This window comes from Diuraphis noxia, unplaced genomic scaffold, assembly GCF_037042655.1.
Source record: "Diuraphis noxia isolate RWA-SAM2 unplaced genomic scaffold, SU_Dnox_SAM2 contig0003, whole genome shotgun sequence".
Lineage (NCBI taxonomy): Eukaryota > Metazoa > Arthropoda > Insecta > Hemiptera > Aphididae > Diuraphis > Diuraphis noxia.
This window is the reverse complement of record NW_028301713.1, coordinates 53,195,886-53,248,632: the sequence shown is the minus strand read 5'-3', so window position 1 is coordinate 53,248,632 and position 52,747 is coordinate 53,195,886. Positions and strand designations below refer to the sequence as shown.

The following is a 52,747-nucleotide window of genomic DNA, read 5'->3' as shown; positions in this document are numbered from 1 at the left end:
ATTTCCTGCGATTAGGCCCGAATGCGTTTTTCGTGCATTTCACACGAAAGACGGACAACAGGTTTCTGTAAATCGACCCGTCCGACTACGCACCACAGGTATAGCCGCATAGGTCGTATTATATTATTATTATTGTTATTTGTTGGGCACCTTGATAAACGACTATGCATAATATAATCCATAATATTTATATTATAGGATGCACAATATAATATTATAACATAAAGATGGGCATAATATTTCTAGCATTTAAGCCGACCTCGCCGATGCGATGCTCACCCCCCCCCCCCACCGATCACGGTTTCTAATCGCTTGCGCATATTAATATATTATCATATTATTATATTTTTACTGTACGTCAATACATAATTATCGATTCTGCCGGTAAGTAGAAAATTAGTTTTGCTATGTCTATATACATATATAATATATGTTATTATATAGGTAGGTATCTATATACCTATCGATAGATTTATATGATTATATATATGCATCGACGGTCGGTCGAATTTCAATGATGTGTACCTAGCTGGTAGTTTTTTAGTTTCTACTGACTACTACATTGATTAGGGATAACTAGAATAAAGAATTCAAATGTTCCAGTTAAAGCTAGGCAATCAAAATTTAACTTAAATCTTAATTAAAAACTTTATGCGTAGGTATATAACGAGATTTTCACATCAAAATGTACCTGTGTAACTATAGGTAGATATCTACTATTATACATAGTTGATAGGCGCAATAGGTACCTACAACCTACCTTGTTTTATATTTATTACAAATAATTGTATCTAAATTATTGAAATGCCTAAATAAATGGTATATGAAGGGTTAGGGAGCTACACACAAGTGATTGGTGCCAGGACTGTGTATTAGTAATTAAATATTTCTAGGTACTCGTGGTACCAATATTCAGCTTTCAGAAGATTAGTTTCAACATTTTACTTATTTTACTGGACTATAAGTATTAAAATATATATAATATTAATATATATATATAGTATATTTAAGAGGATCAGGAATGGTTCAAGTGAGAGGAGGCTTAGGAGTGATACTGGAGTCAACTTTTCTTTGCCCGTGTTGGCTATTATTTTTGTTCAGTAAGAAATTATATTGTGTATCTTTGTATATCTGACAAATCTATATTATATAATCTATATATCTATATTCTATAATACCTAATGTAAGTATCAGCTGTTATAACCTATGATTATGTCCATGTCACAGTATATATTCATATTTTCATATAGGTAAAAATCAGGGTTAGGTATGCGAAATTCGTACAAATAATTTATGAGTTGTCAAACTTTATGTATTATTAATAATATAATATATGTACTAAGTACTTACAATAATTAACAAGTAGGTACTAGACTAAACAGAAAATGTATTTCATATTTTTCTTCTTAGACTATACCTCAATACACGAAATTTGTTATCTCAAAAACTACATTCAGTTTGGATTGAATCTAGGAAAAAAGACACAAAAAAAAAAACGACACGGTTTTTCCGTTGTTACCGTTTCAATGTTTCCGTTTTTACGTCAAGTAAAAAACGTCACGGTAAAAATCGACACGAGTAAAAAAACGCCAAAAATGTTTTTTTTAATCCAAAAATCAGTTATATAAAAAAAAATATATCAATATCGTATAGTATATATTATGCTATACCATTTAGTAAAAAATGTTTGTTGTCTAAAAATCACAATTAATGTTTTTAAAATAAATAATAAAATAATTACACAATATTATTGAAAATAATTTGCAGGTGAAAAATGTCAAATAAAAATTATAAATAAGTTTTGAAAAAAAACAAGTACCTATAGAATAGCAGTAAAATACAAATTAACAATATCGAATAGTATATATACTATAGCCTTTAAAAAATTTGGGATATCTCTTTCCCCATTTGAATATTCTTTACATATATTTTTTAATTTATTTTGTAAATCTGCATAAATCTTCCGTTTCTTTTTTTTTGATAATGTCCCCAACGCACTCTGAGCCAATTTTGTTTCGTCATTTGCCACCTCCAGACGAATTTTCATTATTAATACCCATATACTGGGATGGCAATGTCCCACTAACTTTGAAAATCTATTATTCCATCCCTCAGTTTCATTATTAGTCAGATTATCGTCGTTTAATGTTATATTATGTACATTCCATACGTGAGGTGGAAATAAGGGTGGAAAATTCCGCAAGCGTATGCAATTATTTTTTGACGAATTAATACTTCTGAATGTTCCAGTCACATAAGTATTGTCGAAATATTCTAATATAGCTGAACCATTTTCTGGCATAATACTTTTTAAGTATACCATTCCTTCAGCTACATCACATAATGGTAAAAATGCTAATGCATCCAATTGTCGGCAAAATATAGAAAATTCTTCGTCTGATTTATAATCATTTATTAATCCCATTTTTGGAAGTTGACGATGTGTTGCTCGAGTAAGGTGATAAAAACAACCATTCACTTCTACTTGTTCGCCTATAACTTTTTTTATAGCATTGATAACTGCTTTTTCAAAATCTACATGTACGTATATCGGTATATCGGGTCAAGAAAAATATTCTTTTCTGCACATTTCTCCAGTAAACAGTTTAACATTCGCTCATAAGTAGACTGGGTTTTTTTAGTGATCAAACAATAAACGGCAGTAACAAAAATACCATTAATTTGTATTCTTATTACATAAAGCTGCATAAAACCTTTAGGCAACAAAGCAAAATTACCGTCCATCGTGTACCATTCAGTAGACTTGGATAAATTTTGAAGTCCTTCGTCGGTTGCAAAAATAACTATCCTATCTTCGTCATCGTCGTCACCATCGTCAACCAAAAGTAATCTTTTATTATCCGGATTTCCAGTTGTACACGGTACACCACTCTCCCACTATATTAGTTCCACTAGCTGGATGATTCGTTTTTCTTTGATTATGTATTGTTCGTTTCATTATAGGTTCAGATGGAACTCAAGCTTGTGATTCTGGATCTAAAGTTTTGACATTTTCGGCATATATTTCCGTTGGATTTATCTTAGTTTGTTTTGCAGTTTCTTTCATATTATATGTACATTTTATGGCATTCACCTACCAAAAAAATCCAACTGAAATTGTATAACCAAATATTTATATTATCTTTTTTGAACGGTATCTCGTCAAAAATGAGACAGGCTCGCTTGACAGCAATAATTATTCGAATACGACAATTGCTCACGCTTAAATTGTTCGTAAAAAAAAAGTAAGACTTGATTAGCATGTAATATATTTTGTAATCTATAACATAGGTATTACATGAGGTATCTTTAACACACACAACACAACAGTGTGAAATGTGGCTTTTTACAATACTTTAAATCATATCGATACCTTATCGTTATCGAAATCGAACATTATATTATGGATTATCTAATGTGCACAAAAGTCACATTGCTAATTTTCGACTGAATATTTAGGTATAGGGATATAATATACATAAAAAAATATATATTAATGTTATTTGTAAACCTACTTTGAGTTAATTTATTGAACATGTGAACAATATATGCACAAACAATTGTCGTAGGTATTCGAATAATTTCTGCACTAATATTACACACCTACTAATTACTGTATACAGCAAAGCTATACTGTATTTAAGTAGGTAGAATTATAAATTTATAAACAAAGACCAGATTTATATGCATTTAAAATTTCAAAATATGCATGTAAACATGCACACAATAACCTATGGAAGTTAAGTAACCTCTTTTTAGCATCCGAATATTCTTTGAGACGTAAAATATAATAAAGTAAAATAAAACCTATAATCTGTTTTATTTTCTCATTATAAAAATGTTATTTACCTCGTGTTTATCAGCTTGTATGGACTATGGACTATAGACTATGGACTTTTCCAATTTGAGGATGTCCAATCTCTAAGTCCGTGTAAATTGTTCCGCTACATTTTAATGAACGTTATTTTGAACATCTCCACGTTATTCGTTTACGTCCTTGATGTTTCATTATAAACGTATATCCAATCCAACAAATTTTATTCCCACCTTTATTTGACTTTATTACTTCCATATTTTACAAAAAATCACGGTAATAAATATAACGTATCCAGTATCCACGTCGAAATTTAACTGACATTTAGGATTGACACAACATGTATGAAAGTTTCAGTTTTTATACATACTCCTATCATTGACTTATCATTATTTTTAATAATAATTTATATATTATAGGTACCTAATATGACGCTGTACGTCTGTACTTTTTGTATTTATAGTGTAACGATTATAACAGGCGATAATCATCTTTGATAATTGATATCGTTTTGGATTTTACTTATAATACCTACATATTATTTATTATTAGATATAAGCTCGCGGTAAATGGAGTCGTGCAATCAAGCCTGGTTCACAGCTAGTTTGTATTATCGTGAGTGCATTTTATCTTACGGTATCTGATTGGCCTTCTTGAATTGTATAACCATGGTATCACTCATTAGCAAGAAAATTTTTTCTGAGTTGGACTGAGCTCAACTTTGAACAAAACATGACAGACGACGTAGCCCGTGCAATGAACGGGTCAGCTTTACAACAATAATTGTTAATAACAGTTTTATGGTTAGGTCCTAGTCCAAGTATTTACCTGTAAAAACTGAGGAATCTGAAAATAATTAATATAATATATATGTATGTCCGATGAGGCGATAACAACTATTGTAGGTAGGCATTTGATGGTGTCATAAATCGTAATACGTCTCACATTTGGACGCAGCAGCTCTTGAAAAACGGGTGAGGGTGACACGCGTTTTTTCGGACTTGAAGTAATAATGGAAGTTAAATGGGCCCTTAAATATTATACTTAAACATATACGTATTTAGTGATGCACGAAAGGATTTTACTGCAGGTGTGTATCGGTCGACACCCCTTTAAAAATGGGTGGTGGGTGGCGATTGACTGATAATAAATTGACTGATGGATTATTTTATTATGAGGCGAACAGTAGTAAGTACTGCATAATTATAATTAAAATAATAGCTACCTATTGGCCATTAGTTATTATACTAATTTACCTCACAAATTGATTAAAACAAATTTTATTTTATATTTTGATGATGGTGGTTATCTCATGACACGTGAACAATTTTGACACCCATTACAGCAAATAATATGCGCCACTGTACGTTTATATAGGTATACAGTGGCATACCCATAATATGGGCCAATTTAGTATACTGCGTGGGTCTGCACTTTGCCTCATTTATAAGAAGCCACTGTGTAGAAACTTCAACCAACTGTATATATAAGGTACTAAGTAATCATTAATTTTTACTATTAATTAATTATCTCCAGTGGTCGAATTGGGAGGGATACGGTGGGATAGCATAACTCCACTTTTTATAATTCACATTTTCTACCCCTCCAATTATTTTGTCCGAAATAATGTATTCCAACTATAATTATTCTTACTATAATTATATACAAATATTATCGATTTATATTGGAGTTTTTCATAAACATTTTTTTTTTTTCATTTTAGCTTACAATAATACGGTTTTTATATGAATTAAGTATTTTACTCTCTTACAATTATTTATAATTATATTGTTTAATATTTATTTTGTTAAGAAATATCAATATAAGCATGTTTTATGTATTTTGTTTCTGAGTTATGAGACTTAGATATGTTTTATTATATTGTTTTGATTTACTAGGTACTATGTTTTGCAACACAATGTCATTAATCATTAATTTGAAAGTTATTAATATATTATTATAGGCTATAACTAGTAACTATAATACTCAATAATAATGTATAAAAAAATTTTGTTACTTTTTTGTTTTTACACCTAAGTACTGTATAATACATAATGCATACTATTAGAACTTATATTAATAAACTGCACGTAGAATGTAGATAAATTATATTATATAGGTACATGATGTAAATGTGTTTTACGTTTTAAATAAAAATATACCTAGTTATACAGGATCCGTCAGAACAAACGAATGTTTTTCAAAATTATGCCATGCTCAATGTAATTTCAGTACCTAAAAAATGTTTTATTATATAAAAAATTGCATTTGCATATGCAGTTTATTCATATGTAACAAAATTTAGGTTTTGAAAATAATGTCAGGCATATGACGCCCTTGAAGTAGGGGTGTTGGCACTAGCAAAACAATCCTATCGTGTCAATCAGCATCTGTCTCGAAAATTTTCTCACCACTTGAGTGATCTCGTCTTTCAATTCATCAAGGGTTCGTGATTTGTATTGGTAGACTTTTGATTTTATGTGACCCAGTGACCCCACCAAAAAAAATTGCATATTCTCAAGTCAAGGGAGCAAGGAGGCCACGGAATGTCCCCAAAACGCGATATGAGCCATATGTATGACATTATTTTCAAAACCTAAATTTTGTTCCATATATAAAAAAACTGCATATACGTCTGCATTTTTTGGTATAATAAAACATTTTTTACTGAAATTACTTTGAGCGTAGCATTATTTTGAAAAACATGCGCTTGTTCTGACGGACCCTGTATATATATAAAAATGTAAATATATCAACAATTAAGCCACCAAAATGAAAAACCAAAAATTAATATTGATTGTGATTGTATCATAAATAAGGTATAGGAGTATACAACTCATCTCCACCTTTAATTACCTGCTGTGTGTAAACCAACTAAACCATGATAATAAATTAAGAAAATTATGAAAATGTAGGCATCCCTCCATTTATTTTAAGCCACTTCGACCACTGTTTATATCACATTTTGATATTAACATTCAATACAACTATTTAAAAGACATAAGTTATAACTAATTGTTAAGTACATTTTCAATTTTAAAAACTTAAGGTATTAATTAATCACCTTGCCTCTACATTAAAAACTGAAATGACACAACTGCTGTATAAACATCATAATATTCTTATAAGTTACTAACTTTATTTTTATAGAAACATTCTCATTTAGCCGATTGTTCAAATTTTTTTCGAATAAAAAAATGTTATGAAGTTTATCATTATGAGGGACCACAATTTACTGAAGAAAAAACTGCGAGTCAGCTAACCTCTCAAACCGGCGCTTGGAACTGCCCTTGTGTACGTATACAAGCATACAAGTGGTACCTACTTATAAATCATACACCTGCTTAGGTATATAAGTGGTCGTCGGAATTCTACTTTATATACGTCGTGACGTTTGATCAAACCCACTTCGCTTCGTTATATTCCAATATGGAAGTGTTCTATATATTACGGTGTCTGCAATAAGACTTATCTTGAAAAAATTAGGTACGCCTAGCTATTTGTATGATTTAAAAATGAAGTTTAAATCGGAATGGAAACTCTTCGGTTTTTATCAACCTCCAAAATCAATTGAATAATGAATATTTGAATGAGTAATCAACTGTATATACATAAATAAATATACGTCTAGAAGCCAGTAGGTTGTAACTCATGTATTCGTTTTCAAAACCTCTAATATAAACACCGCGTGTTGTCAGTACTCAGTCTCAGTGCCTCAAAATAATGACAGGCCCGTCAGCCGACTACAATACGATTTCAATTATATTTACATGATCTGGTACCTACTACAGATTCTGATTAAATGGCTACAGGTTTTCACTATTCAGTATAGGTACTTATAAGTTCGATAAAAGTAATTTGCTAACTAGGCAATATAGTTCAAAACCACCATGTCAGATATTATTAATTATTACGATCTGTATTAGGTTAATCTTATGATACTTTAACTTAACCCGTCTAAGGACGATATTTACCTAAATGAGTGAATTACAACTAAGATAAGATAGAGGTTTGAGTAAGAGTAACTCTGTATAACAGGGGTGGCCACGACGAGGCTCGCGAGCCGCATGCGGCTCTTAAATCAATTTCGTGAGGCTCTTGAACCAAACTTAGACTAAAATTAAAAGTAAATAAATGTTCCTTCATTTGTTTTAAAATGAAAAATGTATCTTTATTTTATAAACATTGCTTTACAATGTGTGGCTCACCTCGAATTAACTTTATAAATTTGCGGCTTTTTAAGTTAAGGTTAGTGGCCACCCCTGCTATATAAGCACTCCGCGCAAATATATATAGTTATAGCCGTTATAGGTCTAATCTTACAATAACCTAAGAGTATAAACTTTTAATGGTGTGTACAATTTAGAAAGATTTTAGAATAACAGCATATACAGCATGTGAACGGCAGTTATTTAAAATCTCCCTTCATGCAATGTCATATTTGACTTCGTTTTATAGGGAGGAGAGAAGATTAAAGATACATGGTGGCTCCCTCCCCAAATACGTCACTGCCCTTTAATTGATAATTAAAGCTCATGGTGGCGATTTATAAAGCTTCTGGTTCATTTAAATTAATTTATAAAAAATTTGAATTAATTTTGTATTCAAACATATACGTTGCAGCAATTATTGGATTGCATTTTTAGCGGGCCATATTATATATAGGTACTACACTACTATACTTGATACTATACATATTATACACATAGTTAAAATGTTCTGGCCCATTATATTTTAATAAACAGAACTGGTAAAATATCTAATAATATAAACACTCACATATTTTATGATACCAATAATAAACTAGCTATATATATTATACTTAGTGCCTGTATTATAACGATTAATATATTAAAATATAATATGCCTATAGGTAAGTACAGTCTTCTAAAATTATATAAATTAGTTTGAAACTAGAGAGGATCAACATAATCATAATCTATAACATTGTGGTAGCGTAACTCCCCCCCCCCCCCCCATTCGTTCTGTCACGGCATGACTAGACCTACGCCCTGTAGCAACGCTACAACATCATTCTTAAATGTTATGCAAATGAAAACATATTGGTACGTATAATACGGCGTGCAGACGTGCTGTATATAATGATCGTATTCGTATACACTATAAAAAATATTATAAACCTACCTAATATATAATATTCAAGAATGATCATATTGAGGCATAAATGTACACTACAACACAAGTCACGCAAATAAATATCTCTAAAAAATGTTGTATAACTTTGTATTAATAGTACTAATAGTAGCCTGCAGTAGGTACCCGTACCGGCCGTACCTACTCATATGGTTGTTAATACATGAATAACGTATATAATATATATATGATATTTATTGCGGAAAATATAAAAATAAACTGCGAATTTAAGTAAGAATTAATGATCGAGTTCAAAAAGTAATTATAATATAGTCTAGACAGATATAATTGTTGTACTATTATGTATACCTACCCATACTAGGGCAGAGGACTTGAAGCATTTGCGTATTTGTTTTAGACAGTCACAAAAATAGCTGAGTACAATACAAATACCTGCAAAACATGCTTTCACAAAGCTAGTTTTGAAATTTTATTGTGCATACAACTGCATATTTTGCGTTTTTTTTTTTGCGTTTTTAAGGCATATATTTTACACTTTTATAGCAATTTTATACTTTTTGAGACATATTTAACTTAAATCGATTTTTTCCACTGCGAAATTGTTATTTCAAACAATACAGTCAAAATGTTTGGATAAAAATGTATTTGTTTTTAATTTTTGTCGTATAATTTTTGTACACTATATATACATACGACATCACCACCACAGCTTTGTGCGAAACACGCGGGTTTTTATTCGATTAGAATTTATTTATAAAACGTTTCTGGACATGACAATAATCAATATTTTAGTATTTAGTCTCAGTCAGTTCTGCGGAATGTACATTTGTGTTAAAAAAAATTTAAGTGCATATTATGGAGTTTTTAAGTGCATAAGCGCTTGTATATTTAAAGCTTTTTTAGAGCTACAAGTCTTCTGCCCTACGCATTACCCATTGGCTACTACGCACAGCCACCTTCAGTTTGTATACGTCAATACATAATAAATCATATTATCACCCATATTGTACAAAGTGTAAACTATAAAATAAATGTAATATCATATTATCTTGTTAAAATTGTTTGTAAGAAATAGCAATAATATATCTATTTATATGTATTACTCTCCATACAACAACCATATTTTTTAAACAGAATTTAAAAATATGTCAATGCTACATAATTTATACAGGTAACTTAACCTATCCCATTATATTATCAAGCATATATTATTATAAATTAAATATATAGGTATATAAATTACATCACGTTATAAAACATTATTTAATTACATTTTTATGTAAATTACCAAAATAGCCTCATTCGAAATTCTTTTTGTAAGTGAATATAAATCTTAGGTTTATTAAGATGTGGGACATAGAATAATACATATATATAGCTCTATCAGCAACAATGTAAATTGAATGCACTATAACAACTGTTAAATAATAAGCATTATATAATGCATTAAGCACGAGTAAAGTCGGCAAGTCACTCTCTGTAATATAGGTACTACCTAATATATTATTATATAGTTGGTCTAGAGCTAGACTGCATCTTAAATAGTGCATAAGTGAAATGAATGAGTAAAATTTAATTCAATAATAAATCATGCGTACGAAATACGATTCTGAGCGAAGATGTTTTGACATTTTCTATTTCTAAAAATATTTTACTACATATTTATAAAATTTAAATGAGCAATTTATTTTTCTATTTTTATAATTCAGTATATTGAACTTATTTATTATCATTATAATTATCACAATATTAAATCATATATTATTGTTATCAAATGTATAAAGTCGATAGTATATACATTTACTGTAAAGAGTGGTGTGAATACATTCACGATATAAATGTAGCATCAGTAGTCAGTACCACTATAATATATATAAATGTATAGTAATATTTTGAAAATATATTATTGTGATTTGTGATGTATAGAAAATAATAATAATAATATACGTAATGAAAAGTTGCATGTCACTATGATGGTTACTATTTATTCAATTATAACAACATTAATATAGTTACGGTTACAATTATTGTTAAGAAAAGGTCGTTATTTTTCGATAACATGCCCAATTTTGTTAAATATTGACAATCATCAAAATGTGTAAAACAAAACAAAAAACTGTTTTACCTACCTAATGTATATTTTTGAAATTTATAATTTATTATTTTGATTGCTGTAAAAACAAATTTTGAGGAGCCTTCTATTCAATTTTGAAGTCTTATTTATTAAAAAGAAAAATTGTATTTATATTATTTAAAAAAAAAATTAGTTATAAATGATCGTGATTTTGTTCAAATTTGAACTTCAAATGTTTCAACAAAATTTTACCTACCTATCTACTTTTGATATTTTTATACTATTATAGGAGATAAAGAACAACTTATTAGGAACCCCGAATTCAATCTTAAAAATGTTGATGTTAAATTAAATATTTTTATGTACGGATTAATTGTGAAATTCTATGCGATACGTATACTAAAAGCTAATTAATATAAAAAGGACCCTACCAGGAAAAAAAATGGTTTAATAAACGTTATAGTATTATAAATTTATAACCACATGCTTATTCCTTGCATTTTATTGTTGTATAAAGTTTACAAATATGTATGTTCTTGTGCTAACTATTTGGCCACGAGTTAATTTTAAATCTGAACTCAAATTAAGTTTTATACTTTTTTTACTTTCTTAACTTAATTTGATTCTTGTTGTAAGTAGAAAATAATTTATTCATTCATAATTGAGCTCCAGTTGAGTAGTTTTTTGAATACTACGATTTATCATCACTTTAAAATCTAAGATGAACACACCTCTAACAGACCCGTTCACTTGAAGGTAACCTATTCAAAACCTATTATAAACGTGCAAAGTGTTCTCCACGTGCGATGAGCGTTTTTAATTTTTTTTTTATATAGGTAGGTACAACATTTTTGTTTTAAATTAAAAAAAACATTTAGGTACAACTATTCTTTTTTATTTTATCAAATAATCGTTAATTTATTTTACTGACATTTCTTTTTGTAATGTTAGATAATAGGTAAGCCTATACTACTATATATATTTTATTTTTTTCATAAGTCTTAACTAATTTAAAAACACAAGTTTGCTATGCTATAAAGATAAATGACGATATCGAAACAAAACATGAATAAAACCGGTTAATACTTGTATAAACGATAAACATTTAAACATTTTATTGAGTTAAATATTATATTTTATATTAATTTAAACAGTGCATTGTTTATTGTTTACGAACCTATATATTATAGTATATAAATAAAATAAATACAATATACGAATAATTACTCAAACAAATAGTCTGAATCTGGAATGCAATAAATTACAGATGTAGTCAAGAAAAATAAGTTGACTAAAAAACTATAATATTACCAAATCTTTAATTAGATTAAATAATTATAATTTTTAATTAAGTCGTATAAATAAAATATGAAAGATTAACACATAAAAGTCAACCAACACTCTCACGGCTTATTGTTTATCAACAGGCCCGTATTAACAAAAATTGAAACCAAGGGCAATATAAACTTCATAACTTTACATTTTAAATTTTAACCATTTCAATATTTTGTCACCTCTAAACCTAATTTTTATCGGGATAGTCGAATTGCACTTATTACCTACAAACAAATGGTTGAATTGCACTTGGGTTTAAAAAAGGTAATAGTCGAATTGCGCTCGGGTAAAAACCAGGTAGTGGTCGAACCATAGGCGCTCATAGGGGGGTGCTTGGGGGTGCTTAGCACTCCCAGGTTTAAAATTAGCACCGCATAAACTATTTAAAATATTTATTACATAGTCATATCTTTTGAAATATTTTTATATAAATCAGTTTATGTATATCAGGATATTTTGAAAATATCAACAGTTAGTTTATCAGCAGAAATGATGGTTTTAATGAATAGTCTACCAGCCAGCTTTATATATATGAAGGCATGAAAAATCAATGTTATAAAAGTTCGTTTCCAAATGTCTGTAAGCTATTGGGAATAACAATTCCAATTTCTTCGTCAACGTGTGAACGCTCATTCTCAGCTATGCGTAGATTGAAAAACTGGTTACGCACCAATATGGGCCAAGAAAGATAGAAAGATTTACCAAGCTATCTACGCTTAGCATTGAGAGAGATCTTACCAATAAAATAGAGGGGGAAATTATAATGCAAACATTTGCAATATCAAACAGAAAATTAAATTTTGTCTAACATTAATAATTAATGATTAGGTACATGTTATTATAACTTTTAATATAATTACAAAATATTTATTTTTATTTTTAATAAAATTTATAATTATTGCAATGCAATTGTTATAGTATTAGGGTGGTGTAGTGGGGGGCTTCGCTCCCCACGGGTCTGTGTACTATAAATTATTTCAGCACCCCCTAAATTCACACTCTATGTGCGCCTATGGGTCGAACTGCACTTGGGCTCAAAAAGTATTTCAATAAAATGATCATGCATTTGAAGCGGTTAGGGCTAACACTCATTTTTCTTCCCACTTACAGGATTAGGACTGACAATGATTTTAATCATTGGTGGTTAAAAATTATTGTTTTAAACATCACATTATGTTAATTATATATATTTACATTGTAATTATTATATTATACATCATATTATATTATACTATACATATTATTATTATTATCAAACATTTTTTTTTTAATCGTCAAATTTAATTGTTGTCATTACTTATTATAAATATTTTTTTTGTCATTTCGATTATTTTTTGTAGTAATGACTAACTGTATTCAAAAATTTTAGCCTGGAAATACGCTTTTGAGGATATAATTCAATATATTTTTTAATATTATTTTTTTTTTCTGGTACCGTGTTGTTGATGGTCTTGTGTCAGTATATTCTGCATTAAAATGTAGGTGACAATTTGTAATTGTGATAAAACATCAATGAAAACAAATATATTTGTATGTGGTGATGAAAATGATTTATTGAACTTCGCGTGGAAAGCTTCATATTTGAGCTTAAAATATAATATAATACGAGTAATTATAGGAAAATGAGTGTTAACTAAATGTTTAACCCCTTCAAATACATGATCATTTTATTGAAATACTTATTTTGAGCCCAAGTGCAATTCGACCACACCCATAATTTTTATATTTCCACCAGGGGAAATTACCTCTCCTAAATATACGGGCCTATATAGGTATAAAGTTTTTTTCTATGTATATGTTATACAAATATTATGTCAGTTTGTGAGTTTAACACTTTAACATTAATACAAGGTTTTTGGTGCAATGGTGCTTACAGCAACTTAAAAAATTAAAAAGCGGGTAAGTCATGGATGTCGCTCTGCCGTACAGTAGATTACAAGTAGGTTACTGATTACTGTAATGGATGGAATTAAATTAGGTAACAAATACATTTTTATCGATATTAATTTTAAAAAAACTAATAATGATCGAAAATTTCATATGCCTATAAATAATTCAACTTAAGTCAAATTTTTTTGAAAATTGCATGGTGGATAGAACTTATATACACATTCAGTGAAAATTTCGTGTATCTATGGTCATTTGTTTTAAAGTTATATCAAAAACCAAAATCGATATTGTCAAAAATTGATTGTGTGTAAATATTCCCTTTTTTCCCTTAATTTTTAGTTTGTTTATCCCAATTATTAAGAAAAATATTGAGAATTTTATTTTTGAAACCCCCCCCCCCCCCGAGTACCAAAGTACTAATTAGATTCGCTTTCTGATCGAACGAGGAACTGAAGTCTAAAATCGAAGCACTTTTACTGCCTCAAAACGTGATGGCAGACACAAAAAAAAAAACACACATCTATGTAAAATCAATACATTTCTCGCTCCGCTCAGTATCTTAAATATCAATACACTACAGTACTACACGTCTACACATACACATAATACCAAGTTCAAAATAAAAAAAAAAACAAAAAACAAAAAAGTGATTCTTTCGAAATATAATTGTTGACTAAAAAGTCAGCAAAATCTACAGCTTTAGAATCAACCGGTTGTATTTTTAATAGTTCAAATGAAAAAAAATCACCAACTTCTTGGACTCTAAAATATATAATAGTTGCCAACTTTTTACATTCAACCCATATTCTTTAGCCACCACGATTGTCCTAGGTGAAACACTGAAACCGAAATCCTTTATCAATGTTTCAGGTCAAATTTTCTGAATTTCCTTGTGAATAAAAACTTCTAAGTAACTCTTATAAACATAAATTAAATTAATCTAAAATTCTTGGCACACTTTTTTAATAAAATCCATCCATTTATATGATTTATATTATTATCGAAACACCATATTAGAGCCCAGGCCCCTTTATAATTAATATACCTTGGAGAACCCATAAAACGAAATAAAATTCTACAACCTAACCAATATAATAGGACGCAGGTCATGTACACCTTTTTTACAGAACGCAATTAAGGTGCCCCGAAGCAGAAACCCCCTTAGGTTCTCTGGCGACCAACTGTAGCAAACAACTGTAATATATGGCAATCAAACACGTCACACTAGAATGCCCCAAATAACAACTCTAGACAAATTTTTATAAACCCATCAACGGCTGCGGCACTTGGCAAAGAGAACTCCAAAAATGTATAAAAATTTTTCACAAACATACAGGCTTAGCAAAATTACACTTGAACATAATATATTTCACATATTCCCTCTAATGTTAAACATAGTGTTTCCCTACACCCCATACTCCATAGTTTTATTAAGACCAATACTTTTTAATTATTACTGGCTAATGATCTCAGAAGTCAGAGGTTGAAACCTTATTAACCTAATAAAAAAAAACAAATCTGTAGTAACGTAGTATTATACCAGGAACGGCCAAACGGTCGATCGTGGACAATTTCAAAGTTGATCATGTTAGAATTTATTTTTTGGAGACACGCGCACGAATTATTATCGAATTGTCAATAAGTTTTATCTATTTAATTTTAATCTGGTTTCGTGTGTCAAATATTTAGTGTATAATAATTATACCAACTTATACTTGCCAAATCGAAGACGACAACGTTTCTTAGTCTTTTATGTTTTCCACATTGTTTGGAATTGCCAATTGACAATGTAAACAACAAAGATATGGAAACAATGATGAAAATACATTTTAGAACCGATATTTGAAAAATAAAAAAATGTTTTTGTACCTACCTAAAAATTAGAAAATTTATTATTGTAATTTATAAATGCTCATCTATTTGTATAAAAATACATAAATTTGTACCTATTATCCATCAGACGACCTAATATTAACGTTATAGATACCTATATAACTCTCATTGATAATATACTTTAATACTATTACCTATGTATTAAGAGTATTTATATTTTATTTAATAAAACGATATTTATGAGTAAAATATGTAATTATGTACCATAAAAATGTATTTATAAACTGTGCACTGTGATGTAAGTATTAAAAGTACTTATATTTAAATGCTATTCACACCATTTTTTACACGAACAAAAAAAACCTTTTGAACATTGTGCGATATGAATAAAACGTCAAAGTCGTCAATACGTTTATATATTTTGAAATTTATTGTATAATGTGTACCTATACTGACATACTGTGGTCCGTGACTTATACACATATAATCGTGATTTGTGAATTACACATTCACAATATGTATTTACTTTGTAGGTAGTAGGTACGCTTTCAACAGTACCTATTGTAAATGTATACAAATCATCGCAAAATGTATAGCTCAGGGTTTGTACCTACCAAACATATTTTTTTAGAACCTATACTTACATATGTATAATATTATATCCACGCATACAGTGGAGTTATTTTCCAACACAATGTAATAAAATTATTGTCCTCGATTCGAATACAATTACGTATCTATTGGTATATTATTTATCGTGATTGGAGCAATATTATTAAAATGTTTAATGTAGATAATATAATAAGTAGGTACCTATAATGCAGTCTTTCCATTACGTAAATTAAGTCGATTATCATGTCCCACGGCGATGCGTCATATTATAATATTATCGTCACATATGTGCGTTTAAAAAAAATACAAAACCGTACTCGAAAACTCGGCCAAGAGGATAAACTATAATTTAATATATACGCTACAATACTAAATATACAGCAGTAAACGTGGCTTATAAGATTCGCTTTGGAAACAACATAAAGTGAGTCTTATAATCGAACGAACCTTATAGAAGAAGTGGGAAAACAAGGAACTATAATCTTAGTAGGAATTTATATTATTTATATATTATATTTAATTTTTTAGTGCATATTTCCTATTTTTAATGTATAATAGTTCACGCGTGGTTGTTACCTATTTTAGTGCACTCAATTTACAGCCTTTATTAAAGGTTTATACACACACGCAATACGCACATTATATATTACAAAAATTATAGGATGCAAATAATAATAATAACACAGTGAACTGCTGAACTCTCGGGTATTATAACTACCTGCTACTACCAAAATATAATTTATTATTATTATTAAGTCGTTGATCTTTTTTCATAGGTGATCGCTATCAGAAGTTACATAATATATTAATATACAGTAATTATACTTCAAAAATAGCAATAACTATTATGAAACGAAGTGCAGCTATTGAGGTGGTAGCCGTTTATGCGTTACTGCAAGCAGCCGCGGTTTGTGCTGCAGGCGGCCAGACGATGCGACGCCGGCTGCGGGACCTGACGCTAACCGACGAGGCCCGCCGGGCCCGGCTGGACCGTCTGAGCAGGTCCGTCAACAAGATAATCGACGAGTACCTGGGAACCAGATCAGTAATAATGTTCTCAGACGAGGTGCGTAGCAGCGAGCTGGGTCAACGGCTGCTGGTCGACATGGGCCAACCCAGGCTACTGGTGCAGTTGGCGAAGATCACCGACGCGAGGCTGCTGGCCAACGGATTTGTCGTGTACCTGCAACGTGGCCAAGCGCAGCAGCACCGGGACGGCCAGACGACTGACTACGATGGGGTGCTGGACAGATTGCCACCCAGCGACCACTCGCGGCACATGGTGCTGTGGGACGTCGTGTCGCGGCCGGGCGACCGCCTCGAACTGCACCGCATACAAATGCTGTTCGAGGCGTTCTGGCTCCATCAGCTCGTCGACGTGGCCGTCCTGGTGCCCTTGTCCACCGGCAGCATACGAGTGTATGTGTTTAACCCGTACACCGGATCCAGGTGCAACGGGGCTGGCCCACCAATCATGATCAACGTTTGGAGCAACTCGGCCGACAAGTTCATCAAGCCCGACAAAGTGTTCGGCATGGAGAACAAGTTAAAAGACTTGCACAAGTATAATGATAATATTATTAAATGACAGATATAGGTACCTATAAATTATGTATTAGGTACTAGCGTACTGCCAATTATAGTAACACAGTCTCGATAACTCGAATCTCGAGGGTAATAAAAATAAATCCTATTTGGATACCTACGTATTTTTTGAGATACCTATATAGGTATATCCCTTGGGCACAATTATTAGTATAATAGTATAAATTACATACTTCGAGAGGCAAGAAAAAAAAAATTTAGTTATTGCAGTTTTTCTAATTATTGCGGACATAAACCTACAAACGATACACCTTTATATAGGTGAGTATTATTATTGGTGCGTGGTGACCACATTAAATTGGATTCCAAATTTTGGTATTTATAAAGTCTACTCTTAATGAATTTTGCTCAAAAATGTATATTTGAATTTAAAAAAACTGTAAAAGTATTAAAGTATTATTATTAATTAACAGCTATATTATGTATAGTTCAGATATTATTCGATTATTTTATTAATACCTATATTTTAATACCATCGCAGCTTTTACAAAAATTACTATTAATCAATAAATAATTGTAATGTAATATATTATGATTTTTTAACTTTTAAAAGTCTTAACAGTTATTTTTCCATAAATTTTACTTTTTTTCTGCATATTTTAGTATTTTTATTTTTTATAGCACTTATATAAATATGTTCAAAAGCATATTATTTCGCTAAGAAAAATATTTTTTGAAGCTCTAACTTAGAGGTTAACATTTTACATTTCATAGACATGCGCAGAATTATGTTTTAAGTGGAACAAAGTTTTGGATATAGAATCAATTAGTAGGTAAAACAGAAAGGAACATCTTTTAATTTTGCCCAAAATTTCAATTATTTAAGAAAAACACTATTTTTTCCACATAGGTATTTGGTATATGTTGGCGCATATTTAATATTTAGTCATTTTTTAGTGCTTATTTGATCATATTTTGGTGGTTGTGTGCTTATTGTATATTTGAGTATTTATTAGAGCTATATCATTACTTAATCATTTTACTATTTTGTGCACAAATGCAAGCATATTTGTGTATTTTTAAGAGCTAGAAGACCCTAAGCCAAACAGTAATCATAATAATAGTTGACCATATTATCTGTTTCCATATTCTATTACTTGCTAATATTGGCCTAAAATATATTTTTGTAGATTGAAAACATGGTTACGATCCAGAATAGGCCAAAATCACTTAACAGGTTTAGCTTTGCTGCATGTTCACAGGCATATTGTTATATCAGTTGATGATATAATTGACAAATTTTCTAAAATGAAGAAAAGGAAAATTGAATTTGTTGTTTGAGAATTTCAATATTTGATCACCTACCAACTTTATGTTGGTATATATTAAATAAATATTTAATAATTAAACTTGATACTCATATTTTCATTTATTTATGCGAAAGAAGAAAAATTTGTTTCGCTTCAACGACCAAAGACATAATTGAAAAATAATCAACATTCCAATTTTTTTTTTTTTTTTTTTTTAGGGGGGGGGGTTTATATGCTTTAACTTTTTATTATTGCTTAGCTTTAATTTTTCCTATTCTTGTGAGATTTCTGTACTAGACCTATTTATCAATAAATTAATTTTATGTGAATAAATAGCTATATTTAGATTTATTATAGGTAGGTATAACCCTCAATGTAACGATATAAAATACAAGAAATTAAGAACATATTATGATACCACACATAAGTAATATATTAAAATTAAGAATCATACTAAACTTATTTGGTTACCTTGTGGTAATTGACTTCAGCTTAAATAGTCAATTTTGAATTAATTTATTACGAATTCTTAATGAATATGATATTTATTTTATACATTAGTACATTACATAATCGTTTCAAAGTTCAAATAATTTTCAATAAAAATAAAGGATAAGAAAAACCAATGTCAAATAACTAAATATGGTATAGTGTTACGAGATATCCAACCAACGAACATATTATGGATTAATAATAAATATTATTTTTATTTTTATCTGCATAATATTGCATATTTTTTAGATGTCCATTGAAGTGCTTGGGAATACACAGGCCACCCGTGTCGACGGTAGTGCAAACGAAAAAAGGCTTCCAGCTATCTGGGTCAGGTTTGCGCATCATTAACTTCATGCAGGCATACATGAACTTCACCGGTATCGTTACCATGGCTTACGGCCATTCCAGGGTGGATTTCATCCCCGAGACGGCGGCCATGTCAGACAACGATAGTTCGCCGGTCAGCATGAAAGTGAAACACAAAAAGGTGGACTTGGCATTCGGCCGGTTCACGAGGATTTTCGATAGAGAGTCCGACGTTGAGTTTATCAAGGAAGACCAGATGGAATGTTTCACGTGGGGCTTGCCCAGCGGCATCGGTCATGACCCAATGCTGTGGATCAACTACATAGCTGAATTCTCACTATTAATCTGGATATTGATCATACTGAGCGTAATATTGGCGTTCGGCGTTATCGTCGCACTCTCGCAGCTTGCGTCCACGCTGCAGCTGCCGGAGTCTACGGTCCCGTGGAGTCCACTGTTCATTCTGTTCTACACGTATGGCACGTTCATAAGCGCTCCGATCAAGGTCACGCCAAAATCGTGGTCACTGCAAATGTTTCTGTCCAATTGGTTGCTGTACAGCCTGGTGTTGACAAGTGCGTACCAGGCGTATTTGGGCAGTCTGATCACCATACCGCAAACTACTCCAGAAATAAACGACCAGCACACGCTGCTGAAGACCGAATTGAACTTGGTCGGTAGACAAGACATGTACTATCTGATTAACTCGTCGGCGGGCTCCAGCAACGATTTCAAAGAGTTGGTCGACCGCTATCAAATATTGCCACCCGAAGACTTCGTTCACCTCATTCAGAGAATACTGTTGAAGAGAGACACAGCCGTCTTGGCGTCCAAACGTGAACTGATATTTTATGCACAAAGGTACAAGTCGATTTTCAACGACTCGAGACATCTACACGTCTTGCCCAAGTGCGTGATCGAATCGTATTCGTCAACATTTATGCTTCGAAAAGGATCGCCGTTTCGACATAGGATTAGCACCATTATGTCGCAACTCTCGGAGACGGGCATTATGCAGCAATGGGATCGGGCAAACCTCAAAGAAGAGCTGGTAAACAGCATTGTATTTACCGAGGACACGATTCTTTCCATGTCACAATTTTACGGGGCATTTGTGGTTTTGTTTTTTGGATTGTTTTTGGGCTTCAGTGCATTTGTTGGCGAAATCATTGTGTACCTTATAAATACATTTTGCATAAGACATACCAAACAAATTGTGTTCTTAAACTAACTATAAGACATAGGTAATAAAACTAGATGTTTGATTTACATATTTTAATAACAACATATTTTGAATAAATAATACAAAATTAGCAGTACTATAGCTGTATAATTTGTTAATTTAATTTATAAACATTTTGTATTAGATTCTGCTGACAAATAAATTGCGAGCTAACAACAATCCTTTGATTAAAAACAAAAATGTATTCAATTAGAGTACGTCACATTATATTGATGTATTATTAACATCCACATGAGATCGTAAGCTCTCTGAAGCATAAGCCAAAAGGGTATGAGCAGCTTGCTGTGTTGTTAAATAATCACGAGTTTCATTGATCCAATCAGATGCTATAATTTTAGCACCTCCTTTCAATAAATGCATGTACTGCAAGGCCCGATAATAATTGTCTCGTTCTACCCAATACCTAAAGACAAAAAGAAACTTAAATTTCACAATTAATAATAATTTAATGATATTTACAATTACCTGGCTCGTTGGAGAATATCAATATTATTTAATTCATTAACATTAATAGGTTTATTGTTTAATTCTTCTTCAGTAATTGGTACAGGAGATTTGAAGGTGAAAATTGTAAATATAAATGATGTTACTAAATCAAATAATTTTACATTGGTATCTGGCACTAAAGCCATGTGAAAAGCCTTATCTTCAATATTAAGAAATCTATCTTTTAATGTTTCCTCTGTATAAACACCTCGAGTTAATACTCTTTCAGGTATTGTATCCAAAAGTTCTTTTATTACTACATGGTTTTCTAAATTAAAATAGTAAAATTTCAACATAGTTTTATATTTTGTTTTAAAAAAATCATACATACCACCTCCTGATTTTTTAATATTATTTACTAGTTCTTGTAAAGGTATTAATTCATGTTTTGCATCATTTTGATCAGTATCAATTGCAGCAAACAATGAATGACATGCTGTCCATAAATAAAATGACTCATTAAGTTTGACTCGTCTTTTTGAATGTTCTAGAACAATAAACAAAAATAAACATTTAATTTAAAAAAATTAAGATTAAAAAACAATTTTTATAAATCATGGTTCAAGATATGTGACATTAAACTTCAGAATCTTAATAGATACTAATATGAAATTGACCATTTTATACATAATTCTGGTTTAGTAAAAATAATATGCTATCTCATCAAGTGAAAATTCTGTTTAAAATGTGGGACCTGAAGAGGATTGCTTTTCCATTGCTTCTATATTTAGCCACACAATCTTTATTTTATAACAGTAAAACGTACATTGCATTGGTCTCTCCTGAGAAATGTGTGACTAGTTACAAGTTATAATTACAGTAACTTAGTTTTAAGTTACAGTTACAGTAACTAAGTTTCAAGTTACAAAGTTAATTTTAGAGTTAGACATAAAAAAATTATTTCTTTTCATTTCATCAAGAATATAACTTTTAAGTTAAATATTTGTGTGTATAAAAGGTTGATGAGAAAAATGTTTTAAGTTATTATTAAAAATAAAGTTTATAAATATTATCTTTAAGACTAATTACAACAATTAGTGAATAGCATTAATAATATTATTGTATTAATGATGTTTTATAAATACAACTATGAACTAGGTACCTTTTACTGCATCATTTATGCCATTCATAACAGCAATCATGCTCAAAACTTGTTCCTTATATTTAAGCTTTTCAGTTTCAGCTTTTTCAGAGTACTCTAAATTTACGCGGCGTTCAACTTCTTTTTCGGCTAAATTAGCAGCTTCTTTTAAGTGATCTATGTGCACTTCAGTTTGAAATCTTAATTGTTCTTTGAATTTCGCCTCACTACTTGCTTTTGATCCAAAGCTCTAAAAAAAAAAAAATTAATTAAATAATGGTAACAAAGTATTAAGCAACTTTTTACTTCTTTAATAAAATTGTTAATGTGTTTTCTACGATTTTTTTCTACTTGGAATCCCAAGACTTTATCAATGGCATCAGGGTTACCATTTTTTAATGCATGAACAACTTCATTTACTTGTTCTTCGCCAAATGTCTAAAGAAATAAGAAATAACCTTATTAGTTGAGAATAATTAAAATATTGAAACATTTAGCACTCTACTAATTTATATAAATTAATTTTAAGTATTACTGATGTGTTTATCAATTATCTGAGATGATAAATCAGAGCATATTTAGTTATGTAAATAGCTTGAATAAATAATATGGTGCCTTACAACAACGTGCATTAACTTATAATATATAAGAAAAGAACAAAAATCAATAAAATTAAAATAATCTATACATTTACTTCTTGTTTAAACAATTCATTTTGATAAAACAGTAATTTTTGGGTTATATAATCAACAAACATATCAAATTCAGTGTCTGTTAATTTCATATTTTTATCATCGAGTCTGACATGAGGAAATAATGATTGTAACTCTTCCTATGAAAATAAACAATGTAATCAATAAAATAATATAATAGCATTAATAGCATATCTGTTAAAGCAAGATGATCCAACATTACAATCAACAGTATATTTTATAAAACCAATTTACTTACTGAAAATTGTTTTCTAATATTGATAACTTGTCCATTATATTTATTAAACAGTAATAGGTCATCTTTTTCATTTTCAAAATTCTTTTCTAAAGTTTTGATCTCAATTTTATACTTCATGATATTATTTCTTATAGTTTCTTTTTCATCATTTGTTAAATCATATACAGAATCATCTAATGAATATAGCATTTGATCTAAACGCTTCCTAATTAATTACAAAACTGATAAATGTTAATGAATATAATATTAGAATTATAAAATAATTACCTAGCTTCTTGAGCATTTACTTTAGCAGTTTGAATGAGTTCGTCTTTTTCCAGGTTAACTTTTTGTAATTTCTTCAAAAAGCTAGTGTTGTGTTTGTGAGGAACATCATTAACAGTTTCATTTACTAGTTCATAATACTCTACAAATAAAGTTTCATTAAAAATAATACTTGTTCGGTTGACAATAATAAAAAACAATAGTACAAATATATTTGTAAAAATGTATAACATAATTTTTAAACTTTGAGTTATTTAAAATAGCTTTACAAACAAAAAATTAACAACTTTTTTAAATGACTTTCAATGTTAAGTGTAAGAATAAAAAAGTAATATTTAGCAAGTGTCTTCTTAAATTGTCCACTTAAATAATTAAAATGCATTAATTTAATCACTTACTTTTTAAGACATCTAATGCCTCGGAATACAAATTTGAAACTTCTTTAGTCATTAGAGTTGCCTCACTCCTAATTCTTGTAAAGTCAGATTTTTCGTTTTCAGTATGTTTTCCTAAAATGTCATATTTTTCGGTTAATTCCTTGTCTAGTTGAAAAATGTTTCAGTAAATATTTAATAACAAGTTAATAGTTATAAAAAATATCATAAATTTGTTTTATAAATTTAAGGTACAGTTACCTATTGGTTTGTCCGGTTTTTCAGAAATGTTTTGTGATTCTTTTGGTTCAAGGTTTGAAGATGTTGTTTTATTGACATTCATATCATATTTAATAGTTGGAGAAACTAGTCTAAAATTAATACAAATATAAATTAATGTTAAATATTATAGATATTTTAAATAATTTTAAATCCTATAAGTAAGTACCTATATCTAGTATTAAATTAGATTAAAACACATTATCAACTAACAGTAGGAAATTCAAAAAAAGATCAATATTTTCATTAGCTTGGTTTTTAGTACTTAATTAATTAATTTGATACTTCCTAACATGATAGTTCTGTTAGTTTAATATTTAGAGTGAATTGATGAATTATAAAATTATAGGTAAGATTATCATCTAGTCAATCTCATAGGCCTTTTATTATAATTTAATTTTAACTAGAGGTTTGAGTATTAAAATATTTTTAAATTTTTAAATACACATAACTCGCTTTTAAATTAAAATATGATAAAACGCCTATGAGATCGACTAGATAATAACCTTACCTTAATGTTTAATAAGAGTCAATTCACTCTAAATTTTAAACTAACGAACCTAAACATGATCTGATCAGCATACAATTTGATATGTGACGCAGTTATCAAATGTAAACAATATATGTGGATATCACATCATCTTAAAATCTATTATAATTTTAATTATAGATAAATCTGACGAATAATTAGGTTTTTAGTGATTTATACAATAAAACATTTATTTAGTAATCAAAATACTCACTTGGGTTTCTCACTGTTTGGTATGTTATATATGGGTTTATCTTCAAATAATAATAATTTTATAAGTTCATCTGAACCATAAACATTAGTTTTTAACCACTGTCTAAATTTTGTGTCATATTTTGCATAAACAACAATGGTACTAAATCCAAATATTAATGAGCCCAGTGCATATTTTCCTACATTTGATTTTCTGCCAACAAAATAGAAAATTAATAAAATGTAAAATGAATCAAAGTGTCTATAATGTGATGCTAGCATACCCAGAACTTGAGGGATTCGCATGAACAAATCTGTAGCACAATATATCCTTATGCACTAAAGCAGACTTCCCAAATTGAAGGTTAGTATAAGATGAAACCTGACAAGGAAAAAAAATTATAATCATTGCTCTCATTTCGTGTATATAAAGAGTACCTATTTTAATTATGAAATACTCACTTTTGAAAATCGTTTCAAATTTAACATATTTAGTGATCGGAAATCTTTTTTTTTAAATATTTAATTTATTATTCTAGTGATCGACACTTTTCTGTTTTAAGTTTTAACCTGAATTAGTGACAAAAGAGTAGTAATAACTTATACCGAATACCGATACCGAATGTTGGTAAGTTTTAGCGATTGGCGATTGCATAAAGCCAATATTGGCAGTAAGTAATAAACTTACCCTTTTGAAAGTTGATAACACAATAAACTGATATAAGATAAATACATAAGCTCCAAGGACATTAAAATACCTTGAATTAAAGATTTAATATTCGGAGCACAGAATCTGATATGTAGAATAAATTAGATATTAGATAGCCAACGACTGTCTACTCTATATTATAGTAATAATATGTCTATAGTATTTAGTATTTACATAATTATTATTATCTACCTAAATGCAGATTATTATTTTAAAGATAATGTTGGCAGAGTGGCAGACTTCGATTTTTCATTACGGTAGCACTGCTTATCATTGAAAAATTGTAAACAAAACACAATTTCTTGTCTTAAAATCTTTAATACAGCTTGACTAGTTTACCGACTTTTTGAAAGACTTATTTTAATATATTTTACATTCATGTTTAAGATATCTAATTATGTTAAACACAGGTAATTAATATAATCACCACTTGAGAATGTATTATAATAATTTGTTAATTATGATTTTTAGACAATGAAAATGAAAATAAAACACTAATGACGGGCACTATGAAAACTCAAAAACATAATCTCCGTACACGGTTTTCCCATAAAATACTCATCGCTATTGTTACATACTAAGAAACACCATGTTTATTAAACAAGTAATTATTCACGGTTTCAAGAGTTACCGTGAACAAACAGTTGTTGAACCATTTGACAAGAGACACAATGTTGTAGTTGGTCGTAATGGCTCTGGAAAAAGTAATTTTTTTTATGCTATTCAATTTGTGCTTAGCGATGAGTTTTCTCATCTTCGTCCAGAACAACGTCAAGCATTGTTACATGAAGGTACTGGACCTAAAGTCAATTCTGCTTATGTAGAGATCATTTTTGACAATACAGACAATCGACTTCCAATTGATAAAGAAGAGGTAGTATTAAGAAGGGTTATTGGTGTTAAGAAAGACCAATATTTCCTAAATAAAAAAATGGTACCAAGAAGTGATGTTACTAATTTATTGGAATCTGCTGGATTTTCTCATTCAAATCCTTATTATATTGTGAAGCAAGGTAAAATCAATCAAATGGCAACATCCCCTGATTCACATAGACTCAAGTTATTGAGAGAAGTAGCTGGCACTCGTGTGTATGATGAACGGAAAGAAGAATCAATTGAGATATTAAAAGACACTCAGACAAAATTAGATAAAATAGTAGAATTCATAAAAACTATTGAAGATCGTTTAAGTACGTTGGAGGAGGAAAAGGAAGAGTTAAAAGAATATCAAGTATGGGATAAAAAAAGAAGAACTTTAGAATATTGTATTCACGATAGAGAACTTAAAGAAACTCAAAGGAAATTAGAAGAATTAGACAGCCGAATGAGTAATGTTGACGAAGAACAAAAACGTCTTACTGCCAAAGTAAAAGAAGCAGCTCATGAAGCTAAAAAATCAACCAAACACTTACGTGATGCCAAACGCTTAGTACATAGTGTTAAAGAAGATAAAGATACTTTAAATTTAGAACAACAAGAATTGATAAAGCAAAAAACCAAATTAGATTTTACAATTAAAGATCTTACTGATGAAGTGCAAGGTGATAATAATTCTAGAGAAAGGGCTGTCAGAGAGTTAGAAAAATTACAAGAAACTATTAAAACAAAAGAAGCAGACTTGCAAGAAATAAAACCCAAATATGAAGCTCAAAAGAAAAAAGAAGAAAGTTGTACTAGAGAACTTGCACTTAAAGAACAGAAGCGTAAGGAATTATATGCTAAACAGGGACGTGGAAGTCAATTTGCATCCAAGGAAGACAGGGACCAATGGATTCAAAAAGAATTAAAATCTTTAACTAAGCAAATTAAAGATAAAACTGACCATAAAGAAAAATTAACTGAAGATTTAAAAAAAGATGCAGAGCGTTTATTAGAACTTGAAAATTTGGTACATAGTAATTCAACTGAATTAGAAAAACAAAGAACAGCAATCGATGAGTATAATAAACGATACTATGAATTGAAAAAAAATAAGGACCAATACCAAAGTCAAAGAAATGAATTATGGCGTAAAGAAAGTTCTTTACAACAAACTTATTCTACATTAAAAGACGAATTAGCTAAAGCTGACCAGTTACTTCGAAGTATGGCTGGTAAAGCAATTTTAAATGGAAGAGATAGTGTGCGTAAAGTTTTAGAAATTTTTAAGGAACGTGGAGGATCTCAAGCCAATCTTGCTAAGCAATACTATGGCCAAGTAATTGAAAACTTTGATTGTGATGAAAGCATACAGACAGCTGTTGAAGTGACTGCTGGTGGAAGAATGTTTTTCCATATTGTTGATTCTGATAAGATTGGAACACAAATTTTGAAAGAAATAAATAATCAGAATTTGCCTGGTGAAGTAACATTTATGCCACTTAATAGGTTAACTGCGAGGACAATAAAATATCCACAATCCAAAGATGCAATTCCAATGGTAAACAAATTAAATTATGAATCTCATTTAGATAAAGCTATGAGATTTATTTTTGGGAAGACTTTGATATGTCGAAATTTAGAAATAGCTACGAGTATATCGAAGCAAAGTATGCTAGATTGTATTACGATTGATGGAGATCAAGTATCATCAAGTGGTACGCTTACTGGAGGTTATTTTAAAAATGTCCGTTCTAAATTAGAAATCCAAAAGCAACGTAATGAACTAATGACCCAAATAAAAGATTCTGAAGAACAGTTGACTGTACTTAGAACACAGTTAAATGATGTTGAAGGGAATGTTAATGTGGTCATGGCCGATATGCAAAAAACTGAAACCAAGAACAGTAAAGCTAAAGGAAATTTTGACAAATTAAAAGGAGATATCAGGCTTATTAAAGAAGAAATGGTTGGAATTGAAAGATATAGGGTGACAAAAGAAAGATTACTTGTAACTGCCTCCTCAAATTTAGAAGCAATGCAAACTACAAGATCAGGTCTTGAATCTGAACTACATCAAGAACTTATGGCACAATTATCTGTGACTGATCAAAAGGAAATGGATAAACTTAATAATGACATAAAACAATTGACTCAAGAGAATAAAATTGCATTTTCAATGCGTATGAAATTAGAAGCAGACAAGAACAAATTAGAAAATCTATTAACTAATAATTTGATTCGTCGTAGAGATACATTGTTACAGGCATTACAAGAAATATCTGTTGAAGAACGAAAACGTACTTTAGAAAGTAGTAGGTTAGAATTGAATGCTATAGAAAAAAAATTAGACACTATTAATGTAGATATGAAAAACATTGATACCAAAGTCCACGAAGCGGTTAAGAGGCAAAAGAAATGCCAAGAAGAATTAGACAAATGGAAAACTCAAGAAAAAGATGCTCAGGATAAACTTGAAAACGAATCTAAAGATCTTTGTAAAGTAACCTCTAAGCAAGAAATGTTACGTAAAAAATTAGAAGAGTCTGAAACTAAAATCAACGATCTTGGAGCTCTACCCAATACAGATCTAGTTACTAAATATATGTCCTATTCTTCAAAAAATTTATTTAAAGAGTTAGAAAAAGCTAATAGTCACTTAAAGCGATTTAGCCATGTCAATAAAAAAGCATTGGATCAATTTATAAATTTTTCAGAACAAAAGGAAAAACTTGTTTCAAGAAAACAAGAACTTGACCGTGGTTATGAAAAAATAGAACAACTTATGAATGTCTTAGAACAACGAAAATGTGATGCAATACAATCAACATTTAAGCAAGTATCCAAGTATTTTTCTTATGTATTTTCCAAACTTGTTCCTGCTGGTCATGCAAAACTAGTCATGAAAACTGTAGGAGGTGAAGAGTCAACAACAATTAATATGCGAGACGAGACTAGTGTTGGTAACTACTCTGGTGTCATGATCAAAGTGTCTTTTGTTGGACAAGGAGGTGAAATGCGGGAAATGAATCAACTATCAGGGGGTCAAAAATCTCTTGTAGCGTTAGGTTTAATATTTGCTATTCAAAAGTGTGACCCTGCCCCGTTCTACTTGTTTGATGAAATCGATCAAGCGCTAGATCCTCAACATAGGAAATCAGTTGCTGATATGATACATGAAATGTCTTCAGAAGCACAGTTCATTACTACAACGTTTAGACCAGAGTTGCTGCAACATGCGCATAAGTTTTATGGTGTTAAGTTCCGTAATAAAGTAAGCCATGTGGAATGTGTTACCAGGGAGGATGCACACGATTTTGTGGAAGATGATACAACTCATGGGTAATAGATTATTATTATGTACACTTTATCCCTAAGGTTTAAATTGTGTGAAAAAAATGTATCATTTAATCCAGTCGTTTAAATTATATCACATCAACATTTAAATAAGTCTTTAGCCATTGTTGTCCATATTGTTTAAACCACATGACGTAGTGTACCTACCTAAACATTAAGTCAGTATTTTTTTTTATGTATAGTAACTATAGAGATATTAATACATTTTCAGCATGTTATCATTGAGGAGTACATTAAAATTCTACCAAATATTAATTAACACATGTTCACAATTCATGTTCAATACCTATTAGATATAAGATAAAGACTCACACTTTTCATTGAATATTTGTATTGTTTTATGTATTTACTAGATGATTGATTATTAGCATAAACACTATTTTATTGAAAGGTAATTGGATTCCTATTACCCCACCATAGCACTGCTACTACCAAGCAAGTAAACCTGCTAATCAATAACTACCAATTGTACTAATGTAATAGCATTTCGATAGTTGAAATCCAAAGAGCCAAAAAAGAAAAAAATCTAATTATTGAAAAAATAGTATATTTCATATCATATAATTTTTATTTTTGAATTATCACAATTCAACATTGATTTACCAATTACATTTTGTTTTTCACTTAACTCTAAGTAATAAGATATTAATTATTACAGTGAGTATAGTTTCTATATGCTGTAAATTATTGAGGAATTTGTTAACTCTTTAAATAGTAGACCCAGAATTGTGTAATATAAACATTTACAACATTGAATAAAATTATTGTAATTTTTGTAACAATTTTGACATGTATTATTAAGTTTGCAACTTTATATAATATTATAATTATAAATAGTTTATAATAATTTTTTTAATGTAATTATTTTGTTTTCCAAATAGATATTAATTTTAGTAATGTAGTGTTAAAACCAAGATATTTGGCTTGAAGCTGTTAAATTGCATTTTAATTTTCCATGCGATTAAAATTAACAAAAATTAAACTAGGAAGAGATCCCTAAAATCAAAATATTTCATTTAAATAATGTTCAATTTAGATACAAAACAAGCTTTAATTGAAATAATTTTAAATAAATACAATTTATTGTTAAATTGTACTTATTTTAAATGAATAATTTTATACATAAAGTATTAAATTTAAAATTTAAATGTTATAAATTAAAACTCATTATTTTTTAACATGGATGATTAATATTAGAATTTGTTTTAATATTTAAATGATAAAAAATGTATACTGGACTAAATATAATAATTTATTAATTAGTGCAAAATATACATTTATTTAGCACTAATGGCCATGTTGAAAAAACCAAATAGATATCAATTAAAAACAAACAAATTATTTTAAAATGTGATCAATAAATTATTAATTAATATGTTTTATCATCGTTTAATACAGGATATTTTTCAATTTAAATTTGTATTAATTTGAAATATTTTGAGATGAGGTATTTGATAAATACAGTTTCAAATTTTTTTGTTAATTATTGTGATGGATATTTGTCATAAAAACGATCAAAATTATAAATAATTACTGTAAGAATTTATTTTATTTTAAAATACAATTGTATCTAAATGTTGTTACTTTTAAGTAAATTAATTTTTTTTGTAAAAATTCAAATTTGAATTTTTCTTTTTTATTCTTGGATATGAACATTTATATATAAACTTATGTAAAATACTTTGAATATAGTTTTAATTAAAATTGCATTGTTTTTCTTTTTTAATGGAGAATCAAATGGTAAGGAATTAAGATTCTTAACAAAAAATACCCAAAATGTTTGCACAAAAATATTATGTTATTATTATGCAATATAAATATAATTATATAATACTCTATAACATAGTTCTAAATTATGACGGGCAAAATATTTAACCCCATATTCCAAAACTATCCTTTATAGTATCTTTGTTATCTCTTCTTTGTCGATTTACAGCACTGGCTTCACCTTTGGCAAGATTTCTATGTCTTACTGCAGCCCTTTCTCTTTTTGCCAATGCTTTTTTCACCCTGTCTCTAATTACTTCTGGAGGTATTGTTGTAGCTGTTGACATACTTCTAACACTATGTATATCTGAATAACATAGTTTTGATGATACAACACTTTCACAATCATCATTTTCACTTAATGATACATATTCATCAGATTCTGATTTTACATTATCTGACATTTCTTGAAATGGTGGGACAGTAGAGTTGCCAAGAACCTCAGAAGACTCTTCTTTCATTAGTTCAGCCACTCGTTCAGCTAAATGTTTCACTTCGTCTTTTTCATTTTCATAAAAATCACTTTCTTCTCCTGATTCATCTTCGATACTATCAACCATACCTAGTTCATGCAATAAAAATTGGTCCATATTTTTTGTAAAACCACTAGCTGATACTTCAACATCTAAAAATTCTTCCCGACTATTAAAAGTAAAATTATAAATGCAAAGTAATTAGAAAATATGTTAAACATAAAAAAAATTTTGATTTGATTTCATTACTTACACAATGTCTTCAAATATTGGATACAAGTGGCTTTCATAGTTAAATCTTTTTTTGAAAAATGCTCTGATGCATTTAACATCTCTATCAAAATACCTAAAATAAAAAATCGTGAAATTTAATTTAATTTTTCTGGATTCCAACAAAACATTGTAGCAATATTATCAATAAATCAACAAATTTAAGATTAAACAAGAAATTATTTACTAATAATTATACAGTGTTTTCCAAATATTCGTTATATTTCAAATACAAGTCTATATCAATATTAGTGGTAATCAGTAAAAAAGAACAATTTTCAATTTTCATTTGATATCAAATTATTACTAATTCACTCAAATAATAGCATAAAAGTATAAAATCGGCCTACATAGGGAATTTTCAGTAATATAAAGTTATTTTACTTTATATTATACCAATAGTATTGACATTTTGACTGGTGAATATATATAAATTATATTGTTAAGTACCAAACAATATAAATTAAATGTCAAAAACTTATCAATTATTGGGTAATAAAAATGCAATTTATTGACAGGTCTGCAGATCTGTTGCTTTAGTATCATACTATATAAGCTATACGCTTAAGCAATAAAAAATAAATATCATTTTATTAGTTGATACCCATTAATATTTTAATTTTCATACCATAAAATGACTTTGATACATTTGTTGATTTTTTTTTTATTCTTTTAAGTATGGTTGTTTTAATACTTATACAGTTATACTACATATCTAAAAATAACGTCTTTGACTCAACTACTATTTTATCAACATTCTTACAAACACACTTTAATAAATATATTTTTTTTAACAAAATTTACAGGAATCAACTGAATATTTTAAAAAATTTAAAAAATTGTTCTTTTTTTCCGGGATTCGATATTAGTACACAAAAATTATAATGTAAAAATTTTATATTAAATATTTTAAAAGTTACATTACTAGTTATCTTTAATAATATTTTTCAATATCATTTTATTTATGAAACTATAGATGTTCCATGCACCATGCATCAAACAAAATTAAATTTATACTTCATTGTTCACACAAACAACTTCACATGTGTTACAACCTTATTTTTCAAGACAAGACATTTTATTAAAAAAAAAAAAAATAGCCATTGATTCACAAAAACCAATTTTAAAATATTTTTTGTAAAAAGTCAAAATTCAATGTTTATGAAAATATATGTTTTCAATGTTTTCAATGTTTTGACACGTTGGAGGTCTCATTAGTTTATGTTTTTTGCCAAACATACATAGAAGGTTTTTTGAATGATGGTGTTATAATATGTTTTAATCATTTAGAAGGTATTTAAGTAGATAACACAGAGGAGATTTTAATTTATCATTTTTAATTAATTCTATGATGGAGATATGCAATTGCACCTGTATATTATCAAATTATAGTCACTAATCCAGAGATACCAAAACTTCAAAATTGTAAATTTGTTGTATAGAATGTTTTTGTATCAATATAAATATAATAAAAAATAAGTTATCATAGTAAAAAAATTCTAGGTTAATGTGCCTAAAGAATTTCTATACTCACATTTCTGCATTAGCATGAGTAACCGACACCATTTGTGGAAAATCAATAATGATGGGTTTTTCCTCATCATTAATCATTATGTTAAATTCATTGAAATCGCCATGTATAACTCCATGTTGAGCAAAACGAACAATTAAATTCATGAGATCATCATACAAATTTTCTACATTATCAACTTCATAAAGACGAGATCTAAATAATCAAAAAAAAATTTGTTATTTTTTGATATTTAAGTATAAAAAAGTAAAATACTTACAAAGGATGTCCATTTACTAATTCCATAAGCACACAGTGTCGATTGATATCAATGGGTTTTGGAACAGGGAAACCTCTTTTTGATAGTGCCTCCATGTAAGCATATTCTTTTGTTGCTGAAATTCTTGATAAATACAGCCAACCAGCCTTATGTCGATGTGCATGATAATCCCGTTTTTCTTTTAAATTACGAAAACATGTCCTTCCCAATCTACACAACGATACAGAAGTTTATAATATAGATTTGCATTTTAAACTAGAAAGTTACATATTCAAAAATACCTATGTAATTTTAAACATATTGGTTTATCCTCAGGATCAGCAACCACATAAATGTTTGATTCTTTACCAACTCCAATCTGATTACCAAATGATGATATAAGTTGACGTGCAGTAAATGTTTTCAGTGCCAAATAATCATATCCAGTATTAGTTAACCTATAACCATCATCTAAATAACAAAAATGAAAATGTAATGTAATTTTAGATTTAATAAATGTTGTAAATATTATATTTTATATATAATGTTAATTTATGTATTGGTGTTTTAGTTGTTGTTATATTTACATAAGATATTCTTAGTTTGCACTATTTATATCTAGAGATCATAATATTAAATGCATATTTTGACATTACTAAGTGCTATAAATGATTAAGTGTATAAAGCATTATTTTATTGATATTTATAAGGTATATGGTATAGAGCTAATAATACATTTGCAATCTCTGAAATAGTATTGGAGTCATACGCTCATAAGTCATAAAGTCATGAAGTAAATTTTTTAACTCCCAAGAATGGGTTGTGGCCCAATATGTATGTTGTGTGATGAATGTGTGTTATACTGCTATATATTATTAAGTAAATTATTATACTGATTTTTTTAATGTTAATTTTTCGTGAATGGAAACATTATTACCTTGATATCAAATTAAAAATTAAAAAAATATTAAATATGATAGAAATTTAAAACTACTTAAAGCTAAAAAATGAAACATTTAAATATTTATATATAAAGATAATCTAACCTAACATGTGTTGAGTAGAATAAATAAAACTAGTTTTGAATAAAGATAGGAAAATGTTTTATGTATAGAGAGTTGAACAATATTTTAGATATGAGAAAACTCAGGGTAGAATATAAAGTTAACAGTTCAAATTGTTTTACATAGTTCTAATAATTTGTCTAATAAAACAGATCCACTCTAAAAAAGAAATACTTCCTAAAAGGTTTTAACAATAAAATAATTGGAATTAAATAGGTACTACAAAATTGTACTAAAACAAACATGAAGTCAGAAAAACTGTTGATTTTCTGTAACTTCTACCTAGAGGTTATTCAATTTTTTTTTTATTCTTTATTATTATATACACAATCTGTACCTCACGGGTACAATAAGAGTATTAGCCGAGATAATATAATACATGAAAAAGCTTGATAAAAACAGCCACCCAGTGATGACACTTAAATATTGAGATTATACATTAATTTATATATGAATTTCTTTATTTACTGTTTTTATAATATTAAGTTAAGAATTACATTTCTATAAAATAGTTTTTAAATAATCAGATTGCTTGCTTAGTAGCTATAGGTAGTTAATTTATAAATTAAAAATCATAAAACCAATATACTAACAATGTTTTCCTCTCTCATATGACAAAAGTCTATGCTTGCAGAGTTCCTTTAAGATTTTGTGTACACCACCATGATGTAGATTTGCAATTGAAGCAGCCAATGTAGCTGGAACTAGTTCATGGTTTTTCATTCCCATTTCAATCTGTTAGTACATACATTAACATGACTACTACATATTTACACTTAAGTGTTTACTAAACATATTGCATTTAAAAATACTTACAGCAGTCAAAACTCTGAAATCTTCACGTGTCAAATAACGAAGCATAGCCACATTCAACTTTCCCATATTTATAATTTTATAGGAATTCCTACTGTAACTCAAAAGTCACGAATTTGATTACGATTGTTTTGTTCTGGGAAATATATATTTATACCATTAATAAATTTCAAAGCCAATGGTATTTGCTTCGTTTATACAATGGATATAAGATTACACACTATAAGTTATAACCTTATAACAACAAGATTGCTACACACGATAAATAACTGAATAATAAATTATTAATAAGATAGAACCACAGTGTTCTAAGCTTCTAACAATTCACAGTTCTGAGTTCACTGTCTATCGGGTTCGGGTGTTCGGTGTGTTCACGTCTTCACGAATCACGATCACGGCCCACGGGTACACGCCTGGGTACAGTATTCTTATCACAAATCACAAGACATAACCATAGATAATATATTAATATATATATATTATCTATGGACATAACGTGAAAAGTTGATAATCATAGATAATAAATTATATTCTTTATTATCTATGTTGATAATATGGTTGGTGCAATGGTGCAATAGTGCATTCTCATTACTAATTGCTGCCGTTACGTTCAGCATTTGTGTTAGGTACTTTACATTGGTGCACTTGCTTTCTGCACGGCCGTGCAATTATACGAGTATAATACTATAATTATATAATGTACAATTATACACCGTAAACGTGCCAACTTAGTTTTTGGCCATGGTTATTACGATCCACAGCCACAGCCTGCTGATATAGATAATAAATTATTATCTATATCTGTGTTACGATCATAACCTTAAAATTTAAAATAAAGTGAAGAAAATATAAATGTTGTCACAATATAGATAATATATATAATCATTATTTATAACTATTATATATTATGTTCGTGATCTTAGATCATAATAATATACTATATCCATAGATATTAAAGAATAGATAGGCCATTTGAGCTTATCATACGGGAATGAATATGAAATTATTTTGAGGTTATAGAGGTCTTAACACAAATAGATAACAGAATTTGGTTTAATCACACATAATAATTATTTATTTTATTTATTTCATTTTATTCAATTAGTTGTCAATATTTAATACTCAATATTATAAATTAGTGTAATATACTAATATGTAAGTTTATAAATTAATAAATAATAATAATACAATTAATACATTAATATTAAACCATATTTTATATAATATAATAATAATAACATAAATCATTCATGTCTAAAATGTACTAATTTCGTCAATTTTGACCTTGTTTTTCCAGATTTAATATTTATATCATTTATTTTACGTAGTTCGTGGAAAACTCTAATGTCTACATATGTAACAGCAATGATAATAATCACAAAATATAATTTATGATAAGACCTCTGCCAGAAAGAGAGGTAATGATAAAAATCTGTCTTTCTCTCTTCCCCATTCCGGCACACTTCCCTCTATTCGATTAATATAGCAATGGCCTATCCATTCTTTAATATCTATGACTATATCAAAGTATATAATATATATATATATATATACATAGATTATATATTATCATTGTTATCATTGTTAGAACGGTATTTTACATTTTTATTATTTACGAGCTTACCAGCGTGGTCCTTTATTGTTTGGTTTACTCACTGCTATTTACGTGATTACTTCGATGCTCAAGATAACAATGTTTATGTCATTTTCGCGTTTATTCTATAATTATTAAAGTTTAATTAATACTTAACATTAACTTAAACATAAGACATAATATTATTTTCTATTCATAGGTACATGTGGTGAATAAGTGTTTAAATTTTAAAAAAAAACTGTAATCATGCCGTATGCTAATCAACCTTCCGTGCATATATCTGAACTGACTACTGACTCAATTAAATTTCAAATTGAAGACACTGATCTTAGCGTTGCGAATAGCTTACGTAGAGTTTTTATTGCTGAAACGCCGACATTAGCCATCGATTGGGTCCAGTTGGATTGTAATTCTACAGTGTTAAGTGACGAGTTTATAGCGTCACGTATTGGTCTCATACCATTAACATCCGATGAAATAGTCGATCGCCTTCAGTACTCGAGAGATTGCACTTGCTCTGACTTTTGTCACGACTGCAGTGTGGAATTCAACCTGCATGTAAAATGTTCAGAAGAAATGACAAGACACGTAACTACTGCAGATTTAGTGAGCAATAATCCACGTGTAGTTCCAGTTACTTCAAGGAACCAAGATAGTGATATTAATGAATATGGTGAAAAAGATGATATACTTATTATAAAATTGCGTAAAGGACAAGAATTAAAAATTAGAGCATTTGCTAAAAAGGGATTTGGTAAAGAGCATGCTAAATGGAATCCAACTACAGGTGTAAGCTTTGAATATGACCCAGACAACACAATGCGACACACATTGTTCCCAAAGCCAGATGAATGGCCTAAAAGTGAATATTCAGAACTTAATGAAGATCAGCACGAAGGACAATACAATTGGAGAGCAAAACCAAATAAGTTTTTCTTCAATGTAGAAAGCTGTGGATCATTAAAGCCTGAAAATATTGTTCTTATGGGAGTTGCTGCTCTTAAAAATAAATTATCAAACCTCCAAACGCAATTCACACAAGAAATGGATGCACTCGCTATAAATTAATTTTTATTAATATCTATACATTTCACTGACTTTTAATACACTCAAAAACAATTGTAATATAATTCTTATATTTATTAAATTTTTAATTAATACAATTTAACAATAAATAATAATTTATACATCTGTACATTTATTTTACTATATACTAATTCCCCAATGTTTATAGTTATAGTATGATCAATGGACATGCTCATCAATAAACAGCATATTTATATAGGTACTTGCATTTTCCAATTCTACGGCAGAATCTAATTGAGATAAGAAAAAATGGGTAAGTGTAATGTGTAAATCTGATGGGTCCTTTAAAAAATTTCTAAATACCAATTTTAAAAATTAAACGTTAAGTGTAAAGCTTAAAACTAGTAATGTATTATTGTTTCATCGTAAAACCACAAAATAAATCAAAATAAAGCTACATCATAAAATTTAATCTTTGATTGAGCTTTCTATAATAGTAAATTAAATCTGGTTAGTATTTTAAGAGGCGTGAAAGTAAAAAAGACACATTTATTTTTAAAATAATCTTGATGAAAAAAACAGTATGTACAGTCACTATAATGGATGTGTAAAATTTGAATTCAATGTCACAAAATCATGGTATCTGAAAAAAAGAATTCTGAGTGAAGATGGTTAATCAGCCTATAATATTACTTAGTATATTTAATTTTATTATTCTGATTAAAGTAATTTCTTTTATTATTAGTACTATAAAAGATTAAATTCTTTTTTTTTCAAAAAATTTACATTTGAAAATGGCATTGGGTGTATAAAATATAATAATAAACTCTTATAAGTTTGATATAACCACTAATTATATTTTTAAATTACAACAATATAATTACAATTTTTATCCTCGGTTTTAAATGTTTTAATTTCTAATTTCGTCCACATATGAACTTAAAATGTCTGTAAAAAATAATTGTGTTTGTATATTTTTAGATTTTTTTGTTAAAATATGAGCCATTTATTTTTTGTGAAACGTAATAATTCATCAATCCTTACCTATAAAAATTGAATATTTTATACATTTTTAACTACAAAATAATATGAATATTTTCGATATTTTGATAAATTTTGTCATAATCTTAATTTTAATTATTTATAAAAAAAGTCATGCCTGTGGATCTTAAATATTTTTCAAATGCTATTATAACTACCTACTTAAAAGGAACTTGGTATTAAATTTCCAAACATTTTGACAATTTGACCCAACGAATAAAATTCTGCGACTAAAAGATACAGATTAAAAAAGCGGGTAAGTTGTGGATGTCGCTCTGCTGTACAGTGGGTTAATGTAATGGATGGAATTAAATTTGAATCCTATGATATATCATTGTATATGTCCCCTAGGCAAATAAATATATGATTTAAATATATGTATATAAAAAATAATAATGACGGATGGAAATAATTGTTTTTTTCTGATAAAAGAAGTTAAATAAATGAGTTTTATCTTTCAAACTTTTTTACATTTCTTTAAAATGTGTATTGTCATTTAGATTTTATGACAAAATTATATATAAAAAAAAAAATTTAGTACCTATATTGTTTAGAAGTTTTAGAGTATAAAAACATTATTTTTAGAGTTTTATTTATAATACATTAAGATCCCAGAATTTATTTCTATACAATTTACAATAAATATTAATTATCAACACTTAATTTGTTTCAATTTATTTTTTAATTTGAATACATACTAAGGGCCGTTCTTATGATGTTCAGTTAAAGCTAACGTCACCACGTCGGAATACTGTCGGTAAAAATCTCACTAACCGTCGATGACCGTTAACGGACACTTAACCATAGGCGTAGGGCTAAGGGTGCTATAGATCACCCCCTCAGAAATCATGTTTTGTAAAGCGGCGAATAAAAACATGGCTACGAAATTATATGACTAACGATAGATTTCTAAATCTATCACTACTTCTACTAGTTCATATTGTCATATTGAAAGGGACTTAGCTAATAATATTAAATCTGAAGGGATTCTTAATATAGGTATTTTCCCAAAAAGCAAACTTCAAACTTTATAATATATTAGGTATAATAAATTCCTATTTAATTTTTTTTATATATATATATTTAATTCAAATACAAAATATGTATTTGATAATAATATGATGTATAGTATATTTATTTTTTTTTATTGGAATAAAAGGCTTCAACATCCCAGGTCATTAGCCTAAAAGTAATTATAAATTAATAATTTTATGGGGAAACATTTCTTTGAAGAGGGGTGTATAGTAAAAAGTAATAGTATATTATTTATTCATATTTTACTTAATAATGTGCATCTTTAGTCCTTTTTATATTTTGTTCCTTTACATTTTTCTATATAGTTACATTTGTAGGATATTATATCCTGTATCTACCTCTGTACCGGAATCATTATTATACCCTTTATGCGAAGTAATTCGCAAGAAGTTGCGGTAATGCGGTATCGTCGTTGATATCACAAAAAAAGACTATAGCCCCCCCTCCCCCCCCACAAAAATCCTCACACTACGCCTATGCATGCATAGTTAAGTGCACTTAACCGGACATTGTAATAACTGGCCTAAGAAAATATAAGTTTTAGGCGGTTAAAAATGATATCAGAAGTCGCAAGTTATAGGTTTTTTAAATTTTATCTCTTAAACAGTGATGACAATAGACAATAGTTAACCATTATTCATTAATTTTTATTTTAAAATTTTAAAATATTTTAAAGCTAAGTGTTCACGAGAAATTAATTACAGACTTATTATCCCCATAATTACGCCACTGTATAAAACTTAATCCAATATCGACCAATGGACGATTCATATGAACTTTTTTGCAGAGAAAACAGGAATTTTGCAGATTATGAGTTTGTAAGCTACAAACATGTAGAAATCTCTTTTGATTTATATTATTATTTTCATTATATAAATTGGTTTTATAGTTATTGATTTTTATATATTTTGTGATTTTTTTTTTTAATGTTTAAAATAGACAGCGCCATAAACAAATAACGTCATTGCTGTATTCCTATTTTTCTATTTCTTCAACATTATACTAATAAACATTATACTTATTTTATCCTAGATACTCATATTACCAATATACTAGAATATTAAATAATATATTTTATACTTAACGCAAGCCAATTCATGCCAATTTATCAGCCTCTTGTACAAGTTTATGAAATTGTTGTGGTTATTGTTGCTTGTGAAAGTCTAAGGATTTGCAAAGTGTTTGTTCATCATTAAGCACAAGACCGTCTTCGACAATGATTCATCATTGAATTCAAATTTTAAACACACATTACAGTGACTTAATGATGAGGTACAGCGGTGACACTTACTATTGGTACAGCTGAGCGGTTACCTATTTCCTCCTTTATTTTTTTCATATTGTGGCTTCCCGCTTCCTATAATAACATAGCCACATAGGTACCTACATGATGCATAATATTCATATGTTACACATTTTTTAGTAATACGAGTAAATTTTTCAAACTATAATAATTGTTATCGAATTGATGTGAAGTGCATATTTAACAGAATAGATACAGATTTGTATTCATTTCTAAGAAGGATGAAACGTAGATAACTCGCATCTTAACAAACACAAATCGACGAATATGTAAATTAAAAATATTCCAAGAAAATCAATCTTCCTAATTATCCTATCAGATTATAATATATACCTACTTCACAGCTCAATTAAAAAGTAGGCATTATACATTATATATTTTTATTAATTTATTTTATTGTTGTTTAACTCACTGTTTAAGCCAACACAAAATTTTTTAATACAAGAGATTATTTTTAACATAGAAATAGTGATAAATTGCTTTATATTGGTTGTCTGGAATGTGAAATTTCATACAATTAATATCACATTAAATGTATCGATATAGAGGTGTCTTTAGACAGTTTTAAAGAGGGGGATTAATTGTGTGCCTAATTAGATAATATCTTTATCTGGACAGTAATGGTTATTCGTAATAATATTATCTTTAGGGTTATTAGGTTTTTTACTTACAACGAAAATAAAAGTTTGTAAATTAAAATTTTGATCATAATTATTTTGTTAAAGATGAAAGTAATTTTTATGCATTCAAAATGGGGTGTCGCTTTGTCTCTTCCTTAAGGACGGGCCTGTATCGGTTTATTGTTAAAATAAATAACTATTTCGCACAACAATATAGATTACTAAGTAGAAATCATAGAATGTATTCTCATATTATTACAGTCCATACATTATGATATAAGTACCTATAACTTATATATACATAGTATATTAAATATAAGCTAAATCAAGGTCTACCAAAATATAATGGACAGTATAATGTCAAATGTCAATAGACTATATAGGTATATTACCTATTCTTAATATATTATAGTTAAATCGCGTATAATGATATATGTATATAAGCTATAATCTGTGATAACTGGTAAAATTAATGAAAATAAACAAACCTAAAATACTAATAAGTTCCTATCTAAATGTAAGTACGAATATAGATAATAAGTAGGCATGTATTTAATCATTTATATTAATCACGAATGTTTACGCTAGATAACTATGGACCATGGTATTAGTATACTAAATATAATGTATCATTCGGATATTCAGATCATTTTAAAATGTTATTTACGAAATCATATTTTAGAAGAGAATAATAAGGAATCAACATTTTAGAATAAGTATAATGCATTCTTTAAACCAAGTTTTTATGCGGCCCAGTTGTGTTAGATAAGATAGGGATAAATAAATATGCACACGTTCCTATATAAAATACTATTTTGCAGGTATTTTTTTTATGTTTATCCATTACCCAATTATGCAATCATATGCTCATATGAGATGTACTACGTAGGTAAAAATATATTAATATAAATGACCAAAATAAAGTAATTTTTGTTCAAGTGAAATTTTTACTACAATACTTACAGCAACAAGCATCTCAATAAATCACGGTGATTCATCAAACATTACCAAACTTCCAAATTCTCTTTAATGATGAAGTTATATAAATTCGATTTTATTTTTGAACTTTTAAATTTAATACTTAAATTTTTTATACTTTAACCAAAAAATCACTAATATTTTTAGGAAAATAGGTATGCTAATGCAATTCAAAAATAAATTTAACCTAAATAATTAGGTACCAATTAATAGACCAATATATAAAATATCCTAGGCCAAAACATCGTTTCCGATTAGAATCGTTCTTTGTATGCAAACAAATATAATATTACAATATTAAATTCAAATTTTACGTATACATAACAAAAACCTACTTGACACCTACCATAAAACAGAGTAGTATCCACTTTCTCAACTATTGTATACCTCGAGCAAAGTGGAGCGATGAATATCTTAAATAATTTAATAACGGGTGTGTGTGTGTTTTTTTTAATCGTGTCCTGTGAACACAATCATTCAACATTTTATTTTGATTTAAGTAACTTTTACTGTGTTCGGAAAGTAAATTGAGTTGGTGCATTCGAATGCGTTTTTAAATCGAAAATTTCTAGTATAGGTATACAGTATAGTTTTAAAAGCATTGTTAAAAAAAAATAATAAGAAAAAATGAGAATTTATACGCACAGTATAGATTCTGTTTTTTTGTGTAACTTTAAACAACTAATAACTAGATACTTCAAATTCCACCAAACGTTTATAAGACCATTTTTCATATTTGATACAGATTTCAAAATTTAATAATAAATAAATTTATAAATATTTTGACTGTTTTTAGGTTATTTACAAATATGAGATATAAAGCTAAGAATAAGTGAATAGTTAAAACAAGGTTTTTCATGAGTTTTTCATGCAGTAAATTTATATAAATACAACAATTTTTTAATAAACATTTCAAATTCTGCAAATTTGGAGGAAATTAGATATTTAAAGTTTAAACGGAGAATAACGTTTTTAGTAGGTAATTAAAATATATTATTATTAAATAATCTGATAGACTGTTTTCACATAGAATCGTTTTTAATGATTTTATAAGGCTTAATAATATTTTTATTTCTAATAGTCCATTTTTACCATTTTCTTTATTTTCCCATTATTACCCATGGGCGGATAGGCCATTTTTGGCTAACTGGAAAATTTTAAAAAGGGGCCTTCACATGAAAAAAAATGTAATAATACATGATATTAAAGGCCTCCTCATTACCGAAATACGAAGCCGGGCCCACTGGGAAATGCCCGGTTGCCCGGTAGGCCTATTCGCCCATGTTATTACCTGATGTATAGTGATGTCTGATGGTAGATAATATAATCGATCTTGAATGCATTTTTTTATACTATTTTAATAACAACGTGTGGTCAAGAATGAGAACTCTGAGAATTTAGTCCATTTAAAGTTCTATGAAAAAATTAAAAGTTAAATTTTAAAGATCAAAAATATTTCTTTAGTGCCGTAGACATGAATTTATACCTAGGGAGGGGTTTATCATAGAAAAAAAACATTAAAACACTAAAATATTTTGGTAGTTTTAATATTGTGTAAATGCGTTTACCTATAGGCTATAATATATATATATATATATATTTATATACTTTCAATGTTATAAGGAGAAGGTTTTGAACCAACTTGAAGAACCTCCTCCTCTTCCAGTGTCTATACAGCTTTAAATTTCTCATTGAGGGTTTGTGATTAATGATTATATCTCCAACATTTCAGCTTTATTTATAACAGCATTTTTACTTTATTTTATTTGCTGTTACTAATTAAATTAATTTATCATTTAAACCTATATTTATAGTATTTATACTACTCGTATGTATTTGTATAAATTCTTGTATAAGTATAATACAGATATATTAATTTAGCTTTTTCAGTTTTTAAGTTCAATATTTGCTCTGCGGGATACGGAAATAATAATACTTAAATATTATTACAGTATCAGCATCAAGGTTGTTGTTACTTATTAGCTTACAATTAGACTATATTATTCAGTTATGTACATAAAGAGTTTTTACAATGATGTAAAAAAAAAAATTGAGTTGTACATTTCAATTTTTTTTAAATAAATTATTATTGAATAGTTCAAATATTAAATTCGAGAATAGCACCTATTAGAAATATTACCTATTATTATATGGCTTTATTCGTTGAAATCAGTGGACTGGACAATGAACTCATTTCCGGAAATGATTGATATTAATGATATAATGGAGCTTAAGCAAAAATAAAAACAGCGAACTGGACTTCGAATAATCTGGGCCCTGTCTGATTGAGGAGGCTACCAGGGAACCAGCTACCGGCTCCGGTTGAGTGCTGACCCATAGAGATAGATGAAATGATATCCGCCGTGTTCTGCACTCTCAAATCAACATCAACAGTCATATTTTATCTTTAGTTCTTTACACTATAATACTATAATATATAGGCACATTCTTACGTTTGCGGCCATCAATCATCGTACTCTACTCATTTCCCATTATATTTACTTTACCTCAACCCATATATTACGCGTGCACGTTCCATTTTGAGTAAACTCGGTGCAATCTTCAACATATTATACTGTTTGAATATATCCTCCTCACTATTGTTCAAGCTTCTTAATTTTTCTTTCCTCTTATTACCTATAATTATATATCATACGTGACCATAAATGGTTTCCACCTAGATCTAGCATCTCTTCAGTTGTGGATCCAGAGGTGGCTAAGGGAATTCTCTTTTGGATATATGTTAGGTAAATATGTAATATTGTAATATATATAAATTAATTTACACGATAGAATATAGTTCATTGTTTCATACGTCTTAAATTCTATAAATTAAAAATATAAATTAAAATACATGTAATATTCAAATATTGTTATAAAACCTTATTTATAATTTAATAGGTACCTTCATACCTACTTAAAACCTAATAAAACTACAATTATATTTATTTTGAAAAAAATTAGCATTTCTTCATAAACGGCGTAAACTATAAATACAAAACTGAAAATTTAAAGTCATAAATTTTACTAAAATAATTTGTCTCACTTCGCTTAAAATATATAGATAGGTATAAAAGCCTAATAAACAATAATTTGAATAATTTATTGATCAATATTGCACACAAAGCAGTAAGCACCATATTTATTTATACAATTTAATGGAACATTATTTATTATACTAACAATAAAAAAATTGTATGGTATACCTATAATATAACTAATATAAGTTATAATAATATTTATAGGACCTTTTAAGGTTTATGTGATATTTATTAATTACAAATAGGCTAGATTAGCGCAGTGGGTTGTACTCTTGTACTCTGAATGTTCATTAAAAGCTACCTAACTCTAAATTCTCACTTTTTTACTGATAAATAAATAAATTTAACATACTTCAGAGTATTAGAGTTCAAGTTCGTATATATTATTTAATATTGACAAAATTTATTTTTAATACCACATTTTTTGACGAGAGTTTACATAAAAAGAATTTTGTTAATCGTAATTGTTTCTATACCTTAATATTTTTATTTTATGTACTAAGTATATAAATTTTTTATTGCTGAACTTAAGGCTTCAGCTATAGGTGTTATTAGTTTATTATTTATTAAGTTAAAGTTAAATTTATTTTAACACAAAAGAGAAAGTTAATAAGGTATATCAAAGATAAAATTGATGCAAACTATAACAATTTGGACATGAATTCTGAATCACTAAAATAATAAACGCATTGGGATCCATGATGGTTGCGGGGTCTGTCTGAAATTCGTAAGATTTTTTTTTTGTTCTTGATATCTGACGAATTATGATGTTATTATAGTTGCTAGTTTGCTACCTATATGGTGACATCATCGTTATTATGATGAATGATGAATGTATTTATAAGTATAAATTTCATATAATTATAAATAATTAGTGACGAAATATACGGACATGTTTGAAAATAAAAACCAAGTAAAAAAATTATTTTAATACAAGTTAGATAAGTACGTATTTAAAATATCTCCATTTTAAAATGTATGGCAAAATTTTTATCTATTTCAGTTAGGTACATACTGCATTTAACAGTTACGAACTCATCATATGTTTTCAATGTATCTACTTATTTACTGTTGCAGTCTGTCAGAGCAGTGACGTATATCAACAATTTAACATGTGTTCTATATAGCTAATGAAATCGTGTTGCCTATTATTTGAATTATAACGAAATACCATGGTATGCAGAGCTGGGAACCGTTCTACTGGCATAATAGAACCATGTCCATGTGGATAGAACTAGATTAAATATTTTTGGGACCCCTAGAAAATTATTAGTTGTATAATATTTATAGATCTATAGATAATATTGATCAATCCGCAGCTGCGTTCCTAGGATAGTAATCTGTTATATTTTGTTCGGTAAAACTGTGATTTATCTAAATATCAACTAAAACTATATATTTCTGATGAACTATTGAACTGTTATATAAAACTTTTACTGTTTAGACCATATGAATCATGATATGCCATATAGGCACCTAGTGGCTGGCACACATAATATTACCTTGCAATTAGAACCACTCAACCGACAACCACATAATATTTTATGTACCTACGCTAACGCTATGTAATAAGAGTAACAATATTATTAATTTCCTAACTACTAGCAATGAACATATTTGTAGTTTGTGACATAAAGTTACTTTTTCTAATAAGTTATTGAATTCAACATTTCATTAATTTTATTTTACGAGATCGACTCTTGTTGGTGACGTGTAATTTTTTACATTTTATATAAATATAAAACGTGCGTATAATTGTCGTATATTAATCTTTTATCTTTAATTAACATTTCAGATAAATAAAAAAACAATAAGATTAGTAAAAAAAAACCACTTAAGATACTAGTAGTAACTTCAAATTCAATTCGTAAATGAAACTAAGTATCAGGCCCGTAATACTAATAGCTCTTAAGGGTCATTGTAAAAACTTTTAAGCAGGCCTTAATGGCTTGATTTTCGTTATTCAATCTTATAGGGCATGATAGTAGGTTCATTAGATTACAGATTGAAAAGGTTGAAAAGACAAGTGAGTATTGTTCTGGTGTACATAAGTGTCGCATGGGTCACTCAGCTGCAATAAAAGATGTTAAATTTGAATTCATTGATATATCATTGTATACGAAAAACGATTCTAAGTAGACGGTTTGTCAGTCTAAAATGCACTATATTAATTATATTGTTACTATTTCAAAAAAAAAAAAAAAAATGTAGATACCTATAAAATTAATCCAATCAGATTCATTATAATATGTAGACGGCTCACTAGGTCATTCATAGTAGGTACCTATATGCAATATTTATTATAGTTAATATAGTATTAATATAAGTCATTAACGATATTAACTAATTAATATTAGAATATAAAGTATACACTAGAAATTTAAGTACGAATAATGTTTTTAAATTCCAATAATATAACTAAAATTGTTATTCTTATTTATTTTATGAGGAATTTCAATTTTTATACAAATTTGAACTTAAAATAACTGTTAAAAACACTGTGTTTGTATAGTTTTAGATTTTTTTGCTGCAGAATTAAAACTACTTACGTAGAACCTTTTTTTAAATTTACAATCCTTAGCTATAAATTTTAAACGTTTTATATATTTTTAACTAATTTAAATTACCGTTAGACATTTTTTATTTGATAAAAATAGGCAAACTTATGAAGAATCTTGTATTGAATTTAAAATCTTAGATTTCAAAAGATACATTTTTATGCATTTTTAACTCATAATAAATTGCAAGTTTTCATGATTTTTACGTATTTTGTCATAATTTGAATTTTTAATGCTTATTAAAAAAAAATGTGACTATGTATTTTTATATTTTTTAACTACTATTGTGACAATATTAGGAGCCTTAAATTAAATTTTGAAGCTTTTTTACCCAACGAATACATTATTATTGTAATTTATAAAAAAAATTCCCGTTTTTCCTTAATTTTTTTTCCCGGCGCTTTTTAAAACTACTTGGAATTTTAAAATTTGACCTACCCAATGCACCAACTAGGTTCATTTTCCAACCGGAAAAGCTACTGAAGTTGAAAATCGAAGCACTATTTTGACAATCTATTGTTATCGTTGGCACCTTGGATAAAATTGTAGCCAATCGACAATGCAATGTATTTAATGAGATCACCGAAAAAAAACATTCTAGAATTCGTCAGACTCTAAGGAGAGGGAAGGGATTTCGACGTTGCTCTCTATTTGATCCGCGCCTAGTGAAAATGTTACCATTATTAGCTTTTTATAGTTACTATAAAAAAACTTAATAGGTACATTTTGTGAAAATGGTTTTTCGTAAAAATCTCTAGTTTTTATGGTAATCTATGACTCTCCAAATACATTGATTTTAAATGCGTAAATTCCATGGGTGAGTTAATGAATTCTGTATCGTAATTTTCAAAGGCGTATCGAGCACCTGCCCAGTTTTCCAGCGGGCCAGTACGGGCCTGCTAAGTATAGAAAATTATATGTGATACAGGTATACTCTTACGTTGGTACGTTATAGATAAAGTTTTTAAATAACATGGTAAATCATTAGGAAACATTGAAAAACCGAAGAATATAATTGAAACATTTATATTGTATATTTATTGATATCGTGTTTTAATTTGACAAAAAACCATAATATTAAGTAAAAAACCCTTGGTCTAATCACAAATGACTCTTATGGTTTTACCATGTTACAATCACAAATCATAGGCAGGTATATTTAAGGTGTCCATTTCGATCTCCATATATATATATAAATGTTAGAAGTCATAACCACATGTCTATATTATATTGTCGCTACTTACCACATCTAATCATAAGTGAACAACGTGGAGGGGCTTGCTAATGGGGACTTAGTCCCTCAAATTGAAACTTAATATGAAACATTACTATTACAGTTATTTTGTTTGAATAATTAGATATTAAATAAATTTAATAAACTATTATTAAAAAATCTAAATAAGGTCGTGACCCTAGAATAATATAGTATGTTATTATTATTATTACGATTTTAACATAATATATAATAATATCTTGATAATGAGATTATGACATGATTCAATTGGTAGATAATGATAATAAGAAACAATGCAGATACAGAAGTCGAGTGAATTTTCAACGTTTTTATAAGTGTGATCATTGAAAATAAATTGTGAAAAATTAAATGTACTTTAAAACATATACTTTACAACATCTTTAAAACAAGTATAATAATAAAAGAGAAAATTATTATTGAATATAATAGGTATGAACAAAATGCAATAGAAACTTTTATTACTAATTTTAATGTAATAATTAATATGCATTTATACAAATTAGACAATTAAAAATAAATTTTTTTCCTGTACCTACATGAAATATAAATCAATATAAATATATTTATAGTACATGAGTACTTTTTGTTTTTTAAAATATTGTAAGTATTAAAAACGATATAAATATGTAATATAACATAATATAATTAATTATTATATTTAATATAGGGTACTAATTTTGATTTTGGGAGTGCTAAGCACCTTTTGATTAGTATCCCCTGGATTTGCGCCTATGACTAAAACGTCTAAAACTATAATAATTTGTAAATGACGTACCTAAACTATATGAATATATATCTATTACCTATGTGGCATGCTAAAATTTGTTCAACTTTATCATATCATTCATATCAGCTAGTATTATCCATAATTTTTGGTTGAGTTCAGCCGCGGACTGGCTGAGATGCTACAACGCCTCTGCCCTAAAATATATTTGATATAATTTGTTTGTAATCTAATATTGCACAATTTTGATAGATGTAACACTTGTAACTTGTTACATATTTACGTTTTTACATATTTTCAATATTTTATTAAAACAAAATAAAATAGGTATTTTAATATTTTATAAATAATCTACATACTAACTATTAGGCTATACTCTGTCTGCTGTAGTTTCATATTAAGGTTATTTTCTGTTTTTAAATAATAATAGTAAAATAATATCTAAGTATTCGACATTCGCCCTCAAAATGTGTTATCACAATGATATACCTAATAATGAATAGGGATTTACTCCACTTAAAAGTTGAGTTCGGTGGCAATACCTATTAATATGTTTAATAACTTATTGTACTCATAGGCGCCGACTCCGCCGTGGCAAAGGGGGCGATCGCCCCCGTACATTGATTTAACGGGGGCAAAAGTATTATTTCGCCCCCGTGCCCCGTTGTGTACAATAATAATTATTTGGTTAAAATACCAGATTATAACATGAAAATATTCATTAGAACATCGACGATTGTATATTTGTATATTACCTAAATATG

The 52,747-nt window shown here is 28.4% G+C and overlaps 5 protein-coding genes and 1 pseudogene across 5 annotated transcripts; 3 read left to right on the top strand and 3 right to left on the bottom strand.

Annotated features, from left to right (window-relative positions):
• Nucleotides 1–1,844: 1,844 nt before the first annotated feature.
• LOC107173137 (uncharacterized) lies at nucleotides 1,845–3,090 on the bottom strand (annotated as a pseudogene).
• A 14,399-nt stretch (nucleotides 3,091–17,489) lies between these two features.
• LOC107173671 (uncharacterized) lies at nucleotides 17,490–21,560 on the top strand. The gene is made up of 2 exons (XM_015524300.2): nucleotides 17,490–18,236; nucleotides 20,270–21,560. The coding sequence occupies exons 1-2, from the start codon at nucleotides 17,521–17,523 to the stop codon at nucleotides 21,558–21,560; spliced, it is 2,007 nt and encodes a 668-aa protein (XP_015379786.2). The 5' UTR covers nucleotides 17,490–17,520.
• A 29-nt stretch (nucleotides 21,561–21,589) lies between these two features.
• On the bottom strand, nucleotides 21,590–26,547 carry LOC107173659 (MICOS complex subunit Mic60-like). Its single transcript, XM_015524280.2, has 13 exons — nucleotides 26,191–26,547; nucleotides 26,013–26,110; nucleotides 25,751–25,942; nucleotides 24,990–25,099; nucleotides 24,753–24,896; nucleotides 24,358–24,496; nucleotides 24,091–24,295; nucleotides 23,834–23,971; nucleotides 23,446–23,577; nucleotides 23,161–23,389; nucleotides 22,390–22,545; nucleotides 22,038–22,326; nucleotides 21,590–21,975 (listed from the first exon to the last, which is right to left on the bottom strand). The coding sequence occupies exons 1-13, from the start codon at nucleotides 26,215–26,217 to the stop codon at nucleotides 21,777–21,779; spliced, it is 2,058 nt and encodes a 685-aa protein (XP_015379766.1). The 5' UTR covers nucleotides 26,218–26,547; the 3' UTR covers nucleotides 21,590–21,776.
• Nucleotides 26,548–26,717: 170 nt separating this feature from the next.
• On the top strand, nucleotides 26,718–31,471 carry LOC107173616 (structural maintenance of chromosomes 3). The gene is made up of 2 exons (XM_015524223.2): nucleotides 26,718–26,847; nucleotides 26,909–31,471. The coding sequence occupies exon 2, from the start codon at nucleotides 27,027–27,029 to the stop codon at nucleotides 30,639–30,641; it is 3,615 nt and encodes a 1,204-aa protein (XP_015379709.1). The 5' UTR covers nucleotides 26,718–26,847; nucleotides 26,909–27,026; the 3' UTR covers nucleotides 30,642–31,471.
• A 958-nt stretch (nucleotides 31,472–32,429) lies between these two features.
• On the bottom strand, nucleotides 32,430–37,239 carry RIOK2 (RIO kinase 2). Its single transcript, XM_089222556.1, has 7 exons — nucleotides 36,812–37,239; nucleotides 36,589–36,730; nucleotides 35,234–35,402; nucleotides 34,953–35,162; nucleotides 34,697–34,888; nucleotides 33,146–33,238; nucleotides 32,430–33,061 (listed from the first exon to the last, which is right to left on the bottom strand). The coding sequence occupies exons 1-7, from the start codon at nucleotides 36,875–36,877 to the stop codon at nucleotides 32,524–32,526; spliced, it is 1,410 nt and encodes a 469-aa protein (XP_089078682.1). The 5' UTR covers nucleotides 36,878–37,239; the 3' UTR covers nucleotides 32,430–32,523.
• A 1,196-nt stretch (nucleotides 37,240–38,435) lies between these two features.
• LOC107173348 (DNA-directed RNA polymerase II subunit RPB3-like) lies at nucleotides 38,436–39,597 on the top strand. The gene has a single exon (XM_015523860.2). It carries the CDS (start codon nucleotides 38,649–38,651, stop codon nucleotides 39,468–39,470), a length of 822 nt encoding a protein of 273 aa, XP_015379346.1. The 5' UTR covers nucleotides 38,436–38,648; the 3' UTR covers nucleotides 39,471–39,597.
• The last annotated feature ends 13,150 nt before the right edge of the window (nucleotides 39,598–52,747 follow it).

What these genes read in the sequence shown, in the direction of transcription:
- LOC107173671 (XM_015524300.2), top strand. Translation starts at nt 17,521, where the DNA reads ATGAAACGAAGTGCAGCTATTGAGGTGGTAGCCGTTTATGCGTTACTG. An exon ending in AAGTTAAAAGACTTGCACAA is followed by an intron (nt 18,237 to 20,269) that starts GTATAATGATAA and finishes CATATTTTTTAG; the next exon opens with ATGTCCATTGAAGTGCTTGG.
- LOC107173616 (XM_015524223.2), top strand. Translation starts at nt 27,027, where the DNA reads ATGTTTATTAAACAAGTAATTATTCACGGTTTCAAGAGTTACCGTGAA.
- LOC107173659 (XM_015524280.2), bottom strand. Translation starts at nt 26,217, where the DNA reads ATGTTAAATTTGAAACGATTTTCAAAA. An exon ending in CATAAATGATGCAGTAAAAG is followed by an intron (nt 22,546 to 23,160) that starts GTACCTAGTTCA and finishes TTATTGTTCTAG; the next exon opens with AACATTCAAAAAGACGAGTC. An exon ending in TATTAAAAAATCAGGAGGTG is followed by an intron (nt 22,327 to 22,389) that starts GTATGTATGATT and finishes ATTTTAATTTAG; the next exon opens with AAAACCATGTAGTAATAAAA.
- RIOK2 (XM_089222556.1), bottom strand. Translation starts at nt 36,877, where the DNA reads ATGGGAAAGTTGAATGTGGCTATGCTTCGTTATTTGACACGTGAAGAT. An exon ending in ATTTCAGAGTTTTGACTGCT is followed by an intron (nt 36,731 to 36,811) that starts GTAAGTATTTTT and finishes ATGTACTAACAG; the next exon opens with ATTGAAATGGGAATGAAAAA. An exon ending in ATATGAGAGAGGAAAACATT is followed by an intron (nt 35,403 to 36,588) that starts GTTAGTATATTG and finishes TTTGTTATTTAG; the next exon opens with ATGATGGTTATAGGTTAACT.
- LOC107173348 (XM_015523860.2), top strand. Translation starts at nt 38,649, where the DNA reads ATGCCGTATGCTAATCAACCTTCCGTGCATATATCTGAACTGACTACT.